General features: G+C 40.0%; 1 protein-coding gene across 1 annotated transcript; it reads left to right on the forward strand.

The window, feature by feature from the left end:
- Positions 1-2,465: 2,465 nt before the first annotated feature.
- LOC105497775 (ependymin related 1) lies at positions 2,466-35,036 on the forward strand. Its single transcript, XM_011769119.3, is given in 4 exon segments — positions 2,466-2,565; positions 2,568-3,081; positions 32,043-32,251; positions 33,396-35,036. Coding segments are annotated over 4 exon segments (1,020 nt in total). The 3' UTR covers positions 33,593-35,036.
- Positions 35,037-72,089: the final 37,053 nt, after the last annotated feature.

Consider the following 72,089-nt stretch of genomic DNA (forward strand, 5'->3'; position numbering starts at 1 on the left):
ATATCCTTTGCCCACTTTTTGATGGGGTTGTTTGTTTTATTCTTGTAAATTTGTTTGAGTTCTTTGTAGGTTCTGGATATTAGCCCTTTGTCAGATGAGTACATTGCAAAAATTTTCTCCCATTCTGTAGGTTGCCTGTTCACTCTGATGGTAGTTTCTTAATACCACACATCTACAGCCATCTGATCTTTGACAAACCTGAGAAAAACAAGAAATGGGGAAAGGATTCCCTATTTAATAAATGGTGCTGGGAAAACTGGCTAGCCATAAGTAGAAAGCTGAAACTGGATCCTTTCCTTACTCCTTATACAAAAATTAATTCAAGATGGATTAGAGACTTAAATGTTAGACCTAATACCATAAAAACCCTAGAAGAAAACCTAGGTAATACCATTCAGGACATAGGCATGGGCAAGGACTTCATGTCTAAAACACCAAAAGCAATGGCAACAAAAGCCAAAATTGACAAATGGGATCTAATTAAACTAAAGAGCTTCTGCACAGCAAGAGGCATGCCTTTTAAGAGGAAATGAAGACCCCTTCTTCCTAAAGCTCTGTGCCTGCCCCATTCGGCCCATTGGTAGTGTCTCTAGTGGTTCTACAGAGAGGGGGCAGCAGGGAAGAATGCATCAGGAGAACCTGTCAACTGTCCCTCCTCTTCATGACCTCCAGGGAGGCTGTGATTCTAGAACACCCTACTTCAGCATTCAGTCCATTCTTTCCATACCTTACATTTATTTAACAAGGCTCAGGAAGTTGCCTTATTCAGTGGCTTCTCTCTGGTGATTCCTTTTGGTCTCCTCAAGTGCCTGTTGTCTGCCCATCCTTTAAATGTCTGGAGCTCTCTGGGGCTCCATCCTAATCCTTCTTCTCACACTCAACGCTCCCCTGAACTGCAGGTTTTCTCACCCCCAACACTTTTGACATTTGGGGCCAGATAATTTTCTCTTCATTTGAGTCGGGCGAGGTGACTGTACTGTGCATTGTAGGAAGTTTAGTAGCATCCTTGGTCTCTACCCACAAAATGTCAGCGGTAACCTCCTCCCCATCTACATTGTGACCATCAAAAATGTCTCTAGATATTGCCAAATGTTTCTTTGCTGGGAAGGGGGATGTGGAATTGCCCCAGAAACCACTGTTCTACTCTTCGGCTTTAGTTACCACTTATGTACCTATGGCTTCCTAATGCAAAAGCTCTGCTGGTTTCCAGAAGGATTTATCAAGCTGTCCCTTGGATATTTCCACCTTAATATTCCACAGTCAGTTCAAAATCAACCAATCCTGAAATGAACTGATCATCTCTCCTCACTCAGGACTGGACTCCCAGTGGCCCAAACCAGAAACCTCTCTCTCTGAGTTGAAATGCTTCTCTACAGCTCCCAACTGTCTTCCACTCTCTCCATGACCACTCCTGCTGCCTTAGCTGAATCAGGATCATCTCTTTCCAGGATGTTAACAGTAGCCTCCTCGTCTCCCTGCCTTCCCTCTGGCACTACCCCTTCTGTTGCCTAAGTGGGCTTTCCAAAGCGTATGCCTGATGATGCTTCTCCCTAGCTTTACATTGATTGATAGTTCCCGCAGTCCTCAATATGAATGACAAAATCCTTAAAATGAGTGCTATGGCTTCAGAGTACTCCTCTACCTTGTCCTTGAACCACAGCATTATTCTTTTCTTGTCCTTGTGTCCTTCATTCAGGAATGTTATTTCCCACGTTCACCTGGCTCAATCTTAATCATCCCTGAAATGCAGTTCAAATGGAAAGACGCTATACATTTTTTAAGTTCCTTTCTTTTTTCTTGATTTCATATTTTATCACTATATTTTCAGAGATAGGGTCTCACCATGTCACCCAGGCTGGATGGAGTGCAGTGGCTTGATCATAGCTCACTGCAACCTCTAACTCCTGGGTTCAAGCGATCCTCCCACTTCAGCCTCCGGAGTAGCTGGGATTACAGGTGTGTGAGCCCCGCTCATTCCATGTTATAGATCCTAACATTATATAAATATAAACCAAATTAACCTTGTTCTTGAAGAAGCGAAACCCCCAGACACCCAAACCACTCGGCTGGTGGTATTGCCAGGCGATGGGAGGAGCAGTCTCACTGCAATGTGACCTTGAGGCAGTGTCCATGAGTCCTAGGCCCAATGCAAGGGGTTGTCTACTAGTCTCCTAGACTCTTCACTGGGAATGGGGGCTGAGAAGCGGCCATGATGAATAGCTAGTATCATTTCTTCAGGAAAAAACTCGTCTTTCCAGTTTTAATTTGGAGGAAGAAGTTTGCATTTTTGTCCAGGGGCAATGTACACCGGGCAAACGTTTGCACAGCAAACGCAGCAGCTCTGCTTTTCCTATCTTGATCTTGAACTTGCCCCTCCGTGTGTGATTACTTGTTGAACACTGAAGTTAGTAGAGAAACACACTTCTTGGCACAGTCTCCCGGCAACCCCCCCTCTTTAAAACGCCATGCCTCCCAGGATGCTAGTGGCACCACTGCCACTGCATTTCCTGTTGGCAGCAGTGAGCAGTGAAAACCGAAGCGGCAGCAGGCAGTGGCAGCAGGCAGTGACCCAGGCAGAAATAGCTCCCGCGCGATTCACTAGAGCCTTCCCAGGGCCCTGGTCCTGGCTACCGGGAGTCGCGCGTCCGGATCTCAAAAGCGGCAGAGGCCACCGAAGGGACAGGAAGTAGTTTGGTCCAGACCACACTCCCGGTACAGTGCGCAGAGAGCCGGTGGGAGCCACTCTGATCCCGGACGCCTCAGCTCCCCCTTGGGCTCGAGCTTGCCCTCGGGACGGGGAAGGATGACCGCGATGCCAGGACGCGCTCCCCTCCACACCGTCCCGGGCGCTCTGGGCCCCTGGCTGCTGGGTTGCCTCTGGGCCTGGACGCTGTGCGGCCTGTGCAGCCTGGGGGCGGTGGGAGCCCCGCGCCCGTGCCAGGCGCCGCAGCAGTGGGAAGGGCGCCAGGTTATGTACCAGCAAAGTAGCGGGCGCAACAGCCGCGCCCTGCTTTCCTACGACGGGCTCAACCAGCGCGTGCGGGTGCTGGACGAGAGGAAGGCGCTGATCCCCTGTAAGAGGTACAGGTCACCGGCCCGCGGGGCGGGAGTGGGGAGCGGCGCGGGCCCCGGGAGGGCGAGGTCGCAGGGGCCTCCTGTAACTCTTTCCGGCCCCTTGCAGCTCCTCCCTTCTCCCAGAGAGATCCTTCGCAAGGAGGGTCGCTTGGGGATAGCATGGTAGGGGGCTGGGAGGGGTGCTGCGCCCACCGAGGGCGTCCTGCTGGCGGGGGACTCAGTAACACCCAGCGAGGCGGTGGCAGGTAAAGAAGGGACCCATCCAGGGCGGGATCGAGCTTCAGGGGCCCCGTGCCCAGGTTCGCCCCTGTTCTCACGCTGCTGAGTCAGGCTCTGGGCTCATGGAGCCCCCTGCAGTCTAGGGCGTGTCTTCTGCACTATCTCATTTCTTTCTAGAGCCATCTGCGAGAGAGGCACGCAGAATATGTATTTTCTAAGAAATACTTTTTGTATTTTAAAAGACTGTCGCAAGACTACAAACGGTGTGGGAAATTGATAAAAGAAAATTTCACCCACAAACTTATAAAATTGTTACAGCTATTAAAATTTTGGTCTACTCCCTTTAGGTTTTTTGTTTATTTTAAAGCAAATTTTACATACTATGATCAAAAGCCATATGTTATCCTAATCTTTTTTAACTTAACATTGTCCCTTATAGGTTCTTATTTGCCATGTTACTAGCTGGCCTCCTATTTTTAATGACTGCACAGTACTCCTTACAGGGGCAAAGCTGCAAGTTTCTTTTAAGAACTGGTCTGACCATTCACCTTTGCACATCTGTTGTGACAAAGGGCACCCTCTTTTTGAGACGTCATCTTGCTTGTGGCCCCTTTAAGACCTGATTTCTAATTTGGGATCACCACCTGTCTCCTTTCCAGAGCCCTGCCATTCCCCCTAAGTGTGTTCCTCTCACTGCCTCTCTTTATGGCATTTGTATCATTGGGAGTTGCAAAGTGAATTTTCATGGTTTGAAACTTCAGTGGACTGTAAGATCTATAGCAAAAGGGCACTATTAGTTTATAGAACAAAATCAAATTTGATAATATCATTTATTCTAAAAGCATTTGTACAAGTATTAGGTGACGAAGAAAGTGTGGAAAGGGCAGACCCTTTCAAACAATATCAAGGGTGCAAAATAATGCATTATGAAATGCAGAGCAGCACAGTCATCATGGTGAACTGGGAATTGATTACAAGTCTTTCAAGAACATGAATGTTTTCAGTAGGGTATTGAAGGGCATAGCAATAATAATAACAACCAACAGTTGAATACTTCTTATATATGAGGCATGACACTGAGGATTTTACATGTATTATATAATTTAGTTTAAATCTCACAATAACTTGACAGTATAGGTTTTATGATCTCCATTTTACAGACAATAACTCTGAGGTCTGGGGAGATTAAGCAACTTTCTTAAGATCACACAGCTAATACTTGAGGAAGCTGAGTGGATTCTGACGCCTATGGTATACCAGGTTCACATTCATTCATTCATTTATTTAATAAGCATTTGTTCATGTTAGGCACTGTGTATAAACAGAGTGATTCCTGGCTTTTGGGGAGGTCAGAGTCTGGAGGTGAAGTCACATAAATAAAAAAAATTCCCATACAGTGGTATGAGGGGTGAGAGCTGGGGTGTGATGAGAAGAACTCAGCTGGGCACCTAACCCAGGCTTCCTGGAGGAGCTGAAATGAGAGTGAGTTCCAAAACACCTGTAGAGGTTTCCCAGGGAGATGTGGAGAGACTGCTGGTCCAGGGGGATGCAGGTGTATCCATGCCTGGTATGTGTGCCATCCTGGAGTGTATAGATCTGAGTAAATTCCAAAAACCGCAGACCACTCATTATTAGGGCTGAAGCACAGGACATGGCGAAGGGTCATACTGAAGGAGTTTTAAACCGTGGAATTTGTGATTAGATTATATAAAGATCCATGGATGTGTCCTTAAGGATGCATTCCCATGATATGGACACAAAATGGAGCAATGTGGAGCAAGAGTAGAAGTGAGAACACAACCTTGGAGATTTTCGTAGTGGTCCAGGTGAGAGATGGGTAGTAGCAATGGGAATGGTGAGCAGGGGGCAAATGAATGCATCAGGGAAGTATTGAAGAGGTTCAATTGAGAAACATGTAAATGATTGGATGGGTTGTGGCAGGTGTGGTGAGGGAGAGGAAAAAGTTAAAGAGGCCCCCATTTTTGGCTTGTGAAGCTAATGGTACTGATGGCATAGGGTAGATGGTGATGCTGTTCCTTGCAACAGGGTTTGACTTTGTGTACTTCTAATTAAGGGTGAATTGGTATCCTATGTAATTTTCTGTGAAGACTTGTACAGTAGTGGTGCATTGATGAATAGTCATATTGAAGATGGACTGGGATGACCCAGAGCACACTGCTGAAGCAGAGGAGTGTGCCAAAGAGAAGGACAAGGGTTAATCTCCCCAAAGGTAGTATTGTTTTTTTACAATTAAAAAAATTAGGCTTTAGAGTCAGACAAATCTGGATCTGAGTCCAGACCCTGAATATGGGTCTTTGGGTAAGTTACTAAAGTTTTCTGAGTCTTAGTATCCTCATTTACAAAATGGGAACACTTATAATGCCTAATTTATTGGATTATTGTGAGAATGAAATGAGTTCAAGTATATAAAACATAAAGTACAATGTCTGATAGTACACACAAGATGCTCTGTTCATGACCAGGGTTGGGACCATCACTACCACTATCATCATCATCCTGGTAAAGTTACCCGAGCCCAGAGACTTGCTACCAGCCCTTTGGGCTCAGAAACTTGATCCAGCAGCACACACAGACCCTTCCTTTGGGAGCAACCTGTGAGTAAGGAAACTCAAATGCTAAACTGTCTATTTCAATGAGTTTTATCGCTGGCATGTGGACCAGGATTCTCAAATCCACAAGACTAGGTCATTCTCTCCCTGTAGTCAGAACTATGTGGGGAGCCAAATTATCATCAGGCAGTTGTGAGCAAAGAGTTGGAGCAAATTCACTGAACAAACATCTAATAATTGCCTGCCCTAGGTTAGGCTATATGCGCAATATGGAGTTTTCCATCATGAATAAGACAGGCCAGCCCGGGGTAAGGTTTGATGGTAATCAGGCAAAGGCAAAGTGATGCATTCATTTTCACAATAGAGATGAGTTGGTGGTTCTGTGCTACCCCAATTGTGCTGCTCCTGACCCCTTCCACTCGGAATGGACCCTTGGTGAGTACTGCTCAAGTCTGTTTGAGCAACCCTTCTTCCATGACTCCATGACTGATTAATATAACCTTTAGATGTGTGTTTTATACCTTTAGTGGAGTCACAGCCAACTCTTGCTGGCCTAGAAGCATTTTTGCCCCTTTGTGGTGATTTCTCATTCCTCTGCTCTAGTCCAATAGGTGCTGGTTTCACAGTTAAACTTCTAAAAGACATTTTTTTTCCCTTTCTTTCCGAGTTCTTGGCAAGATTCTTTCTCACAGTCACATCGCTGGCCCTAAGTCAGATGTGGAAAAGAATGTTTAATGCATAAACACATTTTTAAGCTCTTTAAGTGTAGATTTGTTGGAACAAACTCAGAAATTTTTTCAGGTATTAACAGTCTGGCCAAGCAACCAGATGTTATTTGAAGAAAATATGGATGAGTTGTCTCTTCACATTTATGAGTAAGTTGAGAAGTAAGTTTTAGAATTGGATCTACTTCTTAAGATTTTCATTTTTTATCCAGATAGTTATGGAAAATCCCATTGATAGTTACTGTGGAATGACTAGGATTTTCCAGGCTCTCTTTTCCCTGAGATGATGGAAAAGATTAAACAACTTTACAAGCTTCAGATAAGACAAGCCTGAGCAGCGAATGGGAAATTTTAGTAATTGATACCATTTTTATTTTCTAATTCCAACTGTCTTTTCCGACTCCTTGACTAAATTCACAAGTATTTATTTGAAAGACTGAAGGAAAATCAAGAAGATTATTTTCATATTTCAGGCAACATTTTGAACTTTATGGGGGAAGCAACGTTGATACACAATGAACCCTCTGAGGCCACCAGTAACTTTAGGCTTCCCCTTACAAAATGGTGGCTTGGGTGTTGGAATCAATGAAGCTCTTAATGCAGAGTGAGCAGAGAGGCAGTAAAACAATACGCACGGTCTGGTATCTTGGAATATTATTTCATCACCAATCCTACATGTTCTATTAAGGATTTGTATTTGTAAAACATGAAAAATATGTCACAAATGGAGCAGCAGGTGGATTCTTATTCAAATTCTGATTAATTCATGTCTGCTTCTCTTGATTCTCCCACAGCATATTATTTCTTGGAGAAGAGAATAACATTAACCTTCTCTTTCTTTAAACAGAGAATCAGCCTCCTGTAGTGGAGAGAGCAGGGGGATTCATGTTAGACCATGATGGAGTGACAACCATGGCCTCTAATCCTGCCTTCACCCCAATAAGGTCCTCAACATTTCAGAACCTCTGTGTTTTTCATCTTTTAATTTAATTTGAATAATGCCTACAATGTTGATACTAAATCACTTTTAGGCTTTCATTTGTTAAATGCTAGGTACAGATAGGATTAAATGATACCCTGAAGGCACCAATTGTACTTTTATTATATCAGGCTGATTCACTGTTTCTAATGCAACGAACTTGACACAGATTTTAAATTTTTTCTCAACCTATCCCATTATGTAGACAAATTAATTCAAAGTTATTTTTCTTCCTTCTCTTTTTCACCTAAGCCTGTCTTATGAATAGAGAAAGAGAAGAGGCTACCTTGAAATGCCTCGGGCCCAAACTCAGAAGGCTCTGCACTCAATTGAGCCTCCCTTCCTACTAAGAATGGAATAATGTTTTTATAGGGGTGTTGGTCCAAGTATCAGCTGTGGATGATTAATTCCCAGGGCTGTTATCACCTAAGGTAACTTCAGTAATCTTATGTGTTTGGAAAAGAGGATGAGGATTATGTTTCAAATCCATTATTTTGTTTTATTTTGAAACAATCTCACACCTACAGAAAAGTTGCAATTATAATACAAAGAACTTCCCCCCGCCTGAACTGTTTGATAGTAAGTTGCCAAACTGATATATCCATGATCCCCAAATACTTCAGTGTATTTCCTCCCAGCAAGGACTTTCTCCTGCATAACCACAATACAACCATATAAGTCAGGAGATTAACACCAGTTCATTTTGACCATCTGAAATTCAGGTGTCATTCATGTTTTGCCAGTTGTTCTTTGTATGTTTTTCATAGCAAAAAAAAAAAAAAGAAAGAAAAGAAAAGATTTAAGTGCAAGCATTACATTTAAATGTGGTGTCTCTGTGGTCTCTTTCTGTCTGGAACAGTTCCTAGGTATTCCTTGCACTTTAGAACTTTTAAAGATTGCAGGCCAGTTATTTTGTAGAATGTTCCTTGATTTGAGTTTGTCTGATGTTTCCTCATAATTAGCTTCAAGTTACTTACCTTTGGCAGGAATATCAGGGATAATACTCTCTTCTAACTGCATCCTGATGTTCACTTTGATCACCTGATTGACTGCTGTCTGCCAGGCTTCTTCACTGTGAAATGATACATTTTTTTTTTAATTAACAAGATTTGGTAGGGAAATATTTTAAAACCATGTACATATCCCATTCTTCATTAATCTTCTGAATTATACTTTATTTGTATCAGTGTGCACTCAAGCCTTCTCATTTTGTTCTATTTGCTCTCATTGTTTACTTTGCTGTTCATAATGTCCTAGATTTGGCCAGTGGAAGCCTCTTCAAATTGGTTTCTATGTTCTTTTGACGTGTTTGAGCACTTCCTTGCTTTTTGGCACAGCAAGATATTCCAAGATCATCTTTATTTTCCTGCCCTAGTCCTAGGATAAACCATTTTTCAAGAAGCCCTGGTTACTTTTCTTGGAGAATAATATGTGGAAGTCAGGACCTGTGCTGTAGTCATGTTCAGTGCTATCAGGTGGCACTGCTACCAGGTCCTCTCAAGGGACAAAGCACGGGGTGTTAAGTTTGAATACACACACCCCTCCCCCCACACACTCATACATATATACACATTTACATCTATATTTATTTCTGAACCTCCAGTTCTAATCCATAGAGGTGTTTAAACTGATGTTTTCTTTCTAATCCAACACTACATGGTCCATTCTAGTTTTTTTTCCCCTTTCATTTTTGCTACTCCCTTCTCAGACAGTGAGAAAACTGGCTCGTAATATTCAATTGCAGTAGGTAACCAGTCATGTATCGTTATGCTGTCTCCTTCACACATGGGCTCCGCACTCCAGGCCAGCCCATGTAGAAGCATATCTTCCTTGGTCCTACTTAATGGCTTTAGTCTAAATTGTTCAAGAGAAAGGAGAAGGTCAAATTATGTTCTTAACATATGTTTATATTCCTTTGGGCTTCTCAATATGTCATCATTACAGATCCTCAGAGGGTGTCTCTGTGTGGCTGGGGGAGGCAGACGAATATAAAGTGCTCAATAAATCTATTTGATCATGAATTTTGTTTTGCATGGATTGGATTTTCATTTTAAGAAATCATGACTTTGTGAATATTAGGAGAATGACTTCTCCTTTGACCTTTACCCCATCATTTTGGTCTCAGATGGCTGGAGCTAGCATATTCTTTTATGAGCTCAGTAAGTCTTGACTGCTTGTGGCCTCCTGATCCTCAAAGAATAAGCCATGCTGATTTGCAGTACTTGAGTTTTGCAGTATTTGAGTTTTTCTTCAAGAAACAGATTTTCTTGGAAGCACACAAAGTTTGATTTAAGGGACTTAATTCAGTGGGTCTATAGACCCTGGATTTCAGAGAACTAATGCTGAGATGGGGAGGGAGAAGCAGGCACTAGGGAAAAGAGATCCAAAGAAGATAAGCCCAGGCGAGTAAGGAGGCTGATGGAATGTAAGACTAATTTACAAATGGAAGCCAGAGGTGGTCACTATACTGCTTTGAAAACATCTTTACTTTCTCCAATAACCTTGAGCTGTTTCTTCCTGATTCTGACCTTGAGGATGGTGGTCAGGGGCAAAGTGCCCAAAGATCTGAAAATATTCCACCAATTAGTGGTTTGTTTTTCCTGGAATAAATATAATAGTCTTAGATTTCACCAATTCCAGTAAAAAATTTCTATTTTCCCCCTTAACATTTTCTTTTATTTTACCCATCTTTAAATAAAAAAAACTTCTCTTGATCTTACCAGCTGAAATCTCATTCTCCTCTTCTATTTAAAGCAAATCTCTTGCTAACTACAATTTTTGTACTCCTATGCTCTCTTAAAAACCCTCCAATCACTTTTTTCACCATTCTATTGAAAATACTCTGGTCAAAAGCCAGAAGCTGTACATTACCAATCAACTAATCTTTGATCAGTCCTCATCTTATTGTAGATTAATTCCCCAATCTTGATGCACTTTCTTCACTTGATTTTCAACCTTGATTTTCAACCTGCGGGTTTTCTGGTTTTCCTCCTCCCACCTTATTTCCTCTCCTCAAGCCTTGTTGCTCTCTCTGCTCTTCTCTGGACTGCTGATAGTGGACTCTCCCTGGGCTCAGGTTCTCATCTCTTTATGTTTCTACCTATACCCTAATTTTGATATATACTGAATCTGACCATACCTCCATGGTTATTCTGGTCCAAACCTTTATTATGTCTTGGCTGGATGTTTATGATAGCCTCCTAACAGGTCTTCCCGCTTCTGACCTTGCCCCCTTTAGTCTCTTCTCCACATAAAAACCCCAGGGTTCTCTTGAAAATATGTCATGCCACTCCTTGGCTCAGGATCTGCTCCCCAGCCTCTTCCCTACCTTATCTCTGTCACCAGCTCACTCATTGTGGACCTGACCTCAGCACACTGACCCCATTGGCACTTGAATCTGTCATTGCCTCTGCCTCGGAAGCCTTTTTCCTAAGAAGCTGCACGACCTACTCCCAAATTAAACTGTTTCTCCACTCAACATTCTCAGTGCCCCCTAACTGCTTTATATTAATATATCTAAGGCACTTACGACTATCTGGCAGAGAGTTTAATATTAAAGTTTGTTCCTTCATCTCCCCTACCTTCCCTCACGCACAGTAAGGCTCCATAAGGCCAGGGGCTTTGTACGGTTGTTGCTGTATCTCTAACTCCTCAGAACACTTTACATTCTTTTCAACATACTATGTGGGACCTAAATGAATGCTTGTCCCGTACAAAAGGGACTGTGTTCTGATGTCGGAGAAGGCGATTCCCAAGCTCCATTTTCTAACAGCTAAGAGCAGGGCCTGACTAATTTTTTTTTGAATCAGTGAATGAGGGAAATGAATAACTGATAATATACATTCATTGTGGAAGGATATCTAAATAATAGATATGTATTTTCTTTCCTTTCTTCCTTATACTTAAATTTCTTAGACAATAAAATGATAGATTTATGTAATGGTTTCATGGCTTCTCATTTTTATGTTGTTATACCTCTTCTATGTTAAGAATGATTTTTGACATCGAATTACACTGCAGTGTTTTGCAAAGTTTTCCAGTAGGGTTGAAGTAGAGCTTCCCTAGGAGGGCACACCACCACCCCCAGAGAGTGGATGCCCCAAACTCCTTTCGCCCATGAGCCACTCCCCAACTGCCCTCTCATCAGACACTGTCTTCAGTATCTCTCTTGTGCCTCAATTTCAATTTTGGGGAATTTCACCCAATGTGGGCATTTGAGATTTATTTCCAAAGCACTCACAGTTTCTCAGAAGCAGTGCCTCTTTGAGTCGGGAGGCCATCTGAAGAGGAATCAGATCCTTAGCAGGGTGCCTAAGTTACCTTCAGGCCCCCCAAAGAAAGAAGAAACTCTTGGGATGAAGGCTTCCCTAAAGAAGGCAACTTCTCCTGGAGGAAAAGGATATGATGCTTTGGATGACTCCTGCCTGCTCACAGAAGGCTGCTTTTATTGTGGCTTAAAGTTAGATCTTCTGGTAGAGTTCTAGAACATGAGCCCTGCCAATGAACTACAGCCAAAAGCTCACCTCAGAAGAGGCACCAGAGTCACAGACCCAGCTCTCTCGGGGAAGACACTGCTCCAGAGCATCTCAGAAGCCACCGGGGATGCCACTGGCAGATGGGAAGCTGGTGGTGCAGGGCCGAGGGCACACCTCTCTGCCTGATGCAACACTGTCAGCAATAGGTAACATATAACTTATGAAAAGTATCTGTGGCACCATGAATCCCCAGGCTCATTGCCATGGCATCTGGGAGAAGATATGGTGGATGCAAGTCCCTTCCAGGTTGCTTAAAAATACTGCTTCCCAGAGTGTCTCACCAAGATGCTGATGGGCCAGGACATTCAGGCTGAGAAAGGCAGAAGGGGCCAATGACACCCCAGAGTCTCTGGGCTGGCTGAAGTCAAGGGCAGCAGCACTTGGGCAACTCTAGGACAACTCTTGGCAGAGGGACCCTGCTTGAAGTGGGAGGCAGAGGCAGCGAATGTGGAGAAAGCATGAGAGGATGGAAGCTCCCATTTCAGAAGAAACAGGGCTGTGGAGCAGTGAAAGATTCTACCAGTTGGCACTCTTGGGAGTGAAGGATGGGGGAAGAGAATCTGCCCCAGATTCCATATCCACTGGAAATGTCACATCAAGTGCTGTGTCTTGGCATGGATTGTGTTTCCTGTAGGTGTGGGAGTTCTTCTCACAGTCAAGCCCTCCACCTGTCCCTTGTCACACACCTTGTCCTTTTGAATAGAGGTTCTCATCCTAGCCCAGCTTCAGGCATGACCTGGTTTACCCTTGGACCCCAGAGATCTCACCATTCTGAGGTTTCAACTCTCCTTAAGGAGTTAGGAAATGAAGGGTGGGGCCGGGCGCGGTGGCTCAAGCCTGTAATCCCAGCACTTTGGGAGGCCAAGACGGGCGGATCACGAGGTCGGGAGATCGAGACCATCCTGGCTAACATGGTGAAACCCCGTCTCTACTAAAAAAAAAAAAAAAAATACAAAAAACTAGCCGGGCGAGGTGGCGGGCACCTGTAGTCCCAGCTACTCGGGAGGCTGAGGCAGGAGAATGGCGTAAACCCAGGAGGCGGAGCTTGCAGTGAGCTGAGATCCGGCCACTGCACTCCAGCCTGGGCGGCAGAGCAAGACTCCGTCTCAAAAAAAAAAAAAAAAAAAAAAAAAAAAAAGGAAATGAAGGGTGGGAATCCACTTCTCGGACAGCAGAACACAGTTCCTTTTGCACAGGACAAGTATTTATTCAGGTTCCACTTAGTATATTGAAATGAATTAGAAGTGTTTTGGTGGTGTGTAGTCCTCTTTCATCATGCTGAATCAAGCCTCACTCAAAAAGGTCAATTTCTGCAGTTGCTAAAACACAGAGGAATTTTTATAGTGTGTGTGTTTGCATAAGTTTATAAGGAGCTTTGTCACCAGGTCTTCTATTTTAGAAAAACAAGCCATTTTACTCCTTTTATAGTTCAATGCAACTTATTTTATACGAATTTTCTCATTTACCTTTATTTCAATTCATGTTTTAGTCAGCTAGAGAAATGATTCAATTTTTTTTTTCAAAGAACACACTAAGGTTGCATACTTTCAGAGATTTTCAATGTCTGACCACGTCTACTTATTGCCATTTAAATAATGATTGTTTTGGTGTATACAATTTGGGTAAAAATAGTCTTTTTGCTTATATATGTTTATGGCATTTACAGCTCTCAAAGAGAAGTCTGAGGCTGGGTGCGATGGCTCACGCCTGTAATCCCAGCACTTTGGGAGGCCGAGGCGGGTGGATCACCTGAGGTCAGGAGTTTGAGACCAGCCTGGCCAACATGGTGAAACCCTGTCTCTGCTAAAAATACAAAAATTAGCTGGGCGTGGTGGCATGTGCCTGTAATCCCAGCTACGCAGGAGGCTGAGGCAGGAGAATCGCTGGAACCTGGGGGGCAGAGGCTGCAGTGAGCTGAGATTGCACCACTGCACTTCAGCCTGGGCGGCAAAGCAAGACTCCGTCTCAAAAAAAAAAAAAAAAAAAAAAAAAAGAAGTCAAATACCAAATTCCAAATTAAACTTGGTTTCCTTTCAGTAATCTTTTTTTCTGCCTATGTTTTTGAAGGCTGTTTCTATTACTCTTGAATTTTATTAACATCTCCAGGCAAGATGTAAGTTTTAGGGGAACTTTTTTTTTTTTTTTGGACAGAGTCTCACACTGTCACCCAGGCTGGAGTGCAGTGGCGCAATCTTGGCTCACTGCAACCTCCGCCTCCTGGGTTCAAGCGATTCTCCTGCCTTAGCCTCCTGAGTAGCTGGGACTACAGGCGCACACCACTGTACCCGCCTTATTTGTTTATTTATTTATTTATTTATTTATTTATTTATTTTATTGTAGTAGAGAAGGGGTTTCACTGTGTTAGCCAGGATGGTCTCGGTCTCCTGACCTCGTGATCTGCCCAACTTGGCCTCCGAAAGTGCTGGGATTACAGGTGTGAGACACCGCACCCAGTCGGGAACTTTTATCTAGTATTTCTGGAGGTTTGATACTCTGCTTTCTTTTGGTTCCTTACAGAATCTCTTTCTGATTATCTGTTCTGGTTCTCTTACATTACATCTGTCTTCCAAATGTCTTCTTTGCTTTAGCCTTTTCATTATTTCATATGTTTTTTTTCCCCTCTGAATTCTACAATAATACCCTCTAAGTCACTGTCTGTGAGGTGGTTTTTTGTTGTTGTTGTTGTTGTTTTCATTTTTTGTTTTTGCCGCAATCTGCTTTACACTGCCATGACTGCATTTTTAATTTCTAATTTTTTAGTTTATTTACTTATTTATTTAGAGATGACATCTCACTATGTTGCCCAAGCTGGCCTCAAACTCCTGGGCTCAAGTGGTCTGCTTACCTTGGCCTCCCAAGTATCTGGGACTACAGGCCCTTGGCACTGCCACCCCGCTTGTATTTTTTATTTTGATAATGATATTTTTCATCAGAAAGCTATCCTTGTGGTCACACATTATTCCTTTTCAATTGTAAACACAGTCTATCCCAAATCCCAGTGAAAATAAAAAATAAGATTTATATTTCAGAGTTTCATTAAATGTTAGCTGGAAGAGTTTGCATGAGTTTATATTTCAACATGGTGGGAATTGATCTATTTCTGCTAAATGGCATCATGCTGACTCTGCACTGTCCTTCCCATCCTTAGAATACCCCCTGCTGTGTCGTTCTAGAAGCCACGGAGCACCATGGCAACCTGGATATCTCAGTACTAATGATGCTGTTTCTTTTTTTTTTTTTTTTTTTTTGAGACGGAGTCTCGCTCTGTCACCCAGGCTGGAGTGCAGTGGCCGGATCTCAGCTCACTGCAAGCTCCGCCTCCCGGGTTTACGCCATTCTCCGGCCTCAGCCTCCCGAGTAGCTGGGACTACAGGCGCCCGCCACCTCGCCCGGCTAGTTTTTTGTATTTCTTAATAGAGACGGGGTTTCACCGTGTTAGCCAGGATGGTCTCGATCTCCTGACCTCATGATCCGCCCGTCTCGGCCTCCCAAAGTGCTGGGATTACAGGCTTGAGCCACCGCGCCCGGCCTGATGCTGTTTCTTTTTGTGGTGGTAAAACAAAAGCCAGCCTGCACTACTGTCTCATGAGAAATTTTTTATTGTCTTTCATCAGATGAAAGAGTATTCGCCTACACATTGCCAATATTCATCCAGATATATTTTGGGGAAAAAAAGCTCTTCAATTTCTCAAGCCCTTTTTTTCATCTTTTGAACTAGAATCCAAGTCATGGAGGCCCATCACCTTACAGTTTCTTAAATGGCAAACATAATTATTCTTTGATTTTGCTTTTCCTCAGGCTGCATTCTTAAGTAATTTAATTTTCCTTTTGTTATATGTGATTGGCAACAATATACACGATGAGTTTATATCTAACACAATTTTGAAATAGTGTTTTTTCTTTTTTATGTCTCATAATCATTGCAGGGTGTAACTCAAATTTAGTGTACGCCAGCATGGCAAGTGGCCGCAGCTCAATTCTTCCTCCTGAGAGTCAGATGGCCAGCATGCATTACTAATCTATTATAGTGCGTATTAAACAAATCCAAAGTTTGTTCAATTTTTTCCATAAAGACCAAAGTCCTTTTGTAATCACAATATAATATTTGTCTACTCCCTTTTCTGTAATTTAATATATTTTGGATGGCCAAGCAGTTCTACATGGATGGGAAGAATCACTCCTTCCCCCCGTTGAGAGCGAGAAGGCACATAGTGTTTAAGAGTTAGAATGAGTCTGGTTGACTCCATACTTAACTACGAAGTTATGCTCTGAGCCTCATATTTTCTCATCAGTTAAAAAAAAAATAAAAATGCTAGTAACATGTTCAACCAGCTGAATTTGCCAGTCTGTAACCTCTGCTTTGGATGTGTTCTTTTTTTCCTAACTACTCCAAATCATGACAGAAAAACACTTGTCTCTTGACTGTGAAGGCAGTAAATGCTCAGGTTCACCTACACCCAGGCCAGGCTCTGGTATTTTGGTTTCTAGGATTAGTCAAATCTTTGGGCCCTGCTCATTCTGAGAGGGAAGGCTCTCATAGAGTTTTTGTAATGAATTGAGTAGATGTTATCCACAAAGGAGTGGTTTTTATTCATTTCATTAAGGATATTTACAGCTATAAGTGTCAGAAAATCTGACTAGCAAATGCTAAAATATAAGAACATTTGTTGTTTACTCCAGAATTCTTGGGATACATGTTCCTAGGTCTGATTCAACAGTTTCATCAAGACCCCAGGCTTATCTGCATCCCCTTACTCTACCATTCTTAGCATGATGGCTCATAGTTGCAAGATTGCATGTTGACTTGTTGCCTCATGGTTTCAAGATGGCTGCCTCTGCTCCAAGCATTATGTCCTCTCCCAACTACATTCAAAGACAGAAAGTGAAGGGAGTAGCTTCCCTAGAACAAGGACTCTCTCTTATTTTTCTTTTTCCTTTGAGAGAGAGGAGGAATCTCCAGAGGATTCTCTCTCATTACAGACTTTCCTTTAGATCTTCAAAGCCAGAACCAGATACCTTTAGCTCTAAGGGAGACTAAGAAAATGAGTACAATCAGCCCTCCGCATCCATGGATTCCATATCTGTGGATTCCACCAACTACAGATGGAAAATATTCTTTTAAAAAATTAAAAATGGCCAGGTATGGTGGTTCATGCCTGTAATACCAGCACTTTGGGGGGCTGATGTGAGAGGATCCATTAAGGCCAGGAGTTTGAGACCAGCCTGGGCAATATGGCAAAACCCCATCTCTACAAAAACTATGTAAAAGGTCCAGGTGTGGTGGCATGTGCCTGTGGTCCCAGCTACTTGGGAGGCTGGGGCAGGAAGATTGTTTGAGCCTGAGAGGCAAAGTTTGCAGTGAGCGAAAATCATTCCATTGCACTCCAGTCTGGGTGACAGAGTGAAACTCTGTCTTAAAAAAAAAAAGTTAACTATGACAATAAAAATAATACAAATAAAAATATAAAGCATAATCACTATTTATATAGCATTTACATTGTATAAAGATTATAAATAATCTAGAAATAATTTATAGTATACAGGAGAATATGCATAGGTTATACTAAACTATGCATATTATCTAAATATTAAACCATTTTATCTAAGGGACTTGAGCATCTGTAGATTTTGATATCTGCAGGGCTCCAATCTTCCATGGAGTCGAGGGACTACTCAGTATGATTTTCTCAACCTCCATATTGAGAGACAGACAAGGGAGAAGGGGTACAAATGCCTGCTGGGTCTTTTAGGAAGGGGCCCACCATAGTACTCAGAATGTTCTCTCCTTCATCTCTCTATCCCACCTGGATGAATTAGCCCTTCTTTGTTACATAGTAGAGCAATTCATATGTGTACATGTTAAATGATTTGTTTCCCTGTTAAACGTTAACTGATGACAATAAACACAAATATGAGATTTTCTTGTCATGGTTATGATGACTTACATTTATATAACAATTTTATATCTATTATCTCACATTCTGTTCATAAGAATGTCATAAGTTTCAAATTTTTTGATTTCCCTTTCCATATGAGAAGTAGAGAGATGACATTTATGATCATACAGCTCATCAGTAGTAAACTGGGAAGCTTGATTCTTTGACCTAAGCTTTTTAACCTTTTACATTGTCTGTAAATTTTATGCTAAATTAAGAAAATTAGAAAGTTTTTTTCCCTGTTCCTAGTAGGGTAAACTTTTAGTATCTTTTCTAATGCAGAGAAATTAATGAAGCTCTGCATCCAGTTAAAAATTCCAGTGTTTTTGTTGGGTGGGGGTGGGGAGGTGGGACAGTTAGTAGTGTCTCATAAAATATGATATGGGAATTTCCTTTGATCCTGTGGTCCCATTCTATAAATTTTTTGCTGGGATATAAACACAGAAAGGTAAAAGGTTTTATCTCCAATTCATATTCAGCATCATTAATATTAACAAAACTGTAGAAATAATCTAAATGGACATGAGCTGGAAACTAGCATATATATATATGCAAGGGAAATGGGGAAATGTGAATCTGTTAAAATTATTGTAAGGCAATTTCACTTGTGAATATTGATATAATAAGTGATTAAAAATTATTTAATAGCAGACTAAGTCCAGCAGCACATTAAAAAAATAATACATTGTAATCAAGTGAGATTTCCAGGAATGCAAAGATGGTTCAATTTTAGAAAATCCAGAAACATCTATAAAATAATCATGTGATTATAGCCTTAGTCTGGCAGAAAGGCAGTTGATAAAATTCAACAAATATTCCTAATACAATGGATTCAGTAGGAACTGATGGATGCTCCTTTAACATAGTACAACCTGTGTAGTTCTTAATTTACTTGAAACCATAGCCCTTTTTCTGCTAAACTCAGGAAGAAGGCAAGGATGCCCATTACTTACATTCTATTTAATATTGGGCTGGATTTGCTGACCAATATAGACAGAGAAGACAAAGTAATTCGTAGTAAGGGATTAGAAAAGAAGAAATTGAAAACCATCTCTATCAATGATATGGATATAGTATACCTGGAAGACACAAAAGACCTGAACATAAAACTAATTCAGACAATAAGAGTAAGGTGACCATATGTAAAATTAACATGAAAAATCAATAGTCTTCATATACACAAACAATAACCTTGCTAGAATGATAGGGTAAGAGAAAGTGTCATTTAAAACAGCAACAGTGACAACAAAAGATCAACTACTTAGAAACAAATTTAAAGGAAATGTGCAAAACTTGTATAAGAAAAAATTAAAACACTCCTTTTTTGGAACGATAGGATGATTCAACATCATAAAGGTACCAATTCCCCTAGATTTCACTCAATTCCAATAAATGCAAAATAGCAGGATTTTTTTTCAGCTAAGTTGATTCTAAATTTCATATGGAAAAATTAAAAAGCCCAAACATAGGAAAACCTTGGAAAAGAAGGACATAAGAGGAGGATCAGTAAATTTGACCAAATATTGAAACACACTAGTAAGTCTCTGTAATTAAAAAGTGTGACATTGGTGTGTAAATAGTCTATTCAGTGGAATAAAATAGAGTCTTGAAATAGATCCACATACATCTGGAAATTAGGTATATGATAAGGGTGGCATCTCAAGTCGCTGGGGAAAAATGGACTTACTAATCAATGTGGTGTTGGAACAACTGAGAAAAGATAAAACTGAATCCACATCTCACACCATACGTAAAAATAAACTGCAAACCCGATTAAAGATCTAACAAACAAAACAAAACCACACAGTTATGATAGAAAACTTGATGCATTCCTTTATAATCTGAGAGTAGGAAACTTTTTAAAAATATGACAAAACCCAGAAACAATAAAAGGAATTTGCCTTTTAAAAATGAAAAATCCTTTGCATTGTAGAAAAAATTTAAATAAAACCAACAAATGGCAGGGGAAAATAGGGGCAATTTATATTAAGTACAAAAGGCTAATTAATTAATGATCTATAGAAAATAGAGAAGAGAAAAAATCCTGATGTGCAGAGAAATGAACAGTCAGTTCATGGAAAAATAAAATCAGATGATGCTTAACATATGAACACTCCACCAACTATAATGAAAGGAGGTGAATTAAAATTACACTGCTCTTTGAAAAGTTAGTGACTGAGAGGGCACAATGGAGGCTTCTGAGGTGCCTTATCTTTGATCTGGGCTGGAGATACTCAGATTGTTCACATAAAAATTTCTCAAGCTCCACACCTGAAATCTATGCAACCTGTTGTACAAGGGGACTTTTACAAGTTCATAGGAAAAGAGAATTAAAACATACAAATAAAAAAATAAACTTATTTCTTGACACAAGCCCCATCAACTTTAATACACCTTTGTAAGTGATAATACCTGCCATTTAGTCCATCCTTAACAAAGTGAGGTCCTGGGAATTTAACCATGTCAATGCAGTCTTTTTTACATATTAACTGAAGAAAAATTATATATATATAATACATATATATATATATATATTTTTTTTTTTTTTTGAGACAGAGTCTTGCTCTATCACTCAGCCTGGAACGCAGTGGCATGATCTCAGCTCACTGTAAGTTCTGCCTCCCAGGTTCATGCCATTCTCTTGCCTCAGCCTCCCGAGTAGCGGGACTACAGGTGCCTGCCACCATGCCTGGCTAATTTTTGTATTTTTAGTGGAGAAGGGATTTCACCATGTTAGCCAGGATGGTCTTGATCTCCTGACCTTATGATCTGTCCACCTCAGCCTCCCAAAGTGCTGGGATTACAGGCATGATCCACCGCACCCAGCCTCTTTAAATATTTTTAAAGATTAGGAAACAAGAAGTCAGAAGGAGCCAAATCAGGACTGTCAAGTGGATGATTAATGATTTCCCATAAAAAATCTCATGGAATTGTCCTTGTTTGATGAGAGGAATGAGCAGAAACATTGATATGGTGGAGAAGCTCTGGTGAAGCTTCCCTGGGCATTTTTCTGCTAAAGCTTTGGCTAATTTTCTCAAAACACTCTCATAATAAGAAGATGTTATCATTCTTTAGCTTTTCAGAAGGTGAACATGCAAAATGCCTTGAGCATCCAGAGAAACTTACCATGACTTTTGCTCTTGTCCAGCTTACTTTTGCTTTGACTGGACCACTTCTACCACTTGATAGCCATAGCTTCGACTTTGCTTTGTCTTCAGGATTGTGCTGGTAAAGCCACATTTCAGCTCATGTTACAATTCGTAGAAGAAATCCTTCAGGATCTTGACCACTTGTATAAAATTTCCACTGAAGGGTCTGCTCTTGTCTGCATCTGATTGGGCCACAATTGTTTTAGCACCCTTGGGAGTGAAAAGTTTGCTCAACTCAAATTTTTCATTCAGAATTGTATAAGCTGAACTAATTGAGGTGTCTGTGGTGCTGGCTATTGTTTCTCCTGTTAATTGTCCTGTACAATTGTCCTGTATAATTTTCTCCTGTACAATTAGGGCATGATCAACATTTTTTTTTTTTTTTTTTTTTTGAGATGGAGTCTTGGTCTGTTGCCCAGGCTGGAGTGCAGTGGTGGGATCTTGGCTCGCTGCAAGCTCCGCCTCCTGGGCTCATGCCATTCTCCTGCCTCAGCCTCCTAAGTAGCTGGGACTACAGGGGCCCACCACCATGCCCGGCTAATTTTTTTGCATTTTTAGTAGACAGGGGGTTTCACCATGTTACCCAGGATGGTCTCAATCTCCTGACCTTGTGATCTGTCCACCTTGGCCTCCCAAAGTGCTGGGATTACAGGCGTGAGCTACCACACCTGGCCTAAGATTTTTTTTTCCTCACAAATTGATGTGGATGAACTGCCACTATGGGCTTAAATCTTAAATCTTAATCTTAATACTGAGTCCTACCTTTGTGAAATGAGTTATTTATTTGTAACTGCTTCTTTGGAGCAATGTCACATAAACTTTTTGTAAAACATCAGTGATTTCACCGTTCTGCCACTTGAGCCTCAAAATAAATTTAATATTTGTTCTTGCTTCATTTTAGCAGAATGCATGTTGCTCTGATAGGAGCTCTATCCAGACTGATGTCTTATCCTTCTTAGTGCCTCAAACTAGATCCTGTTTAGGCATGTTATAACAAGTGTTGTGAGTTTATTTTGGTGAAAAAAGTTGGAATCCATACATAGTTTTTTCATAATACACTTTTTCCGTGAACTTTTTAAAGACCCCTCTTATAGATGTTATACTTACTAAAAATGTTCTTAACAAAAACCTAGTAGTCAAATACCATTTCTTACTCCTCAGATTAGCACAAATTTAAGTTTGACGACATGCTCTGTTGGCAGGACTATAAAGAAAAAAGGCACTATAATATAATGCTGATAGGAATGCAAAATAGTACAACCCTGTGGAGAGAAATCTGGTAATATTTAACAAAACCACAAATACTTTTACCTTTTGACCTGGTAATTCCACATCTAATAATTTACCCTAAACATACAACTCGAAAACAGCACAACGCAAGGTCATTATTTTTGTTAATATCAAAGGAATAGAAACAACTCAATGTTTATTGGTAGAAGACTGGCTAAATAAATAATGATATTAGCTCACAGTAAATTTATATGGCCATAAAAAATGAGGATAGTCTCTAGGCATTAGTGGGGAATGGAGAAAGCAAGATGCAAAAAAGTCTATATAGCATGCTACTCTTTCTGTAAAGAAGAGGAGAAAATAATAATTCACATATGCATTTGCTTATTTTTTGACAGACATGCAGGAAAAACAAAATGGAAGCAGCTGAAAAGTGTTATCTATAAGGAGCATGAGGAATGGGGAAGAGGAGATAGGGATGGAAGAGGAACTTGCCTCAATGTACCATTTTCTGTCATTTTGAGTTTTGAAATATGAAAATTTTTACATATTTAAATAATAAAGTCAGAGAGGAAAAGTGTGAAGTCCCTGAACTGGGAACAAACTAAAAGAAAGGAACCTAATGATCTATCAATCTGGAAACATAACCACACAGAGAATAGGCTTATTCTAAGTAAATTTTTGACACAATACTGACTCTCAATACTAGGGAATTATATTCTAAGGATAAGAAGAACTACAATGAAATCTTAAACTTCACTCGGTAATTTTATTATTTATAATAGTTTTGAAGTTATTATTATTTCAAAATTATAGAATAAAGCAAATAAATGTTTTTGTCAATGTTTTCAGGAAGCATGATTTTGATTTTAAGAGAAAATATATATAAATACAAAAAATAGGGGGAAAACCTGTAATGTTAATTTAAATGGAAAATATCTATATTAATTCATGAGTTTTTTTTTTTTTAATTGGAAACTCTGACTACCGAAAAGCGTTCAAAGCAATGACGTCTCAATGGCAATGAGCACATCTAGTGCCCTGATGTCAGTTTCTAAGTTGTTTCCCCACTAAGGGTAACTAGAGTTTTTTAGAGAAATGCTTGATTTCAGATCTGGGGCAGGGAAAGTTCAAGGTTAGCCTGTGCCACCTTGTGTCATAGAACATCAGGAAGCACTCAGAGACCAATAGGATTATGTCAGAAGATACATATACCAACTTGAAGGAGCTCCCTCTGACCAAACTTGGGCAAATTTTAGCATCAAAAGGAATAATGACTTTAATTGTTTGTCCTACATTGAATAAATAATAAATCCACGAGTCCAGTGTGGTACTCAGTAGATTAAGATAGATGGATGTCATTTACTATACAATTGGTACTATGATCCCAACTCCCAGTGAAATAATTTATTCAGGAAATGGTTTTACCTAAAACCATTAGGTGATAACCATTGGGTAATACAACATTTCCAACATCACAAAGTATCACTCATCAATTACTTGCCAATTGCAAAAGGAAACACTTTTATAACAGATATCTGGAGTTACCATATAACTTGGTGATCAAAGTTAGCAGCATTAATCGTGGGAAGGTACATCACCTGTCTTCAGATATGATAAAGTCTGAAGTGTACAACCTCACCAATGACATGTTGTTTACAAATATCTTGGAACTCAAATAAAAAAGAGCCTTTAGACTTCATATCCATTTCATAAGAATGGCAAAAGCTCAAAGAGCAATTTAAATGACACCGTGAGGAAACTGCCAAAAAAAACCACAATGTGGAATATCTGCAAACCTGAACTCTTCAAAGAGTCAATGTCATGTTGGAAAATAAAAAGGTAGGAGTACTGCTCCAGATTTTTGATAGAGACATAACCAAATATAATGCTTGAACTTTAATTGGACTCTGATTTGAAAAACCAACTTTAAGATGTATTTGGGGCACCACTTGAATATGCAGCAGATATCAGGGAATGAATTTTTATTTCTAAGATACAATCCTATTGGGACCATGTGGCAGAAGCTCTTGTTTTAAGCAAATACTTAGAAAAATAGAAAAAATACAGTAAAATATGGAGGATTGTTGAGCCTAGGAGGCAGACATAAAAGTGGTCATTATACTAGTTCTTCAACTGTTCTGCATATTTAAAATATTTTATGATAAAAATTAGATTTATCTTTTCACTTAAAAGATTAACAAGGGCAAATTGTTGAATTTAAAATGCATGGTTAGAAAACAAATAAATAGGTACTCATTTGCGTAAAATGAGTAGAGTACATATTGAAAAATCGATGCAGTGTTTGTACACCTATGTTTATAGCAGCATTTTTCACAGTAGCCCAAATTAGGAAACACCTAGGAATCCATCAGTGGACGAATGGATAAATGAAATATGGTGTATACATACAGTGGGATGTTATTCTGCCTTAAAAAGGAAGGAAATGCCAACACATGCTCCAGTGCAGATAAACTCTGAAGATATTATATTAACTGAAAAGAACAAATATTGTGTGATTCCACTTACATGAGCTATGTAGAGTAGCCAAGCTCATAGAATGGTGGTTGCCAGGAGTTGGGGAGAGGGAGGAATGGGTTATTATTGTTTAATGGATATAGAGTTTCAATTTTGCAAGAGTTCTGGAGACTGATGTACCACAATGTGAATATATTTAACATTACTGAACTGTACACTTAAAAATGGCTAAGATGGTACATTTTTGTCATGTGCATCTTGCCACAATTAAAACATAAAAAATTAGATATAAAAATTAAGATGTACATAAAGATATATTTAGAAGAATATATGTCCAGACACATGTACAGAGTTGTTATTTCTGCAAATCAGAGTTTCTGGGCAATTTTTGCTTTCCTTTCCATCCCTAGATTGTTTTCATTTTTTTATATTGATCATGAATCCATTTTACTAAAAAAAAAAACTATTTTCAAAAGCAAGAAAACTTCCCCAGATTTTTAGTGTTTCAGAAAACATGGTGATGCAAGAGCCTACTTTTAGGGAAATGGATTTGCAGGAAACAATGGAAATTGTCAGTGTAACCTGAGAATTTTATTAAAAGCAGCAAAAATCCTTTGTCCCATATGGTGAGAAGCAAAACAGGCTGCTGGCCCGTCCTGTGTGTTGTGGTTGCCGTGGAGAGCTTGGCCTTCTGACCCTTTGGCGGGGCCTAGCCAACCTGACCTTGCTCACAGCTGAGGCTCAGCAGCAGCAGGGCCTTTGTGGGAACTCGCCTGCCCCTCCCAGTGAACTGTGCTTTGCTTGGTGCCTGGCCAGGAGGGAGGCGAAGTTTGCCTGCTGTTGTTGACCTGGGCTGGTCTGCCTCCCTGTCTCACCTTGCTTGACTGTGCCCCAGCGGGGGCGTTGGTGCCTCTCATCTCACAATTGCCTCTGTGACAGAGCCAGGCTTTGATCTCGCCTCCAGGAATCCAGTTCCTCTCAAAGTCTGTTAATCCCTTGGGTCCACGGGTTATTCCCGTACAGCATCCCCACTCTGATTACTCATCTCAACCGTGGCTGATCTCTGCATTTTGACCTTTGGTCCCTGTCAGGCCACAGGCCCTGTATTCTATTTGTGATGGAGAGACTTATGTCCTAACTGTTAATATGTTCACATAAACATACACGCCATTACAGTATCCTTAAAATGTTTTCTAAAATTTATCATAAAGCAGTACTAGCATTTATATCCACATGGGATTTTGAAAACAAATGAATTATATAGTTCTATTTTGTTTTCCATTAATTTATTATTTTCAGTTTAACTTAAGGTACAGTCAACATAACCTCAATATCAGATGATGTCTACTTTTTTAAAAAGTAAATATTTTGAAAACATAGAAAAGTACAGAGAATACCAAAACGAACACTTGTGTTCAGACCACCCAGATTTAACAAACATTAACATTTTGTAGTGATTGTTCCGGGTCTAGAATTTTCATTTTAAAATTAAATTTTCCTTCTGTATGTGGGCAGAGCTGGCCTCAGGGAAACAGTGAAGCTGTGATATTCCCTCCCTGCTGTCCCCTGCCCTTCTGTTGCAGGTGACTGACCAGGCATCTGTGGCCCTTGGTGGCACACAGGGCCATGCCAGGCCTTTCCCAGCACAGCTGTGCTGGCAGCTGCTCCCTGGGGTTCTCCATGGAGTGCTGGAGTCCTTGACTCTATCAGAAATGATAGGACTGCCGGGCGCGGTGGCTCAAGCCTGTAATCCCAGCACTCTGGGAGGCCGAGGCGGGTGGATCACGAGGTCAGGAGATCGAGACCATCCTGGCTAACATGGTGAAACCCCGTCTCTACTAAAAATACAAAAAACTAGCCGGGCGTGGTGGTGGGCGCCTGTAGTCCCAGCTACTCGGAGGCCGAGGCGGGAGAATGGCGTGAACCTGCGAGGCGGAGCTTGCAGTGAGCCGAGATCGCGCCACTGCACTCTAGCCTGGGTGACACAACAAGACTCCGTCTCAAAAAAAAAAAAAAAGAAAAAAGAAAAAAGAAATGATAGAACTGAGTAGCATAAAAAACTGCAAGCCAAAAAAGGAAGGAAAGTTTATTAGAACAAAGGAAGCTTATTGTAACTCTGTAAGTGGGGGCGCTCCAAGCATCTCAGGAAAAAAGGGCATCCAGGAAATGAACAACTGTTGGAATCCCAGTTTGCTAGTGCTTCTCTCTGCTTCATTCTTTAATCCTATTCCATTTGCATTTTGGAAAATAGCCTCCCTCAGCTTCTAAGTTTACATGTGATATGTTCAGTCACACAAGAGGCTATTAGACCTCGGTCACAATGACACAGGTCGAGAGGAAAGAATCTCATTGTCTCATTTCTGTCTAGTAAACACTGGTGAGGGAGGCAAATATGAGGCTAGAATGACATGTATGACAAATATGAGGCCAGGATGACTGTATTAGTCTGTTCTCCTGCTGCTAATAAAGACATACCTGAGACTGGGTAATTTATAAAGGAAAGAGGTTTGATGGATTCACAGTGGCAGAAGATGAAGGAAGAGCAAAGGGACTTCTTACATGGTGGCAGGCAAGACAGAGCTTATGCAGGGGAATTCCCATTTATAAAACCATCAGACCTTGTGAGACTTATTCACTACCAGGAGAAAAGCATGGGAAAGACCCGGTCCCATGATTCAGTTACCTCCCCCCAGGTCCCACCCATGACACATGAGAATTATTGGAGCTACAATTCAAGATGAGATTTGGGTGGGGACACAGTCAAACTATGTTAATGACACTTCTGTGATCCTGTGGATTTGGCGATGATCTCAAGAAGGAAAGCCCCTCTCCTGCACATGGCTACATACTCTCCAGGGAACAATCATTGCAGTCTGAGAAGCACACAATAGGGATATCAGCAAACGCTAGGAATGCCTTTCTAGCCCAGATGCCTAGCACTGGGGAAAGCACAAGATACTGCTGGTGGTGAGGAGAACAATGAAGACAATTTTGGGTGGCCCACTTGTCATTAAAAGTATCACAGAACAGGATTTGTGTATGTACAACAATTCCCACATTTACAAATGAACAATGCTCTAAGAGTTGGGTTAATGTTGCTGTGTTTCTTCAGCCAGTGCTTAGGCTCTGTTGTGCCAGCGATTTAGCTGGTTATGAGAAAACAGTGACAATACAACTCCAAACTTTTTCAAAGGGCTAACAGTGTTATGTTGACCCTGCATGCATATTATAAAAAATTAGCTCCATTTTTGAGCAATATCTCATAAAATGCACACTTATATTTCTTTCTATATTCATTCTCACTTCTAAAGGTATGTATCTGGGTTATTTTTACCCTCATAAGCCATTTCAAATCTTTTCTGAAATAAGCAAGATACATATAAATGTGTAAAATGATGTCATGTTTATATTTCCATACTATCTCATAGAAATCTGAAGCATACGGCTACTAATAATACATTGATGTGCTTCATAATGACGTGTCAGTCAATGAAGGATCACATATACAATGGTGGTCCCATGAGATTACAATGGAGCTGAAAAATTCTATTGCCTAGCGACCTCATAGCCATAGTATGTGGTAGCGCAATGCATTACTCACGTGTCTGGGGTGATGGTGGTGTAAACAAACCTACTGTGCTGCCAGTTGTATACAATTCTAACATATAAGTAATTACTATATTATGCTTTTTTTTTCCTTCAACTTTTACTGTAAGTCAGGGGTACATGTGCAGGATGTGCAGATTTGTTACGCAAGTGAACGTGTGCCATGGTGTTTTGATGCACAGATCATCCCATCACCTAGGGTACTGAGCCCAGCATCCATTAGCTATTATTGATGCTCTCACTCCCCCAGGCTCTACCAACAAGCCCAAGGTGTGTTGCTCCCCTCATGTGTCCATTTGTTCTCATCATTCAGCTCCCACTTATAAGTGAGAATATGTGGTATTTGCTTTTCTGTTTCTGCATTAATTTGCTGAGGATAATGGCTTCCAACTCCACCTATGTGCCTACAAAGGACATGATCTTGTTCCTTTTTATGGCTGCATAGTATTCCATGGTGTATATGTACCACATTTTCTTTATCCACATTTTCAGTCTATCATTGATGGCATTTAGGTTGATTCCATGTCTTTTGCTATTGTGAATAGTGCTGCGATGAACATAGGCATGTATATATCTTTAGAATAGAATGATATATATTCCTTGGGGTATATACACAGTAATGGGATTGCTGGGTTGATGGTATTTCTGATTCTAGGTCTTTGAGGAATTGCCACACTGTCTTCCACAATGGTTGAATTAATTTATACTCCCATCAACAGTGTAAAAGTGTTCCTTTTTCTCCACAACCTCGCCAGCATCTGTTGTTTTTTGATTTTTTAGTAATAGTCATTCTGACTGGCATGAGATGGTATCTTTTTGTGGTTTTGATGTGCATTTCTCTAATGATCAGTGATGTTGAGCTTTTTTTCGTATGGTTTTTGGCCACATGAATATAATTACTATATTATACTTTTATCATTACTTTAGAATGTGCTCTCACTTACATAAAAGATAACTGTGAAACTGCCTCAGGCAGGTCCTTCAGGAGTATCCAGAAGAAAACATTGTTATCACAGGAGGTGACAACTCCATGCATGTTACTGGCCCTGAAGGCCTTCCAGTGGGACAAGGTGTGGGAGTGAAAGAGGGTGATACTGATGATCCTGAGCTTGTGTAGGCCTGGCTAATATCTGTGTTTGTGTTGTAATTTTTAACACAAAAGTTTTTTAAAAAAATAAAGTAAATTTTAAAATAGAAAAAAGCATATTGAATAAGGACGTAAAGAAAGAAAATATTTTTGTATAGCTGTGCAATGTGTGTTTTAAGCTGTCTTACTACAAAAGAGTCAAAGAGTTAAAAATATATATATATAAAGTTAAAAAGTTACAGGAAGCTAAAATTAATGTATTATTGAAGAAAAGAAAATATTTTTTATAAATTTAGTGTAACCTAAGTGTACAATGTTTATAAAACATACAGTAGTATATAGTAACGTCCTAGGCCTTCACATTCTCTCACTACTCACTCACTCACTCACCTACCCAGAGCAACTTCCAGTCCTGTAAACTCCATTCATGGCAAGTACCCTATACATGAGTACCATTTTTTATCTTTTATCCCATAATTTTACTGCACCTTTTCTATGTTTAGATACACAAATCCTTACCATTGTGTTTCAGTTGCCTCCAGTATTTAGTGCAGTCGCATGCAGTACAGGTTTGGACCCTGGGAGCAGTAGGCCATACCGCGTAGCCTTGGTGTGTAGTAGGCTGTACCATCCAGGTTTGTGTAACTGCACTCTATGATGTTTGTGCAATGATGAAATGACCTAATGATACATTTCTCAGAACATAAGCTTATCATGAAGTGATGCATGACTGTGTTTTGACTATAAAGACAGTAACCCTTTATAATATTTTTTTCTGAAGAAAACAATTTTTAAGCTGAGGCTTGGGATGGAGAGCACACGTCCTCCCTGAAGCCTCCTCTAGTGCATTGGGTCTCATAAGCCACAGATAATTTGTAGAGGATTTTTATTTGCTGATGAAAAGTCACCTCCCTAGGCTTTTCAGCCCTCAAGTGTTGCAGCTTTCACTTTCTGAGGTCATGGCTACAAGACACACTTTGCTTGACCAGCAGCTGTGGCCTCAGATTTGGATTGACAGTGAAATGCATAGAAACATAGCAGGCTTCCCCCAACACCAAGATGGCTCAGCTTTAAGAAAGATACAAGACTGGGCCGGGCGCGGTGGCTCAAGCCTGTAATCCCAGCACTTTGGGAGGCCGAGACGGGCGGATCATGAGGTCAGGAGATCGAGACCATCCTGGCTGACACGGTGAAACCCCGTCTCTACTAAAAAATACAAAAAACTAGCCAGGCGAGGTGGCGGGCGCCTGTAGGCCTGTAGTCCCAGATACTCGGGAGGCTGAGGCAAGAGAATGGCGTGAACCCGGGATGTGGAGCTTGCAGTGAGCCGAGATCTGGCCACTGCACTCCAGCCTGGGCGGCAGAGCGAGACTCAGTCTCAAAAAAAAAAAAAAAAAAAAAAAAAGAAAGATACAAGACTGATGCCGAAACAGCATGGCTGGTGACTCCTGGGCTCAGCCTCTGAATATCTCCCTGTCACTCCCCAGGAAGGTTGAGCAGGTAGTCATGGGAAGAGGCTGAGAGCATGGAGAGAAATTCAGCTGAGGGAGTCATTTGCTCTGGGGTCACCTCGGCTTTTGTCCTTGCTCATCTCAGCCCCTGCAGGGTATGTGGGCTGCGCCCGTGCTGGATCAGCTATGTGCATCCAAGCCCCTTACTCATGACTGCTCGGCAGTGGAGGCAGTGAGGCACAGGCACTCGGTCCATCCAGTCCTCAGTGCGTTCTTTTTCTACATTCAGTATACCCCCATAATTCCTTGACTGAGTGCTGCAAGAGAAACTGCACCAAACAAGAGTCAAGTCCTTCTGTGTCCCTGTGGGTAAACAAAAGTTCACAAACCAGCTGTTCAGCCAGGGCCACATCTTCACCATGTTTGTATGCTAAGCACAGGGTCTGGCATACACTAGGTCCTTGGTCAAAATTTGTCCAGCGAATATACACTTTTGACCTCTTTTTTTTTTTTCTTTTTTTTTTGATGGTGGACAGGATCTCACCCAGGGTATATGTAGTGCTGTGGCATGATCATGGCTCACTGCAGCTTTGACCTCCCAGGCTCAAGTGATCCTCTTACCTCAACCTCCCAAGTGGCTGGGACTACAGCTGTGCGCTGCCATGTCTGGCTAATTTTTAAAATTTTTTTTCTAGAGACAGGGGTCTCACTATGTTGCCCAGGCCAGTCTCAAACTCCTGGGCTCAAATCAGACTCCCTCCTCGGCCTCCCAAAATGCTGGGATTACAGGGATGAGCCATCATACTCAGCCTGACCTCTGAATTCTAATTATTTCATATACAGGTTGTTTCATGTGTCTAGTGTTTATAAATGTTAAGTGATTGCCAAGCAAGCAATTTCTTTCTATTCCAAAAGTAGTATCTATCAAAGGTGTTGTGCTGTTAAAACGCAAGATGATTGTAACATGAAGTCCCAAACTATTTCTTTCCATCTGTGTTTCAGATTATTTGAATATATTTTGCTGTATAAGGATGGAGTGATGTTTCAGATTGAGCAAGCCACCAAGCAGTGCTCGAAGATGACCCTGACAGAGCCCTGGGACCCTCTTGACATTCCTCAGAACTCCACCTTTGAAGACCAGTACTCCATCGGGGGTCCCCAGGAGCAGATCATGGTCCAGGAGTGGTCGGACAGAAAGTCAGCTAGATCCTGTAAGCGTTCAAAGGATCTAAGCATTGTATTCAGGATGCGTGATGGGAAAGAAGGTTTAAGTTCTTTAAGGAAGGTAGTTTTTAGGGAAACATCCGCTTAATCAAAATTTTTTTAAAGCCTCCACTTAGGTCTGCACGTTACTTTGTTCACTACATGGCAATGGGATCTAAGCTTCATATTTGAAACACCTCAGCCTTCTAGTGCCACCTGCACCTCTCTGCCACTTTGACTCCTGTGAACTTAGCCTTGATTTTGACATTTTATGGTCACCCGGAGGTCTGTGATATGGAAGGCATCTGCCTAAGGCAGACATTTGAATCAGGTGCCTTCTTTTCTTTCCCCCACTTCCTACAGTTGCAGGGTTCAGATCTACTCCCATCATGATGAGTGTGCAAACCAGCCTGCTTTTATGTGAAGCCATTCTCTCCCCTGCTGCTGATATACGCCTATCCCAAGACAGCTTTAACCACACAGGCATTCATGCTGTGGAACACAGTATGGTGATTTCTCAAAAATTGAAGGATAAAACTGCCATATGACCCAGCAACTCCATATGTATATATATCTATATCCCAAATAATTGAATGCAGAGACTCAAACAGATATTTGTACACCCATGTTCACAGCAGCATTATTCACAATTGCCAAAAGGTGGAAACCCAAATGTTCATCAACAGATAAATGGATAAACAAAATGTGGTATATTCATACAACAGAATATTATTCAGCCTTAAAAAGAAAGGAAACACCAGCACATGCTAAAACCTTGAGGACATAATGTTAAGAGAAACAATGCAGGCAGACAATGATAAATACAGAACAATCCCACTTACATGAGGCATGTAGAATCGTCAAATTCATAGAGACAGAAAATTGAATGGTGGGTTTCAAGAGCTGGGAGAAGAGGAATGGGAAGTTAGTGTTTGATGGAGACAGAGTTTCAGTTTGGGAAGATGAAAAAAAGTTCTGGAGATGGATAGTGCTGATGGTTGTTCAACAAATGTGAATGTACTCAAGGTCACCAAACACTTAAAAATGGTAAAATGATTAATTTTATGTTATGTACCTTTTGCCATCACAAGAAAAAATATGAACTTCTTGCCTGTCTTCTTTATTCAAAAGTCAACTTTTTTCCTCTTATAGATGAAACCTGGATTGGCATCTATACAGTCAAAGATTGCTATCCTGTCCAGGAAACCTTTACCAAAAACTACAGTGTGATATTGTCCACGCGGTTTTTTGACATCCAGCTGGGTATTAAAGACCCCTCGGTGTTTACCCCTCCAAGCACGTGCCAGATAGCCCAACTGGAGAAGATGAGCGAAGACTGCTCCTGGTGAACCTGCGCATAGGGAAGTGGCAGCATCGGTTGTCAGCCCCCTGTGGTCCCAGCTGGAGATAGATAGAGACTAGTCAAGATGAGAATGCTAATTGGAGAGAAATATAATTTCAGGAAGATGCACATTGATATGGGGTTTTGATATGTCTGATTTTGACTGCTCAAGCTATGTTAACAGAAGAAAATTGAATGGCGAGGGTGTGGCCATATGAGCTAACTGTGGCTAATATGGACACTTTGGGTATTTCTAATGCCTGTTCAGGGCTGGTTTTCTGCATGCACAGCTATATACACAATGCAGTGCCATGCAAACAGGGAGGGGTCAGTAAGAGAAGTTTGTCTTGGCAGCAAGTATTTATTGTTGACGTTATTCAGAATTGGTGGTGATAATAAAAAGCAGAGGGATTTTGGTCAATTTTATTATTAATTCTTAAGTTCCCTGCAGAGAATGCCCCGTTTATTGCTGCACCAGGGTGGGCATTGCTCCCACTGAGCCCTACTCCACCCTGCCCCTGCACTCCCTTGGTTGCCAAAAAAATGATACCTTAAATCCCTTCCTGACTGAAGAATTGTATGGCATGACCCAATTGATATAAACATTTGGAAGGAAATGAAAAGCTAAAATAGGAAGCAATTATTCCTCTAAAGAAACATTTTAAGCAAGACAGTTTAGAGAATCCTAATGTCTACACTGGTAAAGCGCGAGCCATGTAAGCTTCTTTTTTTTTCTATGCAAGAGTATTGATGTATGTGCTGAATCTTCACAGACTTGTCAATACACAGGCACTATTCTAAAATAGCACTGAACTGGGGATCAGTAGACTATTGTCTCCTAAACCCAGGACTAGAGTTCCCTTGTACTCTCACTCCTTTGGTCATTAAATGCACTGGGCTTGCCCTCGCTTTGGCCTTCCTAGAACGCTGCTTCATAACCTGTCTGTCTGACTTCTGCATCTCCGTCCATGTCAGCTCATTCACAAGAGCTGCTCCCAAGCCTGGATGAGTCGCACCTTGCATCTTGAGCATGCATTTCTCACAATAATTATTAAGCTGTGTGATAATTTCTGCTTTCAGGACATTGTCATCCATTATCTTGGCTGTGAGCTCCTTGGGTACGGGTACCTTGTATGTTTACTTTTATATCCCTAGCACCAAGCAAGTGCCTGGCACATGGTCAGTGCCCTAAGTATTTGTAGAGTGAAGAATGCCAGCCTCTCTTGTCCCTGGTTTCCTTATGTGTTAAATGTGGTTGAGTTTGTCCATCGCTAGGGAGAAACTTCCAGTAATAAAATTTACTATTCTAGGTTATTCTACTGTTACGTTTTATCTGCCCATTTATCTTTTTTAGTTACCAGGAGAAATGTGTGACACCTATATTATGATGAAAACAATCTCATTACTCACAGTTTATCTATATTAAACAAATCTAATTGCATTTTAAAGCATTCTTTGATATTATTGCTTTTGTAATAAATATGGATCATCGTGGTTATAAGGGAGTTAAAACAATGCTCTAATAAACAAAGTGCTTCATGTGATCAAAATCAAATTTGTTATCCTCTCTCAAAAGCCTGCTCTCCTCTTACCTTCCCTAAACTCCAGTGTCCAGTTGCCAAGGCCAGAGGCTTCAAGTCATTTTTGACCTATTTGTTTCCCTCAGTCCTCACTGGCAGTCAGTATTCCCGAGTCCCATCAAAATAGCTCTTAAAACTCCTGCCTCTTCTCCACTCCCTCAGCCACCACCCAGCACTGGGCTCTTAACATCTTAAAGGCCTTTGCAGGATCTTCACACCCTCTGTCCTTGCCCTGGTCTTTTTTTTTCTAGAAGCCATCCTGTGTTCATTCATTCATTCATTCATTCGTTCACTTCGTCAGTCAATTACAAGCCAGTACTAAGCACATGCTCCCTCCAGTGCCCACGCAGGTTCCTGGGGTCCCAGAGGATTGTGAAGTTTGGACATGAAGGCATCTGAACCGCACAGACAGGGAAGAGTTTTGCAGCTGCATTCCAGCTGACCCAGTCTGCTAATGCCTTTGTGACCATGTTTGCCCCAGTTCCTGTCTCCCCAACCACAGAATGATCCTCTCCTCTCCTCTCCTCTCCAAGCTGCACATCTCCCCTCAGCCCTGGGACTTTGTCTTTGCCCATTGCAGGCCACAGCATTACTCAGAGAGAGAAGGAAACTCCTTTTATTTTATGGAGGCCCATGCAAAGTGGGTACCCTTTTGTTTTTTAGTAGGCCTGTTTTAGTTATTAAGCCACTTCACAGAAAGGAGTAAAAAGTTCAGAAGGATTTGACATCTGGTCTAATCTGATCTGATGGCGCCCTGCCTCTGTGGTTCTACACTGCTTACAAGTAAAGTGGAGACACCGTAGCATGGTGGACACACCCTTTTTCATCAGGCCTCTGACTCTTTCCAGCCTCACTCCTTGGGACAATTTCTTCTTTACCTAAATGCCCAAAGGGCTTGAGAAGTAATGGCTGGGTCACCTCCTGGTAGCAGGAGGGTTTCCTTACTCTGCAATCTTATGTAAAAACTTTCTAGTGGCCACCAGAGTCACAATAAAGAGGGCTATTAAACAGAGTATGGACTTGTACCTATTAATGAAGTGCAGTATCCCAGTGCCTCACTCATCTGCAGAGGTGGTATCACTGATAGTGGTCTGAGCCAGGGCTGGGTACCACTTTGTGGATACCCCTCATATGTTTCTGAGCCTTTATGCTGCATTGGAACAATTTACTTCCACCTCTCCCAAGGAAGCCATACCACTTCCAAATTGCCAGGTCCAGGCAAGCCCTGGGGTGTGCTCAACATACACCTGCTTTCAACTCTGCCACCCTGAAGGCCCAGCTCTACGATAGAGCCATCACTCCCTCTCTCTCAGGGACCATGTGGAGTCAAGGAGGCCCGACCTTTCTGTCCCCAATTGCTCTGTCATCAGGATGAGTTTCTTACCATAAGCTTTGCTAATTGGGAGTCCTAAAATTGGGACACATTTTAAAATTCTTTGAATATTTAATGAAGGCCAAGAATTTTAGGTCTTTGGGAAATTTTTCAATTAACTACTCATAATTTCCCATCAAGTTAAATTTGACATCATTTGAAAACAAAACACTCACCTCTTGCTGGGTTTCCTTTACCAAATACACTTTCTCTGTAGTCCCAGCTACTCAGGAGGCTGAGCTGGGAGAATCGCTTGACCCCAGGAGGTGGAGATTGCAGTGAGCCAAGATTGCACCACTGCACTCCAGCCTGGGCAACAGAGTGAGACCCTTAAACAAACAAACAAGCAAACATCTTCATTTTCTCAATGTTCCCTGTGTTTTTTCAAATCACTTTGCCTATATATCCACTTGCAGCACATGGGGTGTTTTCACATTTTTCCACTTATGTGGATCTTGTCTTTCTCCATCCACAGAAAGCAACTCAAATGCAGAAATGTCGTCCTTGTCATTCTTGTTGAGTCGAAATAATTCCTATTGAATGACAGAATGAGCCTCCTCAGCCAAAGACTTGTGAATAATCGATGATATTTAAAGGCTTTGTAGGTGAACACCTCTTAAAGAGACAAATTTAACTTTATTTATGGATATTCTGATATAAACAATCATCTCTTTTAGGAATTATGCTAGAATAATAAAGGATTAGAACATATTTTTATTTGTTTTAAAGCAGAATTATTAGCTCAACTACATGTGTAGAAAAAATACTGGGCCTATAATTTGTTGTATAGTTTATTCAGGGAGAGTGATGCTTACCTCTATAATATCCTAATTTTAAAATTTATGTTGTCTTCATTAGAGCAAAAATGAACACATATTTTCAATATTTATTTCATAATTAAAGTTGGAAAATGTAATGTAGTACCAGCATTCAAGGAGTGGGCTATAACTATCCTATAATTTAGAAATAATATCAAAGACTTGGAACCAACCAAAATGCCCATCAATGTTAGATTAGATGAAGAAAATGTGGTACATATACACCATGGAATACTATGCAGCCATGAAAAGAATGAGTTCATGTCCTTTGCAGGGACATGGATGAAGCTGGAAACCATCATTCTCAGCAAACTAACACAAGAACAGAAAACCAAACACTGCATGTCCTCACTCATAAGTGGGAGTTGAACAATGAGAACACATGGACACAGGGAGGGGAACATCACGCATCAGGGCCTGTGAGGGAGTGGGGGGCTGGGGGAGGGATAGCATTAGGAGAAATACCTAATGTAGATGACGGGTTGATGGGTGCAGCAAACCACCATGGCACATGTATATCTATGTAACAAACCTGCACGTTCTGTTCTGCACATGTACCCCATAACTTAAAGTATAATAATAATAATGATAATTTTTTAAAAAGAAATAATGTGCAGCGAATATAACACACTCAGGATTTAAGTAATCTGAGTATATGTGTGTGTGTGTTGTGCTGTGGTTGCAGTTATATCATTCCCAGTGGCATATTGTGTATACATTTCAACATACAATTGTTTTAAATCACATAGCTAAGTGTTATTTTCCTCCACCAAGAGAACTGATGGCAAAATAGGTACTCTTGTTACTTAAACATGATTAATATTATTGCCGTTTTTACTTGACCTCTATGATTTTAATAAAGAAAATTATGTAAAAATAAAAAGAAGTCAAGGCGTTATCAGTTATTATGAGAAATGGGTTTTCAAGCCTAGAATATGTTACTTAATAACCTCTCAGCCCTAGTTGATTAGTTTTTCAGTCAGCCTGGGAGAATAGCTGTTGGGAAAACACTAGTCTTAATTTCCCAACTAGGAGGCACTAACTTAACTATTGAAAAGCCCCTAGTTATCCAAATACACAAACCTGTTTAACTAAAAGTGTAGTTTTGGGATAGACATGTGGGTATTGACATACCTATTAGAGAAATTTAGGGTCTGTTGGTTTTGTTTCACTCCTGATCCCAGAAATGATACCCTTCTTGTGGGATAGTGGTATATCTGTCCTATCTTCTTATATAAGTACATCTTAGCAAAGCTTAGTTTTCTATTAAATTCAATTATAAAATGGGGGATTCTTTTTTAAGAAAAATTAAAATGTGTAAAAACTAAATTGAAAATCTTTGATGAGGAAAAAACTAAGATAAAAGTTGTTTCTAAAACCGTTCTGTGATCACATTAGTTGATGTTGCACATACAGGAAGCAGTTGCAATTTAGTCTCTTTTTAGAAGAGTGCTTTGCTTTTAAAGAACTTTCTGGTTCTAAAGTGTTAGGTGACCTTGTCTCAGTAGCTGTGGCATCTCTGAGGGCTGGGGGATAATAAAATGAAGATGTAGACTGCCCTGTCTTGAATGATCTTAGGACATTTTAATAACCTTAAAGTGGACATTAGAATAATGGGAGTAGGCAAAATGACATCTCAAGCCCAGCCAAAGTGTATGCTTTTATGATGTTTCTTATAACTTAAACCTCCCTGTACTTAACACCTTTCATAATTTCCTCCAGGTAAACATATGTTCCTATCACCATAACTCTTATCACATAAAAGATAACTAATAGCAATGCAAGGATGTTTAGATGGATTTTAAAACTTTGAATATCTTGGGACTGAAGACATTACTTAGATCCATATATGTCCTATCCTTAATACAACAAATACCATGATGATAGCAATCCTATAATCCCATCTAGCTCAAACTAACTATATCCCAAGCTGCAAAAAGAGGTGAAGAAGAAGGAGAAGGAAAGGAAGGAGGCGGACACAAAGAAGAAGAAGAAGAGGAAGAAGAAGAAGAAGAGGAAAGAAGAAGAAGAACAAGAAGAAGAGGAGGAGGAAGAGGAGGAAGAAGTGGAAGAAGAAGAAAAAGAAGGAGGAGGAGGAGAAGAAGGAGAAAAGGAGAAGAAGGAGCAGGAGGAGAAGCAGGAGGAGGATGCGGAGGAGGAAGAGGAGGACGAGGGGCAGGAGGGGGAGGGGGAAGAGAAGGGGGAGAAGGAGAAGGAGAAGAGAAAAAGAAGAAGAAGAAGACAAGAAAGAGAAGGAAGAGGAATGGAAGAAGAAAAAAAGAAGGATGTAGGAGAAGAGGAGAAAACATTCATCACCATAAATTCTCAGTCCAAATGGTTGTTGATGTATATTGATGAATAAACATGAGAGCAGCACAAGCCATAATGGAGCAGCACTTTAGAGATTTTCAGTTCAGATGCCTCCCCTTTAAGTTTCTTTAAATTAGAGCATTTCCAGACTAAACTTTCTTTCCTGAACCATGAACCATTGGCCCCTCCTGTCAGAAATTTAGAATTATTCCCATGTCTATGTAACTCATAGTAAATGTTGACATTCAATGAGGAAGAAAAATAGCCTTAAAAAGAAAGCCTGCTGGTTCAGGGAATAATTTCTGTGCTTTTTCAGTTCAACACATTTAAAATGAGTTTTATTTTGTGTGCTCATAACAACTAAAGTTCAATATTATGCTGTATTCAAGTGTGTAGGTATTGAACCTCAAAGGACTTTTTAAGTTTAACTTTGTATGGAAAGTATATGATTATGTAGGTAGTCTTTGGATAATAATGGGTTATCAAGTGATTTGAAAAACTATCAGGCCCATCTTATTCTTTCTAAACCTCTTACTTTCCCTGTTCAGTCATGAGAACTCTGTATTTCCATCAAGAAAGAGGAGGAAACAGCTTTATTGAGATAATTCAAATAGCTCAGATAATACAGGAATGAGAGTCTATTATGAAATTTGCAGTAGATGTTCCTGGAATGGAGCTAAGTAAAAATTTTCCCCAGACTCCTGCCATATGTAATCATTCAGTACAACAATTCTGTTCAAAAATAAATTTGTTAATAAATTTTCCATTTAGATGCATCCATGTGTCTCTAGAAGAGTGGTCATCAACAAATAAACTTAACAAAGTCAGGCATAAATAAACTAAATTTAGGTGCCCCGGACTTGGAAATAAGATTAAGCTCTGTGATTGAAAATATAGGACCAACACCTAATAAATGGATAAAGTAGCTATTTAGAGATATACACCACAGAAAGAGAAGGTATTCAAGTTTGGGGCTATAAAACTGGAGAAATCATGAAGTCCAATGAAAGCAAGATTGCCATTGAAACGCAGCCTCATCAAAGTTTAATCAGAATTGGGGTTGATGTAAAAGAACACTGGAATGTTGTCATTTCATCTGAAAATGAAGTGTTTTCACAGAAGGAAGTTGGTTTACATGGAGTTTAGTTAGGGAACCTTAAAACCAAGGATTTGGCAGTGTTTATCTAACTGTGTCCAGGAGAGAAAAATACGGAATCTGGCAGTCATATACAGAATGTTGGGGACAATCATGAGATTAAAGTCATGTGTTGTTATTTTGCCTAAGATTTAGGAATATTTCACTTCACTCTCTCTGTCAGGAATCCACAACAGAGCAAGGTCAGGAGACAGAGCAAAGCAAGTCATTACCATTACTTAGCTGGAGCTCTGGCCCCAAGCACTTCTGTGGACCTCTGGTCAATCAGGTTAGACCAACTGGAGGAAGTGGAGGCCAAAGTAGCCACAGGCCAGAGCAGACCAAATTACTAGTTCCGTCCATTCTATTACAAGTCCCAACACAAGTAGATTTTACTGCTCCCGGGTCAGCAAAAGGGCACACAGAGTAGACCCACTGGCAACAGAGGAAAAGGAGCAAGGACAAGGAAAGAAGTTTGTGCCTTGGTGCCCAATGCTACCTTCCCCAGACCTTGGGCTGCTCAGAGCAGTAGCCAACCTGCATGGGAGGAACACCCAAAACAGAGAGATTTGGCCAGGCCTGTTGGTCAAGCAGAATCTAATAAGCTCAGAATGATCCTCCAAACTAGGTAACTTTTCTTCTGATTAGAAATTTTACTTCTCAAGTAATTTTTAAAATCATAACTGAATATCCAAAATGGCAGATTTAAGTGTTTCACTCGCTGGAAAAGTTTAAAACGTCATTGCAAAACAATGCATTGTTTTTCTGGTTTATTTCCCAGTCTCCTAAGTTAAATTGCTTAGTGCATGTCAGTCTGTAAGGGAGGTTGTGAAGTGTAGTAGAAAGGATGAGGGTTTGAAACCATACTTACTTGAGTTCAGATGCTGATTCAGTCCCTTATTACCACTGTGTTACCTTGGACAAGTCATTTGAACAGTCTATGAATCTAAGTTTCCTCCACTTCTTACAAACAAACAAACAAAAAAAGTGGTATATGGGGATTGTTAGGGTTAAATGAATAGCATTTAGAATGTGTGTAGCACACAGCTTTGCAAGCAATAAGCACTCAAAATATTAGATGTCTTCTACCTTTGGCTTCTTTCCCCTGAGATCCTGACCAATCCTCCATGGACCAACAAAATCAAACCTGTATGACTGTACGAATCTGCTATGGATTAGAGCAGGGTCCTGGAGGCCTACAAAGACAGTGTCCTTGGTGGGCTCTGCTGGACCCATTAGCTAAACCATTCTCTAAGTTAAAAAACAAAAACAAAAACAGAAAAAACCCCAGCAAGTTGCTCTTAATAAATACATCTCTCATGACCCTGGCATTTTGCACACAACGTTTAAGATAGAGAAAATAAAAGTAGTATTGACCTCAATCTACATCAGTGAGCACTTGTTTTGTGTCACATTCTCTCCAGAGTTTTATACTGATTATTTTATTCAACTTCAACAATGATCCTTGAATTAGATACTATTGTTATTATGCCCATCTCATAGATTAGAAGACAGAAGTCCATATCAAATGCCTTGACTTGACAGGATAATTGATAATAATTTTCAACTATGATTTTATTTACTGGATGCATGCTATTTGTGCATTACTTATAGAAGTCATGTTGACTAAGTGAAGAAAAGACTGGGGAATACATTAAAACACATTTCTCTAAAGCTGATTTTGAATGATATGAGCTGAAAATAAAACTGTTTCAATATCACCTTTGTTGGATTGCCAGCAAGGCCTGTGGGCTTTTATGCTGTGGTGAAACCTTAACTTTCCCCGAACTTCATGGTCACACTTCCATTTAAGCACAAAAAGGGTGTAAACTCACAATATATTAAGTTATTTTTTGGCACTGGAAACAAGAAGTACCCATTAGCAGTTTGCCAACTTGTGCAAGAATTTTCACTAACTGGCCATCAAGTGTCATGGCTCAGGAAGGTCATGACCATTCCATTTCCAGGCTTTGAAAGGTGCCAGGGCAAGCAGGAGTAAGGTAGGACAATGTTTTCACATACTGTTGCCACTTCTGCCAAAAGTCTGGCCCATCAATCAGAAAGCCAACAGTCATCTTTTTTACTGAGAGAGTTCTACTGGGGGCAGCTGAAGCCACCCCTTTATCCTCAATTTTCATCCCACTACTCTTCAACAGCACCTCTTTCCTTGAATCAATGTCAGATAATACAAATTCCAGCAGCATCCAAGAGTGAAATAGGAGAGGCAATGGGGCCACTGGTGAACAGTTAATGAAATCCCCAAAAGAGAGAAGAAGATCTGAGGATTGTAGTTTTCAGACTAAAGAAGTATCGCTTGTTCAAAATGATCAGGAATCCATTCATTTATTGAGCATTACTGAGGCCCTCCTACATGCAAGACTCTCTTCTAGGCACTGGGGAGACAGTCGAGGACAAGGTCCTGCCCTCAGGAAGCCTGCATTCTACTAAGAAGGAGACAGATGACACACAGAGAATTTTAAAAGCCAGAGAGTGACAATAACTACCCAGAGAATGGAAAGAGGGTGAGGGAATAGGGTGAATAAATAGCTCCTTATGATGGGGATGGTTGGGGACAGCCTCTTTGAGGAGGTGCCCTTTAACCTGAGTTTCCAATGTCGGGAAGAAGTTGGTGAGGAGAAGATCCAATAGGTCACATTCTAGGTAGAGGGAACAGTTAAAGCAAAGGCTAAGGCTGCAAGGAGTTCATCTTGTTTGAGGAACTGTACAGGCCAAGCAGATGGAGCTTGGTGACTGAGACTTTCAAAGAGAGTGGATCCAGATGAGGCAAAAGAGACAAGGGAGGGCCAGACCTCACATGCTGGAGTGGCCACAGCAATGAGTCTAAACTTCATTCTAAGGCCAATGGGAAGTTGTTGAAAGGTTTTCAGTGATGAGTCACAAAATCTGGTTTGTATTTTCTAAGATCCTCCTGTTTGCTGTGTGGAAATGAATGGTAGGGGTGTGAGAGAGAAGGTGAGAGGACCGGTGAGCAGGAGTGCAGCAGCTTGGGAGAGAAAGCATGGTGCCTTGCATGGGGGTGGCTGCAGGGGAGTGGGGAAAAGGCACCAGGGTCAGGGTATGTTTGGAAGCAGTAAGTGGGACTTGTTGATGGATTAGCTGTGGAAGGTGAGGGAGGAAGGAGGAGTTTGAGGAAATCCAGTTGAGTTTTGGTCATGATTAAATTTACATAATATTCAGAGAACTAGACAACAGCGGCAGGAGGAAACCTCTCAATCTAGTGTCTAGTGGACTAATGTGAGTGTGCGTGCTACTAGAACAATGAATAAACTTCTATTAATTATGAAAAATGTGTATATATGCATGTTTGTGTCTGTCTGTGATGCTATGTAATAGGATATCAAACAGAATTTTTCCTGTTTTCGTGGCTCAAAACCAAGGACAATGTTTAGAGAGCCACCAGTCATCTCCTACTTTTACTGAGAGGCACTAATGAAGACTTGGCTCTCCCACTAACTCCTGCATATATCTCATCCTCCTTCCTTTAAGCCACGGACTGTGAAGGAAGTCTCACTGGGTGTGCACAGTTTTCAGACAGTGGATCTGCCATCCCTAGCCCACTCTACTCATGAAACTGAATATGTTTGTCCATCCTCTGGGGAAACTGGCATCTTCTTATGCACTTGAGCATCTGCTTAGACAGAAAAATGTTTGAAGATAATTTTTTTTTTTTTTTTTTTTGAGACGGAGTCTTGCTCTGTCACCAGGCTGGAGTCCAGTGGCACGATCTTGGCTCACTGCAACCTCCACCTCCTGGGTTCAAATCATTCTCCTGCCTCAGCCTCCTGAGTAGCTGGGGCTACAGGCTCATGTCACCACACCCAGCTAATTTTTGTATTTTTAGTAGAGATGGAGTTTTACCATGTTGACCAGGATGGTCTCAACCTCTTGACCTTGTGATCCACCTGCCTCGGCCTCCCAAAGTGATGGGAATATAGGCATGCACTACCACACCTGGCCTGAAGATAAATATTTTAAAAATAGATAGCTTTCTAAATACCAGAAATAGCTAGAAATAAAACCAAAACAAAAAATTATACTTACACGAGCATTAGGAAAACAGACAGGAATAATCTTTACAAGAAATTTGTGAAACCTCTGTTTTAAAAAAATGTACTTTATAAATACACAGCAATATGTAATGATTTTTAAACCAGTTTTTAAATCTATCTACTAAATATTTCATATAATTTTTATATAATGAATATATGATATATATGAAAAATATGATTTTTTCAGCTTAATATGGGGTTAAAATATCTAATTCCAAACCCAGAAAGATTTCCTTTGCAATTTGACAAAATAATTTCAAAGTTCACTAGAAAAAGAAACAGTTGAGACTAGAAGAATAAAAGGAAGCAGAGTTGTGGATGCTCCCTGTGAAATGCCAGGTACAAAACAAAGTGTTCATAAAAAGCTGCATGGACTCTAGAGTTCACAGTCAAGCCACTGAGCACAATGGCCTTAAAAAAGAAACATGAATTGAACATTTCATAGCAAAGCATCCTTAGGCAATATAAGGGATGGATTTTCTTACCAAAATCTATTGGGAAAATTAAAATTATCTATTTCATTCAGAAACAAAGTCTAGCTGGACACTTACTCAGACCATGCACTGAAATCAGTTGTAATGCTTTAAAGAGATAGATGTAAAAACAATGTAAAACCACTCAATAATTTTATTAAGGCTGTGAAACTAAAAAATAGGCAAACATATCTTGATCTTTTAAAGAAAATACTGGCCCTTCCTGAGATTATCTTTGAGAGTTGGGGCAATCTTTTATCCAACCATTTTTAATCTTCCATCCAAGGATATGAATTCGACCTGATGGGCTGTTGAAACTTCGGGGGTTGTACTAGTCTGTTCTCACACTGCTATAAAGATACTACCAGAGACTGGGTAATTTATAAAGGAAGAATTTAGTTGACTCACAGTTCGGCATGGCTGGGGAGGCCTCAGGAAACACATATTCATGGCAGAAGGGGAAGCAGTCACCTTCTTCACAAGGTGGCAGGAGAGAAAGTGTGAGCGAGCAAAGGGGGAAGTGCCTCTTCTAAAACCATCAGCTCTCGTGAGAACTCACTCACAATCATGAGAATGACATGGGGGAAACCATACCCATGATCCAATCACCTCCCACTAAGTGTCCCCCTTGACACATGGGGAATACAGATTGAGATGAGATTAGGGTGGGAACACAGAGCCAAACCACGTCAGGGGTCTCCTCTTTACCAGCCACCGAATCTTTGGATTCTCACTCCTTCAAAATGCACATGCTTGGGCAAAAATACATTGTGTCCCTCACAAGCCTTTAGTCCAATTTTGAATGGTGGGTTAGGGTACACTTCTTAGAGCAGTGGATCTCAAACTGTGCCATGACTTGAAATCCCCTGAAAAAGATGATAGAAGAGTTTGTTGGTCCGCCGCTCCCAGAGTTTCAGATTCAGTAGACCTGGGGAAAGGCCTGATAATTCACCTTTCTAACCAACTCCCAGGTGATGCTGATGCTGGTGGAGAACCACTGGCCCAGAGGAAAGTATTTCTAAGGTGAGCAGGACAAGTAGTCATTTGGTTTTTGAGGGGGCAAAAAGTTTGAATTAAAAACATGAAACTATGATAGAATTATTAATTATTTCAAGCACATATCAGCTAGTGTGCGACAGAGATTTTGGTGCCATCCCAATATCCTAGCCACACTCTGACATCACTTACTACTTTTCAATGTGAGACCAGCCCTTGGTTTTCCAGTTAGACTTTCTTTTCCTAAAGGGCAAGTTTCCATCTTAAACATTTTTTTTAATTCCCCATAGTTATTTGCACAGGTAAAGGATCAGTAGAGATATGCTTCTGAACTGAATTCATAAATCAAACATACCCTGAAAAGAGAGAATCCATAGAAAGTTTTGGGACTGTAGCCACAGCTACAATTTAGGATTTGGTGCTTAGCCCAGTTAAGGAATGTCACTAAATCCCTATCTTTCCATTTTCCCAGTTGTAGCTGAGGATAAACTTTGAGGCTGAAGATTGTAATGATGGTAAAGCTCATCTAAGAGTCCCTGGATGGACTTTGAGGATGCCGATAATAATGATAATCATGGGATGAGGATGGTATTATTCAGTTCATTCCGGTTCTTAATGAATTTGCGGGGAAAGAGAAGGAGAGTGTGAGACATCCAAATAAAGGAATTAGCTCTGCCTGGGAAACAATTTTTAAAAGCCAACATTTCTCATGTATCGACCTCGAGGTTTTCTTTTTTTTATTTTTTAGGGAAGGTTTCTTGGAAAAAGCTGTTGAGGTTGGGTATCGAATGTTCTTTGTCTCCTTCTTTTTTATGTACTTATGTGGTTATATATGTATTTACTTTTATCCCAGCCATTGGGCAATATCCTATTTTCCCCTGATGAAGTTGGGGCTTTGGTGCCCTTTCCAGTGATAGTAATAATAGCTAATTTGTTTATAGCACTAACTAATCGCAAGGCACTGTCCTAAGTATTTGACAAGTATTAATTCTTTTAATTCATAACAGTCCTATTTTATTTTTCATTTTATAGTTGAGAAATCTGAAGCACAGAGAGATTAAGTAGCATGTCAAATGTCAGCCAGGAAGTAATACAGCTGGGATTTACGCTGGTCAGTCTCTAACCACTGTGCCAAACTGTGGGCTTAAAGCCATGCTGCTGAGCTGCAATGCAATACTGGGAAACCACAGGCTTCACATCAAAGGACTCCTGTGAAGTTCTGATCCAATCTATAGATGTTTTTGAATCCAACTTTTCATCCATGTATAATCAAGGATCCTAATAATTACATCACAGACTTCATAAAGTAAAATGATAATATGTGTGCACAAACAACTACAACAGTCCCCTGAGCATGTGTACTCAGCACATGTGAGTTTCTGTCCTTATGAGAAGACATCTTCAGAACAAAGAGGGTGTGCATTCTCTGGTCCCATACATCTATGTGTTCTATCCCATCCTTAAAGGCATTGTGCCTGAAGGTGAAAACATCCCTTGTGTCCTGGGGCATGCTGTGTTTGGAAGAGTTGTCACTCACACGCATACACATTTTGAGTGAATCAAAATTTCACCTAAAAGAGACAAGAAGGAAGCTCTTAACCGAACTGAATTTTCCAGAATTTGACTATAGCAGAGAGACATGGTGATATTTTAAATATTACCATCCCCAGGCCTCAGTGAACCAAACTCAAAAACTTTTCAAGCTTTTCAAAAGCTGCAAAACAAAACAAACGAACAAACAAAACTATGGGGCATCGAGAGGCAGATGCGTGCATGCTTCCAGAGTGAGTCTCTGCCAGCCCCTGACAACCCACAAAGGAGATTAGCCTTGGTGAGTCTAAGCTCAGATGGAATGTAGGGCTTCAAGGCCGGCCACTGTCCAACAACTCACCTTTGAATGCCCAGTGCCCTGGGCTCTGCCCGCTGCCCTGCCCCAATGCATTGCCTACAGCCTAGTAGACTTAGAGGCTTGCAGACTTTGCCTGAAGATGGTGGCAGGAAAACCCATGTGGAATAGGACCAACCTGTTGAAACTTCTAAATGATCCAGAGACACTATGCACAGGGCATTGCTGCCACACTTGCCACTGGGGAGTGGTTCTAAGGAGAGCAGGTGAAATGAAAGGTATGACTACTGCGTCTGATGAAGGCAGGGCTCCAGCAGGGCTTGCCTGTGTCACTGTTCTAATATGAGGGCTCATGTTTCCTGGGGCACTGTTCTGAGAGTACTGTGTGAAATGACCCCTTTATTCTTCACAATGGCCCTTATTATCCTGTATTATGAGACAACTGAGACTCAGAGAGATTCAATGACTTGCCTGATTCCCACAGCCAGTAGCCTTCTCTTCAGGATGGTGCAAATCTCTAATGGCATCCCACTGTTCTCTGAAGGAAATACAATCTCCATCACAGATGCAGGCAAGACCCTGCAGAATCCAGCCCCTGCATACCTCTCTACTGTAATTACTATTATTTTTTGCTCCATTCTCATTCTGCATTTAGTCTATGATGAGTTGTGTTCATGTCTTCAAGTGTATTATATTCTGTCACTTCAGGACTTTTGCATATGTTTTCTCTGCCTGGAACCACCTCTTTCCTATCTGCCTGTCCAGGACAACCACTATTCAGACTTCAGGGTAAACTTAGATCCAGTGTTCTCCCCAACAAGAAATGGGTAGTTACTCATATCATCTGCTATGTAGTACATTGTTCTTTGCTTATCAAACATCTTACTTTATTGTATTGACTGATGGAGCTGTTGGTCTCCCCACTAGACACAAGGCTCTATGTGGCCAGACTTTGTCTACAGAGCATGGAGCCTGCCTCCAAATGGGTGATCAATAAATATCTTTGGATGAATAAAAACTTGAATTTCTTTTGCTTTGCTGTCACATTTTCCCCACTATCCTACCTCTGTCTCGGAAAATCCTAATTTAAAGTTCTTGCTGATAATTGGCATCATCAGTTTGACTTATCAGTTTGACTTAAGACTGTTATCTCCATACTTGCCTAGCAAGAACAAAAATTCTTATATGCCAAAATCCTTAGAGTGTTCCAAAGAAGTTATAATAATGCCAAAAAATAATGCAGAGCAGTCAAAAGGAAGGGTCTTTTTTTCATTCTTAACTTTAAAAAAACTCTTCTCCGATTTCCCTTGAAGCCACTGACACACACATAACCCTAGTCTCACTGTAACCTCACAATCCAGGAAGCCACATATCTTGTGCTTTGGCTCTCACAGGTCACTCATGCTCAGAGGCAGGGCAAGAATGAAAAAAGCACTAGTTTCAGGGGAAAAGAAAATGCAGGCCTTGTTTCCAGCACAGTAACTCTCTAGATGTGTTAATTTCTTCATGATGTTTGATCTCTCTGGGTCTCTATTTCCCTTTATTTCATAGAGTGGTTTGGAGAATTTGTGAAGTAATATATGCCAGGTGCCTAGGCAGGGCCAAACATGTAACAAATAGATGCTGATGCCAGTTTTCTTCTTTCCTTTGCCTTTATCCTGGGGGATTTTGGCTTAGGAATTTTATAGCATCTTTTATACTATAAAATGGTTAACCTGGTCATCAGTGGATCTGTAAACACCTGGAAATTGCATGCAAGTCGGGTATGTCTTCAAGGAATTTTATTTCTAGAGAAAGTGTCTCTGTTAGCTTCCTGGGTCTGCTTTAACAAAGTACCACAAACTGAGTGGCTTAAGCAACAGAAACATATTGCCACACAGTTCTGGGGGCTAGAAGTCTGAAATCAAGGTGTGGGCAGGGCTGGTTCCTTCTGAGAACTGTGAGGAAGAATCTATTCCAGGCTTCTCTCCTAGGTTCTGATAGTGCCAGACATCCTTGGCTTATAGATGGTTGTCTCCTTGCATCCAAATTTGGTCTCTGTGTCCAAATTTCCCCCTTATATAAGGACATCAGTTATTTTGGATTAGGTCCCAACCAAACGACTACATTTAACTTAATGATCTGCAGAGATTCTGTTTCCAAATAAGGTCACATTCATAGGTACTGGGGTTTGAACTCCAATGTTTCCTTTGAGGGGAAACAATTCAACTCATAAAAGAATCCAGTTTTCATCAGGTTCTTAAAGGGGCTTGTGACCCTTACAAAGACTAAGAACTAGTGACTGTAAAATCTACTTCATGGCTTATCCTTTACCAACCTAATCAGCAAGCTTGTAGGCTTGAGATGGGCCATGGTATGTCTTGAGTGCCAAATCATGTAGAAACACCAAGGCAATTATGATGGGGTTGTTTAGGCACGTACTAATAGGAAAAAAGTACAGGAAGTATCTTTCTACATCTAACTTTATACCAGTTGGTAACCATTGCTGTTTGGTTAAAATCTTGCTGTGCTAAGAATTTCTCAAGTCTCATTCTAATGAAGTTTACAATCCAGTGGCTGAGACATGTGTACCAAAAAACACATACGCATGCATAATTATAAATTGGGAATAGTGCTAAGATATAAAGAAGCATGATTCTATAAAATTAAAGAATTTTTCTTGACCTGAATTGGCCAGGGAAGGCTTTACTGAGGAAATGATGCTTATCTGAGTATGGAAAAATGAATTAAAGCGCATCTAAAGCAATGAGTATTTCAGGCAGAGGAACAGCATGTACAAAGGCTCTGTGATAGGAGGAAACATGGCACATTGGGGAAACGATAAGAAAGCCAGTGATATGGGAACAGAGACTTGGAAGTGGGAGAATAATCACAATGTGAGATGAGGTTGAAAGACATTTGGGCATTTTGAGAAATACAGGAACTTATCCTAAGAGAAATGGGACACGTGGAAAGGGTTTTCCATCTTCCTCAACCTGCATGTCAATCTATACGCTCAGCCTGCTAGCCCTCTGCCATCTTGACATTTTTAGCCTTGATTCTTCAGAGATACCACTTTGTTCTGGGTATACTCCCACTACTCTGGCTATGCTTTTTCAATCTCCTTTTTCTCTGTCTGTCCCTTAAATATTGCTTTCCACTGTCTCCCTGAGTGATCTCATCCTGTTGCATGGTTTCAGCTACCATCCTCTTGTAGATGCCTTCAAAACCTTTTTCCTGGGTTGTAGTTGCTTTTTTCATCTGCTTACAAAATAAACAACGCACAATTTTGGTCAATTTTGGTCACAGGAATATTTATGAATATGTATATGGTCTGCTTAAGCCTGGTTTTGTAACTCTATGGGTAACTGCTTTTGAGAGGATATTCCCAAACTGGTATCATTTTAGCTATTAAGACAAATTTGCTATAGGGCAGAAGGGAATAAGTCACCTCTGAGGAGGTGTCAGCAGTGACTGGTGGGGTGCTGGCAGCAAGGCCTCCCTGCTCATCACTGGAAACTGTTGACAGATAGTCTGCCCTTGTGTGCTCCCCTGATACACAAAACACATGCTTTGAGTTTGCTGAGGTTTCCACTTATCTTTCCCAAGGCACCTGGACTCAGGGCTCCAATCACCCTCTTTGACATCCATGTGGGCATAGAGTATCCCCCAAGCTGAGACAGCATGAAAGGAATCCAACATATTAATGCACTTGAAGGTCACTGGGGCAATGTCTGAAAATCAGACTGGAGTAAAAGTCTTGGTGTGTCTGATTCTCAGGTAGAAATGCTTCTCAGGTGTCTACTGTGGAAGATAAAGAGGAAGGATAGAGAAAGAGAGAGAGAGAGAGAGAAAGAAAGAAAGAAAGAAAGAAAGAAAGAAAGAAAGAAAGAAAGAAAGAAAGAAAGAAAGAAAGAAAGAAAAGAATTTACTTTCACAGGCATAATTTATTTAATCCTTAAAGACAGCCTGGCAAAGTAGGTATTTTTTTTTAAATTTTAATTTATATAGGCTTAGATCCACGAAGCGGGTCCCCTGAACTAAAGATAAACAAACAAACAAACAAACAAAAAACTAGTAGGTTTTTCAACAAGTTTGGAATCAATCATTCTTGCTTTCCTTTTAATTTGATGTTCTTTCAACTATACCACAAAGCTCCATTAGGAATATACGGTAATCACTCCCCAACAGTGAGTTTCTTTGTTGGGTAATTCCAAAGCCTTGGTCATTGATTTGGGGAATTAACCAGAACTTTTGTATCATTCTGGGTTCTGTCACTCTCATGAGGACTCAGCTACCATTGAGTTCTCTGTGCTTTTCCTTTGCACAACTTGTATTGAATCTGCACGTTTAAGTTGAGCCAACACAGCTAGAAACCCAAACCAAATGGCTGACAGCAAATACACATAAGCCAGGGACCCATCAGTTCAACTGAGATAATCTCCTCTGCCCTATCCCCTAAATTTCTTCCATCTTATTACAATTCTTTTTCCCTTCTAGTCTAGGTTTCTCTTCCTGATTTGGCTCAGCTTATGCTCTTGGATGTGGGAACTTATTTTTTACTGGCTCTAACTCAATACTAATTAAGGATTTGCCTCCTGGAACACCAAAGGGTGGTCTTCCTGAACTTATTTCAGGTCCTTGAATGCTTTATGACCCTAATGGAAAGCAAACTCCTCATATTTGTCTACCTGGCTGGTACTCAGATGCTCCAACATGGAAGCCCTGTAGGACAGGGGAGATTTTAGAGAGGACATGGAGAGGAGAATCCAATTAGAGAACAGCCTTTGGGCACTCCAGCAATGGCTCTCACAAGCAGGTTGTACTTATCCCCCTAGCAGAAATGTTATACTGAGGAATTTGAAGGAAATTTTGTCTAGCAAGAACTATCTGCTCTAGTCATCATTAACGGACTATATTGAGCAAGTGGTCATTCAACCAAATTCTCATACATAGGGCGAATTCCTTTCTGTTCAACTCAGTTAGTCATTCTATCCTTGGGGACTCCAAAAGGTTTTGTGCAAAGCTCCGTTAGGAACATACAGTAATCACTCCCCAACAGTGAGTTTCTTTATTGGGTAATTCCAATAAATGTATCTCTACTTCTGGATTATTTTTTTCCTTACTGCCCAGAATTTTGCCCCCATTACCCATGCACTGTGAATTCTTGTGGAGGTTTACATCCTCATAATAAACTCCAGCCGTGACTTCCACATACTGGTAAATCATTCCATGCCCCATACTTGCTGTTATTTTTTGTGATTCACATCTTGACACTGATTGGACATAGATCCAACCCCTTTCTATTATTTTTACAAAGAAACAAATTACTCAAGGTCTTTACTGCAATTTTAGGCAGATAGAAGGAGCTTATAGGAAGCACAGAATGCACCCTATGATTGGACATAAAAATTTCCAAAGATTCTCATGGAAATTGTAGGCATATGACTTGGCCATCTCTTTAAAAAATCTCTTATTTCTTTTCTCTTTTCTCTTGTTCCCATATTCCTGTGGTTTTCTAATCGAGAGCATTGAGCTCTTTCTTTAATGTCCTGTTCTTTTCTAACTGATGCTCTCAGTGACTCAGCTGCTAATCTCAAGTGGTTTATTAAGGTATTTTGCTAATTAAGTCAGTTGTTTCCATGAGAGCTGATTCCCAGTATGATTTTTTTTAACAGAACATAAACTTAAAATAATTTATTGTTACTAAAGTAGTAATACACCAAAATGGATGTAAACACATATCTTTCCTTTAGCCCAACTCTGCAGGTATTTTTTTTTTAGGAAATATACTCCATTCTGTCTGAGCATTCACTGTCTCCTTGGCAGAAGCATATTTCTAAGTCATCCCACACCTCCCTCCAGGCCATGTGAGAAGGAGCACCTGGCAAACACACACACTCTGAGCTGAGCATCTCACGTCTTCTGGAGTTTCAGTGATGAACAGGTAAATTCTCCACTTGTCATCAACGTTATGCTATACCCTAAAAATTAGGCAGAGATGTATATCAATGTATTTGCCTCATAAGCAAAATCAAGTTAACTAGTTATTAAAATAATTTTTTTCTCATCCTTCACACCAACATTCAAGCCACTCTGTGTCTCTGGAAACTTAGTGAACCCAGTCAGAGGTAGTCATGAACTTGAAGTTTGAAAATAGGAAAAGCAGAGGACATTCTATTTTGGTTATTGTAAGTAATAAAAACAGGCAGTCTAAAAGGTCTGCATGTTAGTTAAAAACACCCATGTGATTTATGCCTTTAAGAACTTAATATTTTTCCCTTGAGTGTTTCGAGAAATCTGACCTTTATGATTGATGAGGGGCTGCTGTATCTTTCTGAATTATGATTCTTTCCAAGTCTTCCCTGTTCTGTTCTCCAAGCTTCTTTAAGTGCTAGTAAATGTAGATTAAATGAATGAATGGTAGATAAACAAAAGAACTCAAAAAAGAGGACAGAAGGAAAGAAGAAGAAGAGACAGACAGAGAGGAAAATGGAGGAGATAGAGGGGAGAGTGAGAGAAAGAGAGAGAGAGAGAGAGAACTGATTGCTGTAATTCATTTATTTAAAACAGCATTATCTAGAATAGTCAGTATCACCCAACAGAAATGTGTTATTTAAGGGGAACACTCAACCCGTCAGCAATAAAAAAGCAGCTAGGACCCTCCAACTGATATTCCATATCATAAACTAGGTCAATATAATTCATTAAGATTATGTGATTGATAAGAGAAGTAGCTTTGCTGGTTAGATTTTGGGGAAATAGTGCAAAAAAATACCAGTGTTTACTGTTCATTTAAGCCCTGTGCTCATGTTTTAATTTTTGTGGGAAAAGGGAAAAATGATTCTGGATCATGCCATTCCTCATTTCTAAGACAACACTCTCCCAAAGTTCTCACAGTACAATATTGTTTTAAAGACCCAGTGATCAAATGCTTTTATCTGAAACTAAACTAGAAAATATTTAAGAAGAAATAAGCCAACTGGTGGTTTTATCCTCATCATTTTCTTTTCCTTCATCCTTTCCTTTCTTCAAAACCCTACCAAACGTCATACGTACAAAAGAACCACTGCCTAACCACAGATTTTAATTCAAGGAAGGCAGAAATTTCCTCTCCCAAATAAATCTCACAATAATGAAGTCAGTAATTCAATAAAGGAACGAAAAATAATATTTTCATGGAGGAAAGTTGCCTACGAATGCAGTGCCACAGTTTTCAATCCAAGCTGCCCCCAAGCCTTGGTAGTGGCCAAAAAGACTGATTTCCCAGAGAATCTCCAGAAGAGGAGTCACCAGGGACATTCTCTTTCTTTCCTGCTCCATGGTCGTATCCGGTGTGGTCACTCTGATAAGTCAGGCCTTCAGTTGAGCTGCCTTTGAACTGTGTGAGCTTAGCCCTGTTTGAGTTGGGACAGGCACTGAGAGGCATAACTATGGCTCTCCATTTAGTCCACATCAATCAAGGAATTGTCGTGTCTCTTACTGACTTTGTCTTAAGCACCTTTTAGGACAGATAAGAAGAACTATTTAGAATGTTAGAGAATGACTAAGGGGTATAAGTGGTCAAACCTCATAGGGGCACATAACTAAGCTTTCATTTCTGAACAATGGTGATAACAACAGTTTCAGAAAGCACCACTTCTGGAGTTTTACTTTTGACTCTGGTATTTTGCCAAGAGTTTACATGCATCTTTATAGCCAATGATCCTCATTATACAAGGCTGATGATCACTATTACCACCATTATTCAGAAGAGGCAACTGAGCCTCATGTAGGTTAATCAATGTACCCAGGTTCAGTAGGGCACACCAATGGAGAAGCTACAGTGTGGAATTCAGCTGTCAGCTGAAAATGCCTATGTTTTTAACTGCTATGCAAAACGATGTATTTATTATGGAGGAATCATTTTTAAATCAGGCAGAAACATATAAATTTATGATCCATAAAACTTAAAAGTGTTTACCCATTGTTTGTTGAGTTGTGCTCTAGTGTAGGTAGAATCAAGGACACTGGCCTCCAAGAATGGTGCTCCAGCTAAGTTGTCAGCCCTATCTGTAGCCACTCCTCTACCCTCTGCTCCAACCACCCTCAACTGCTTATATTCCAACACACTTCATGCCTCTGTTTAAACTGCACCATCTGCCTTAAATGTCTTTCTCCTGTTTGACCAGCTCAAATCTTGCTGATTCCTTACATTTTGGCTCAGTTGTCACATTCACTTAGAAACTGGGAAATAAGAGAAAGTTGAAGAATGGTTCTTTAATTGAGTTGTGAACCTAGCATGTGTTTTGGTAAATTTGATACTGATGTGAGTGAAGTGCTACCGCATTACAGAGCCTTTGTGTTTGCCAAGTGAGAGCAGACGGTTCCGATTTCCTGTATCCATTGTGATTCTCCAAGAACAGAAGAATGTTTCTCTCTAGAACAAGGAAAGCAGGGCTGAAAAGCTGCCATTCGGCCTGCAAAATCTGCAATTCTTTTTATTAGAGAGAAAATTTACACATGAGGGACGCTCCCATGTTCTTATATATAATATAAATGGGAAAAGTACTAAGAATGTCCAATGTCCAATATCCAATAAATAAGTCTTTGATCCCTCATGAAATTTTTGAAACCCTGATCCTCTTTTGCAGTGTAGGTTTATTAGAATTACCTTATCAATGGCATATCAGTTTTCTATGACTTCTATTAATTTAAGGAAAAGGAATGAGCTATATATGCATCTGTGGATAATACATTGCTGGTTATCACATTAGGCAGCTTTAGTGCAGTAATAATCCCTCCAAATCCCAGACTTAACCAAAACTATATACTTGTCACTTGACTTTGTGAATTAGCAGCAGCTTCTTATCTAGGCAGCTCCGCCCAATAGGTCTCATTGAATGTTGAAAAGCGCTCATTCTGGGCACTAGGCTTAAGGAGCAGCCATTATTTGAGATATATGGTCCTTGTGGCAGAGGGAAAAGAGTCAGATAGCTAAAGAAAACAATCAATGGCTCTTAAAACTTCTGCTTGGTAGTGGAGTTTGCACACACACTCACTTTGCATGGATCAAATCAAGTCACATGGCTGAGCCTGACGGCAATAGGGCATGAATATTTATCCCTTCCACTGTAAGCACTGCCAGTCAAATTGCAGAAGTTGGGGACATATAATCCTTTTAAAAGAAGAGCAAGTGGCCAGGCATGGTGGCTCACGCTTGTAATCCCAGACCTTTGGTAGGCCAGAGCCGCTGGATTGTTTTAGGCAAGGAGTTTGAGACCAGCCTAAGTAACACGAGGAAACCCTGTCTCTACAAAAAATACAAAAAATTAAAAAATTAGCCAGGTGTGGCGGCACACACCTGTAGTCCCAGTTACTCTGGAGGCCGAGGCGGGAGGACCGCTTGAGCCCAGGAGATCATGGCTGCAGGGAGCCAAATCGTGCCACTGCACTCCAACCAGGTGACAGAGCAAGACCCCATCTCAAAAAACAAAGAAACAAAAGAAGAGCCAGGAAGTTGTTATTGGTTATACAATTGGTCATGGCTACTTAGCTGTTACTTATAATAGGTGTGACATCTATTGTGGATTGTCATAATCTGAATCATGTTCCATCCCAAAAAAACCATGTTTGGTATCCTAAACCTCAGTGCTTAAGAATGTGACTGTATTTCAAGATTGAGTCTTTAAAGTGATAAGTAAGGTTAATGGAGTTCATTGGGGTGGGCTCTAATCCAATAAAACTGGTGCCTTTATAAGTAGATGAGACTAGGACGCAGACATGTACAGAGGAAAGACCACATGAAGATGCAAGGAAAAGATGACCATCTACTAACCAAGAATAAAGGTCTTGAAACAAAACCAAACCTGCTGACACCTTGATATTGGACATCTGGCCTCCAGAATTGTGAGAAAATAGGTTTCTGTTGCTGAAGCTATCCAGACTGTGGTACTTTGTAATGGCAGCCCTAACAAAGTAGACACTGATGAATAAATTAGCAGATTTGATGACATTGATATTTCCATTATTTATTTTGTTCCACTAACACCTCTAATAATCTCTATGATTATAAACATTTACTCTGCATTAAGTATAGTATTAAATGTTCTATATACATTATCTGTTTTATTCACTCAAGACAGTTATATGATGTAAGTACTACTATTTTCCCCATTTTGTATATGAGAAAATGCTATATCAATAGCTTGAAGGGTTTGAAGAACTTGTCTAAGTTGACACCCAGGTGGGGAACTGTGATCTTATCCTAGGTCATCTGAATCCAGAATCAGCTTTCTGCCACCACTATCAAGGGACATTGGATATTCTGTAGCATTTACCAAAATCAAGAAAGTTAAAAAAATATAAACATGAGAGATCTATGATGTCTGTCTTGAGGAGTTCACAATCCAGTTGACAAAAGAAAAGAAGAAATAAGAGTAATCCTAGAGAAGATAAGATAAATGTCATGTAAAATACTCTGTCCAGAACTGTTATTTATAACTTGGATGAGGAATTGATAGCACAATAATAAATGTTGCTGAAGATGCAGCTGAAAGAGAAAACGTTATTCCTTGAATAACAGACTCAAAATTATAAGGTGATAAAGAAAACTATCTTGTCAGGCTGGAATGATTGGATGCATGATGCATGATGCATCCAATGATGCATGATGATGCATGATGCATGATGAACAAATAAAATAAACTTCTAAGTACAAGAAAATAACTGGATGAGAATAATAACAACAAAATAATGTAGTTTGTTGTGTGAACAAAGGTCATTTTAGTTTCGTATTAGTCAGCTGTGTCACTCATTGTGGACTAAGTCATTCAACAAACATTTATAGGGTAGCTCCTAGGAGCAAGTGAAAGGAAGTCACTGCTCTCGAGTTGTCAGTCCAGTGGTGAGAGAGAGACAGGAGAAAATCATGATAAAAGAATCTGACAGATGCCTTTAGATGAGTCTGAATGAAGCACCACAGTAAATGACAGGGAAAGGATATAATTTTTGTAGGGTCATGAGAAGAGGTTGAGATGGGAAGGAGTTTGCTGGGCAGAGAACCAAATTCATGATAATCTAGGAGGAAGAACCAGTAAGTGAACATTTGATCATATGAAAAAACTCTCCCCTGTTTGGAATGGCTGAAATACAAGTTTAAACACCAGCATAGGATGAGGTTAAAATTTTGACTGGGATTTGGTTTTGAAGGGCAGTACAGTTAATGCTCTTGAGTTTGACCTTCCTCTTGTATGTAACAATAGGGTAATGAAAATTTCTAGAGGAGCAACATGACCACATTTGATTTTTTGGAAGGTAATTGTTGCAAGCAATGTACAGAAAAGACTGGAGGGTTGAGGGAACAGATTCAGGGAGATCAGTTAACGACTGGTTGCAATTTTCCAGTAAAAGAAGTTGAAGCCTAAGGGAGGTAGGTTCTGCTAAGAATACTGACACTAATGGTACAGCTGTGGCTCTTTCCACTGTCTTGGCTCCAAGTGAAGTTTTGAACTGTTTGGTTGTTTTGTTTTTTTTTTTCCAAAACCACCCAAGTTGAACTGCTGGTTCCTTCTGCACTACCTGGTCCCTTCAAGTGTCCACGGTTCTACCCTTTCTTATACGGCCTTAAAAAGTGCTGGGTTATTGATAAAGATTTATAGTAGAGTTGAGATGGGCTGACTGAAACATCAGGATGCACACAGGTGACATTTCTACTGGGTGCTCATGGGGTGAGGTATAAGCAGAGATCAGAGGAAGAACCTTCACAGGGGACAATGAGAAGCAACGCTAGCAATTGTCTTTGGCAGGACAGTGTGCAGCACTCTACTGAACGTGACAGACAGCCTTCAGCATGGCTTAGCTCTGTGGCCTGTCGACTGCCCTTGGGCTGGCCATAATGGTCTTCTTCGGGGCAGAGATTGAGTTCTTTCCAAGTATGATCTCTGCTCTTCTCTGTGTGATCCCTCTGAGCCACGCAGAAGGTCACCCTGACCTCCGTTCTTGTCAGGTTCTTTATCATCCCATGGACTCCCTGGAAAACTGCACTCTTAATTTTTTATTTGCAGGCTAACTTTATACCTTTATCTTTCAAATCTTTGCCTTTTGATTTTCAAAAATTATTCTTTCAAAAATCTTGGCTCTTATCAACTAAGCTTTCAAAAACTATCATCTTTTATGTGGACTTCAAAAACTTGACTGTCTTTGTTTTTCTTTGTGTTTGAGCTAAATAAATTTTAAACCTCTCTTCTCGAATTCCTCTTAAATATATTTCTAACAGTTTGTATTCTCTTTGTGTTCAAGCTAAATACATTTTAAATATCTGTTCTCGCATTTTTACTTAAACTAAAGATCAGTTTGTATCTCTATATAGGGACATACATAATCAGACAGGTATGGAAAAGAAAAGGATATTAAATTATTTTCTAAATATAATTTTTAAAATAATTGTATTAAAAGCCAACTAAAATTATGATATTCTAGGAGAGCAAAAAATACTAAAAATGACTCAAGAAGAAACAGGAAAAATAATAGGCTAATTCAAATGATAGGAAAAAAAGCTGAAAAAGATGAGAAAGTACGAAACTGCTTCACAATAAAGGTGCCCAGTTTTATGCACGATGTCTTTGAGAATCATACATAATGCCTATGATTATTTTTTAAATTGCTCTGAAGTATTGGTTTTCAAAATATTGGCTGGGCACAGTGGCTTATGGCTGTAATCCCAAAACTTTGGGAGGCCAAGGCAGGTGGATCACTTGAGTTCAGGAGTTCAATACCAGCCTGGCCAACATGGCAAAACCCATCTCTACTGAAAATACAAAAATTAGCCAGGTGTGGTAGCATGCATCTGTAGTCTCAGCTACCCAGGAGGCCGAGGGACGAGAATCACTTGAACCTGGGAAATGGAGTTTGCAGTGAGCTGAGATCATGCTACTGCACTCCAGCCTGGGCAACAGAACAAGACTCTGTCCCACCCCTACCCCCCACCAATATATGTATATATATATGCATGCACAAGAATCACTTGGTGAGTTTATTAAACACATGGACTCCTTTCTCCTCTCTTCTTTCCATCTTCTATTTGGGACTTTGATACAGTAGCTATGGGATGCGATCTGGGAATCTGAATTTTAAACAAACTGATGCTTGGAGAACCATACTGTCCTTTGAGAAACCTGTTCTAAAGCCATCGTCTTTCTAAATATGAGGTTTTTATAAGAAATCCATTTGGGATGGATTAAAAAATAGAACTTTATTTTTCTTAATAAAGAAAAGAAATTTCAATTTCACTGTAATAGCATTTGTTTAACTGATTGACCTGGCTCCTTTTCTGAATTCTTACGTCAGTTGGCCAATGCACATGCATGGCCCCACAGATATTCTTGAAAGAAAGTATGGGTGCCACCTGGTCCCCTCAACAGTGTGTTTACTCTTATACACTGCACTGCAATTTGCAACTTTGTGAGTTCTACCATACAGTTGTCATTAAAGGAATCCTCCCAAAATGGACAAATGGCATGATTATATTCCTGAAGAGAAGCCACAGATTGAAGAGAGAGCACTATCAAATGATACTTTTTCTATTGATTGTTCAAAGAAAAGATTTCATCAATCACATTATGAGTCAGACATAGCGACGACCTCATCAGATATTAAAAACATTGGCTGAATAATTTTAAATGATCAGGAATGTTACTGGAAAATAGAGATCATACACAGTATCAGCAAGAGCAAACCTTATTTTAATTGTCTATTGTACCTGTGAATTAACTAATAAAAGGATGAGGTCTTCAGGATGCTGGGCACTGAAAATCTAAGCATCCAGAATATTGTTAAAATAATTTTAATTAGAGATATGATTTGTAAATAAATCAAAGTGCATACAATATGGTAACATTTTAACAGCAATTTTGCTGATGAATGTGAATCTCTAAAAAGAATAAGGCTCTTCTTTCAACCAGGGCTATTCAAAATGTGGTCCATGGGCTGCCGGTGGTCATCAACTATTTGTTACGTGGTCAAGATAAATATGGCAATAATAGTCAGTATTTAGAAACTTTTACAGCAATTTGGTAGAGCAATTTCATGCCTATTGAATCTATTCATAAAGAAATTAAGTTTCTATTTGATTGTTTTTGAACTCTTGTTTTATTTTTCTAGTAATTTCTTTTTGCTTTGTTTTAACCAAAATAGCAGTGCACTATGGATAGGAAATTGAGAGAAAGGATTTCACCATAGATAATTTGAAAAACAATTCCAATTTATGTATAATATCGTAGTTTATTTTATAATTAACATAGTCCTGAAATCAAAACTTGACAAATATCCCACAACAAGAAACCTACAATTTTAAGGAAAATATTAGCAAATCAATCCAGTCTCAAATTAAAATACTAACATGACATGACTAAGTTGAATTTTGTTTTTCCTTTAATTTTTAGACTGTAAAATCATTTAATTTTTAATAATCTGTTATTTGTGTTATTATGCTAATAGCTTAAAAGAGAAAACAATTCCAATTTATGCATAATATCCTAGTTTATTTTATAAATTAGCATAGTCCTGAAATCAAAACTTGACAAATATCCCACAACAAGAAACCTACAATTATAAGGAAAATACTAGCAAATCAATCCAACCTCAAATTAAAATACTAATATGTCATGACTAAATTGAATTTTGTTTTTCCTTTAACTTTTAGACTGTAAAATCATTTAATTTTTAATAATCTGTTATTTATGTTATTACGCTAATAGCTTAAAAGAGACAATAATATAATTACATTAATAAATATTCATGAAAAAATTACTTCATCAACAAAGCAGGCTATTAAGCAGTAATAAGTACAATTTTTTATAAACATATATTTACTTAGTAGAAAAAAATCTGGAATATTATAAATCAAAACGTTTACAGTGGCTGTTTTGTCTTGATTTATATTTTCTTCTTATGTTTATAGCTATACCTTCAATAACACATTTTTTCTCTTTATATTTAATTTTATTAATATAATCACAAATTCTGCTTTATTGCTTCAATATCAAAAGGGAAAAATAACAAAGTTAACAGAAATCTCCAAGAGCAATAATTCTTGACCTTTTCTTAAAATCTAAATGTTCTGTGTAAAGTAATTGTTCAATAATTTGGTTATGTGAAAAAAAGACTTGAGTCAAGTGTAAAACAGAAGCTCTGACTTCTTAGAAATGGTGAATTCCACAGGGCAGGTCAGGGAAATTTGCATGTAATTTAGCAGTTTTACACTGCCTTTCTTTCTTTCTTTTCTTTCCTTCTTTTCTTTCTTTCTTTCTTTCTTTCTTTCTTTCTTTCTTTCTTTCTTTCTTTCTTTCTTTCTTTCTTTCTTTCTTTCTTTCTTTCTTCCTTTCTTTCTTTCTTTTTTCTTTCTTTCTTTTTTCTTTAGCTCTCTCTCTCTTTTTTTAATTATACTTTATGTTCTAGGGTACATGTGCACAATGTGCAGGTTTGTTACACATGTACTCATGTGCCGTGTTGGTGTGCGGCACCCATTAACTCATCATTTACATTAGGTATATCTCCTAATGCTATCCCTCCCTGCTCCCCCAACCCCACAACAGGCCCTGGTGTGTGATGTTCCCCTTCCTGTGTCCAAGTGTTCTCATTGTTCAATTCCCACCTATGAGTGAGAACATGCAGTGTTTGGTTTTCTGTTCTTGCAATAGTTTGCTGAGAATGATGGTTTCCAGCTGCATCCATGTCCGTACAAAGGACATGAACTCATCCTTTTTTATGACTGCATAGTATTCCATGGTGTATATGTGCCACTTTTTCTTAGTCCAGTCTGTCACTGATGGACATTTGGGTTGGTTCCAAGTCTTTGCTATTGTGAATAGTGCTGCAATAAATATATGTGTGCGTGTGTCTTTATAGTGGCATGATTTATAATCCTTCGGGTATATACCCAGTAATGGGATGGCTTGGTCAAATGGTATTTCTAGTTCTAGATCCTTGAGGAATCGCCACACTGTCTTCCACAATTGTTGAACTAGTTTAAAGTCCCACCAACAGTGTAAAAGTGCTCCTATTTCTCCACATCCTCTCCAGCACTTGTTTTTTCCTGACTTTTTAATGATCGCCATTCTAACTGGAGTGAGATGGTATCTCATTGTGGTTTTCATTTGCATTTCTCTGATGGCCAGTGATGATGAGCATTTTTTCATGTGTCTGTTGGCTGTATGAATGTCTTCTTTTGAGAAATATCTGTTCATATCCTTTGCCCACTTTTTGATGGGGTTGTTTGGTTTTTCTCTTGTAAATTTGTTGAAGTTCTTTGTAGATTCTGGATATTAACCCTTTGTCATATGGGTAGATTGCAAAAATTTTCTCCCATTCTGTAGGTTGCCTGTTCACTCTGATGGTAGTTTCTTTTGCTGTGCAGAAGCTCTTTAGTTTAATTAGATCCCATTTGTCAATTTTGACTTTTCTTGCCCTTGCTTTTGGTGTTTTACACACAAAGTCCTTGCCCATGCCTATGTCCTGAATGGTATTGCATAGGTTTTCTTCTAGGATTTTTATGGTTTTAGGTCTAACATTTAAATCTATAATCCATCTTGAATTAATTTTTGTATAAGGTGTAAGAAAGGGATCTAGGTTCAGTTTTCTACTTACGGTTAGCCAGTTTTCCCAGCACCATTTATTAAATAGGGAACCCTTTCCTCATTTCGTGTTTTTGTCATGTTTGTCAAAGATCAGACGGTTGTAGATGTGTGGTACTTTTTCTGAGGGCTCTGTTCTGTTCCATTGGTCTATATCTCTGTTTTGGTACCAGTACCATGCTGTTTTGGTTACTGTAGCCTTGTAGTATAGTTTGAAGTCAGGTAGTGTGATGCCTCCAGCTTTGTTCTTTTTGCTTAGGATTGTCTTGGCAATGCGGGCTCTTTTTTGGTTCCATATGAACTTTAAAGTAGTTTTTTCCAATTCTGTGAAGAAAGTCATTAGTAGCTTAATGGGGATGGCATTGAATCTATAAATTACCTTGGGCAGTAAGGCCATTTTCACAATATTGATTCTTCTTATCCATGTGCATGGAATGTCACATTTTTTTTCTAAGAGATAGGATCTTGCTCTGTCACCTAGGCTGGAGTGCAAGGGCACCATCATAGCTCACTGTAGCCTTGAAGTCCTGGACTCAAGTGATCTTCCCACCTCAGCCTCCCAAGCAGCTAGGACGACAGGTGTGTGCCGCCACTGCTGGCTAATTTATTTATTTATTTTTGCAGAGACAGGATCTTGCTTATTGCCCAGGCTGATCTGAAACTCCTAGCCTTAAGCCATTCTCCTGCCTTGACCTCCTAAAGTGCTGGGATTACAAGCATGAGCCACGGTGCTTGGACTATAATATATGTAATTTTATGTAATAAGTTAAAAAAAAAGAACAGTTATTGTAGGTATAAAACATTGTGTGTGTCTAGAGTTTAAGTTCCTATAAAGTGTGTAAGGATTTAATATTACTCACTTACAGGTTTACACATTTTCCACTAGCTTGTTTTGGAAGTAATTTACACAATGGCTCATTTTAGTTTCATCTTCAGGAATGAGCAATTTGTAATTGACAAAGAAAAGCAATAAAATATTCCATTAGTGTTTCTCAAACTACTGTGTATTACATGCATTTGCATAATGAAGACAGACTTTTTGTTCTCTGAAAAGCATCAAGTATTTTCCCTTGCCACTCTTTGGTCTTACTTATTTCCAAGATAATGGGTGGTAGGTCCAGTCTTCTTTCTTTGAAATTTCCCTCCCTTTCTGTGATGGATCTGCCTTCTAGATCAGTTCATTTCTTTATGCCGTTGCTTTGAATTTTTGACCCTTCTTTATTGCCTGTCAAATGCTTTTGCAATAGTTCTAGTCATCACTAACCACCCTTATCTTTTTTCTTTGAACATTTAAATCACATGATAGCATGTGACTCAGGACAGAAATTGTACCAGGGATGCAAGTTGTTGAAGATCTTTACTAGTTAGATTTGGGAAATATTTTGAAGGTAGAGCTTGCAGGATTTGTTGGATAGAATGTGGGATGTGAAAGAATGGCTCAGGATGGTTATAATGATTTTGGCCTGAATAACTGGAAAAATTGAGCTGGTGTTTACTGAAATAGAGAGAACTGTGGGAAGGATTTGGGTGGGAAATGAAAGTTCCATTTTGGACATATTAAGTTTGAATGCATTCTATACATTCAAGTGCACATAGAGAATAGACAGTTGAAATTTGAATCTGTAGTTAAATGGAGAAATTAGTGTTGAAGATAAGATGTGAGGCTTGTTGCTGAATGTGGCATCTAAAGCCAACTGGTGTGGATGAGATCATTTGTAGGTGAGCAGTGAGCAAGTGCTCTGCTGCATTCTGAGGATGGGAACAGGCCCTGCTTCATGGCCACATGATCTTGGCAGTCACACAAGACCTCTTGCTTAGGAGGAACCCATGCTTGATTGAATATTCTGCTCTCACTCTCTTGAAACTGTTAATAATTTTTTAACAAGCGCCCCGCATTTTCATTCTGCACTGCACTCTGCAAATTATGTAGCTGGTTCTGGTTGGAAACATAAGGATCCAATCTTACGAAAGGAAAGAGCCAATGAAGTAGCCTGAAAACCAAACAAGTGTGAGGAGGTGTCATAAAAGCCGAGGGAACAAATTGTTTGATGATGGACAACATGACCCACAGTCTCAAAAAGATGCTGCAAGGTCATATTACCTCAGGACTGAACACTGATCATTGGATTTAGCAACTTGGGTATGCTTGGTGCCCGTGGTGGAGTAGGTTGAAAAGAAAAGAAAAGAACAAATGTTGAATGTGAACAACTCTTGCAAGCACTTTTCTTGGAAATGAGAAGCTTAAAATTGGGTAAAGGCTGAGAAAGATATAGGGTCAAGAGAGGGTTTTTTTAAGACGGCGATAAGTGTTATAAGTGGTGGAGTAAGCACCCTTTGTGGAATCTTTAAGGAACATTCCAATATGGCTGTGGAGATTACACTGGGGAGGCATATGAATTAAAGGATTTACTGTATTTACAGGTTCTAAAGAGGGAGGCACAACATACCTTGCAGGAGTCACCTGGAGGTTGCACCATGGGAGCAGGCTCAACCAAGCAGTTGGGGAGCCAAGAGAAAGTGGGGACCTGTGGACAAGCGCCCTTACTGGGCATTAGGATTGGGTTTGCCAGCAAACGCAGAAGGGGATATCATGGGTATGCTTGAATGTCACTAGGCCACAGTCAGGGAAGAGCAAGAAGGGGGACTTGTGTCACATCAGTGTACCTGGTCATCTGGGAAAGGTGCCCACAGCCTGTTTCTCTGGAGATGTTGAGGAATCAGAAAAATGGGAAGTCTTTAAAAGCTGCAATTCAAGATGTTATGGTACATTATTTTTTCCTGGCAATGACTCATTAAGAAAAAAGCAAATGATGAGGTGGGAATGGAAATAATTCCAGGAGCAAAGACTTTGAGGAGGAGTTTTCCAGTGCAAAGTAGGGGGTTGGCCCTAGGAGACAGGGAAAGCCAAGTGGATGGAGACCTGCTGCATTTTGCAGAATGATCCATTCTGATTCCTTCTATATAAAAAGCGGAGCCTTCAACTGAGAGTGAGAAGCAGAGAGAAAATGTTGAGATTTGAAGAAGAGAAGAATGTGGAACAGTCATCTAGGAGTAAGGGCAAACAAGGAGACCAGGACTGACGGGCAGTGCAAGGGCTGCTAAACAGCTTAACAGTGAAGTGGCTGAAATATGAACATCGGGTGTCTCTGGTGATTATTTCCTTTTTGTAGTTTTCTAGTTTTCCAGATGTTTCCAAATAGGTATATATTACTTCCACAATTATCTTTTTAAAACTATTATAGAGACATGAAAAATAGGACATATTATGTATGAGAGAGGGACTTAGGATTTTGGAGAGGTGAGTGGGAGATCAGAAAGAGACAAGAAACCTCATTCTGTTTGCCTGGAAAAGCAAGGCCTGCAATAGATGAAAAGGAGTCCAGTTTTCTGCAGAAATGTACAGAATATTTTTGACCTTTTATTCAGGCCAACAGATTTACTCCATTTCTAGGACTGAGCCACCAATTGTGTTTCTTGGTTGAGTTTGAGAGTTTGATAGGCCAAACGGTGGAAACTGTTCCCAAGTTCTGAAACGAGGTAAGCTACCATTCTGGGCTGTGCAGTGGTGAGGTGCACTCTCATCCTTGCTGCGTTTTAGTGGGAAGCCTGGTGAGGCTTAATCAGGGACTATGAAAACATCTTTTACTCCAGAACCTCACTAATCTTGTAACGTTTGCTTGCTTGTTAAATGATTAAAAGTAAACATGAGAAGGTGAGGTCCTTGATATCTGTTTTCAGAGTGTCTTAGCCACTCCCTATTTACTATGTCTTAACAGATTTGCCTGATGTATTTTTTTTAAATTTCAAATCAAGGTCACTGTTCTGAAAGGGAATTTCAAAGATAATACATTGGTATTAAGGGATTGTTGCTAATTCCAAAACATATTTACCCTGTTAGACCCTGTAATACTAGCTCATATGTGCTTTTATTTTAATCTGTGATTGATGGGGTGATGAGTAGGGAATTTCAGGACAACATTTTAAATTAAGTTCTTCTGAGCTATTTCCCCTCATCTTTCTGTCGAAATCTTTATTGGGATCATAAATCTCAGCTCTCAGAAGAAGATGTGGGAATTAGATCCTATGACTGTTAAAACACCACATGGAGCTCAGCTGTGTGGACGCAAAGTAACTCTGCGTGGGGTATGAGGTGGGGTGTGTGTTTGGAACCCTAAGCGTGGCGAGTTGAAGATTTCAGAGCCTAGGGCAGCTGAAGAAGCCAAGTCTTGAGTTTTACACTAGCACAGAGGAGAATAGATTTTTATCTTGTGGTGGAAATAATATTTAGCCTAGAAATAAGTATTTGGATGATGTCATACTTTCTTCTTGAAATATACAACCCTTTGATGAATTTCTTTCATCTTTAAACTCTTTCATAATGAATTTCTTACATAATAAATCTCTTTAATACACTTTGCAGTCTTTGTATTCATACACCATTGTAAATTCTTAAAAGAAGAGCATATTTATTCCGAGTTCATATATTATTACTATTGAAAACGGAGGCCCAATAAATAAAAAGTATTGCATGAGCGCCGAACTGAAAACTATGCTTGGAAGACACTAACAGAACTATCTTCAAGTCAGTTGAAGGAAAATATTTGCAGCCAGGCATTTCTTTCCCTGAAGTAATATCTATGACTTCTTAGTAGATGGCCTGAGGTGGCAAGGTAAGAGCTTCAGTTATTGTAAATGAAAAGCTCAGGATATCACTAGGCATGGTAGCACACGCCTGTACACTGTACTCAGGAGGCTGGGACAAAGGATCTCTTGAGGCCAGGAGTTTGAGGCTATAGTACACTATGATCACTCCTATCAAAAGCCATGGCACTCCAGCCTGGGCAGCATGGTGAGACCTCCGTCTTAAAAAAAAAAAAAAAAAAAAAGGAAAATTTAGAAAAGTTCCAGATATGCTTACAAGCAGATTTTTCAAATCCCATGAGAATGGGCTCAAAGAACAGTATGTTTAATAACCAGCTGACAATGATTAAAGCATCATCTTTGGAAGATGATAAGCTAAAGATAAGGAATGTAAATTTTATTGTCTAAAACTCTTTGCAGTCAGCCAACTTAATTGAGTGTCTATGAGAAAATTATTATCTCATCTATCATATTTGTGTAATGAAAATAATACCTACATTGTACACATGTGGAATTTAAGTAAGAAAATATTTTGTATATCTATGTAGCTCCTGGATATAGTACAAGTTTAAAACATTGTAGTTTATTATCAGGTTCCTGAGAGATGGCACCAATGGCAAAACGGTTACCAAAGCTATCCCTTTAGAATTAGAGGATAATCTCAATTTTGTGGACAGCATGTGGGTCTAAGCACCCGTTGCATCTGTCAGCCTGTCCTCTCTCCTTTTTTATTTTATTTTTTTTATTTTTTTTTATTTTTTTTTTTTTATTTTTTTTTTATTTTTTTTTAATTATTATTATTATACTTTAAGTTGTAGGGTACATGTGCATAACGTGCAGGTTTGTTACATATGTATACTTGTGCCTTGTTGGTGTGCTGCACCCATCAACTCGTCATTTACATCAGGTATAACTCCCAATGCAATCCCTCCCCCCTCCCCCCTCCCCCCTCCCCCCTCCCCATGATAGGCCCCGGTGTGTGATGTTCCCCTTCCTGAGTCCGAGTGATCTCATTGTTCAGTTCCCACCTATGAGTGAGAACATGCGGTGTTTGGTTTTCTGTTCTTGTGATAGTTTGCTAAGAATGATGGTTTCCAGCTGCATCCATGTCCCTACAAAGGACACAAACTCATCCTTTTTGATGGCTGCATAGTATTCCATGGTGTATATGTGCCACATTTTCTTAATCCAATCTGTCACTGATGGACATTTGGGTTGATTCCAAGTCTTTGCTATTGTGAATAGTGCCGCAATAAACATACGTGTGCATGTGTCTTTATAGCAGCATAATTTATAATCCTTTGGGTATATACCCAGTAATGGGATGGCTGGGTCATATGGTACATCTAGTTCTAGATCCTTGAGGAATCGCCATACTGTTTTCCATAATGGTTGAACTAGTTTTAATAAATGGTGCTGGGAAAATTGGCTAGCCGTAAGTAGAAAGCTGAAACTGGATCCTTTCCTTACTCCTTATACGAAAATTAATTCAAGATGGATTAGAGACTTAAATGTTAGACCTAATACCATAAAAATCCTAGAGGAAAACCTAGGTAGTACCATTCAGGACATAGGCATGGGCAAAGACTTCATGTCTAAAACACCAAAAGCAACGGCAGCAAAAGCCAAAATTGACAAATGGGATCTCATTAAACTAAAGAGCTTCTGCACAGCAAAAGAAACTACCATCAGAGTGAACAGGCAACCTACAGAATGGGAGAAAATTTTTGCAATCTACTCATCTGACAAAGGGCTAACATCCAGAACCTACAAAGAACTCAAACAAATTTACAAGAAAAAAACAAACAACCCCATCAAAAAGTGGGCAAAGGATATGAACAGACATACCTCTCTCCTTTTTTAAAGAGCAAAACAGGAATTCTGTTGTGATTGAAGGACTTTCTATCCATCCCTGCAATCCTAGATGCTTCGGGATGCCTGCATAGAAGTTGTGGACTTTTTACAAACACTGATGGAATAAAACACTGTAATTACCTCTCTCTTTTTTTTTTTTTTTTTCATACCTAGCATAGAAGATTGATCTCAGGTTTTTGAGGGGGTTAGGTGGTGGTCCTCATTTGAGGATACGGCTACATAAGTCATGGAAGACCTTGCCCGTCCAGGTAGGGTACAACTCTAGGCCCTGTGTGGCTGCTTGGGGAGTCAGTCACTGGCTAGACTCTGGCCTTCCAGAAGGCTGGCAGTTGAAAAGGATCTCAGGGTGATCAGATAGAGAAGTGCAGAAGGGGAGGGTCAAGCCAGCTTCTTTCAGATTTATTACAGTCCCCTAAAGCAGTAATGACCTTTTTGCCTAAAGCTGATACAGGGAAACTTTTAGTTCATTGACCTTCAAGTAATTACAGCTGTTTGGAAAGCTTTTGGTCACAGAAACTGGCAGTACTTCCAAACATTTCAAAGATGTCTATCATCTTAATAACACCTGTCCTTTAACCCTGCACACACATTCCAAAAATGTTAACTAAAAAATACAACGATTAATTTTATATTCTGATGTTTTCTTATGAGCACAGCTGTGGCCACTTTAGTGTCCAGCAAAGCATTTCTTTGGCGAGTGATTTAGGGAGGGGCGGAAAGTGGAATGGAAGAAGTCTCTGGAAAGTCTTTAACACTGGGGCGTATTTTCTCCTTATTTGACTCAAAGGAATTCCCACTC

This window comes from Macaca nemestrina, chromosome 4 (genome assembly GCF_043159975.1).
Source record: "Macaca nemestrina isolate mMacNem1 chromosome 4, mMacNem.hap1, whole genome shotgun sequence".
Taxonomy (NCBI): domain Eukaryota; kingdom Metazoa; phylum Chordata; class Mammalia; order Primates; family Cercopithecidae; genus Macaca; species Macaca nemestrina.